The sequence below is a fragment of the Xyrauchen texanus genome, chromosome 40, assembly GCF_025860055.1.
Source record: "Xyrauchen texanus isolate HMW12.3.18 chromosome 40, RBS_HiC_50CHRs, whole genome shotgun sequence".
In the NCBI taxonomy this organism is placed as follows: Eukaryota; Metazoa; Chordata; class Actinopteri; order Cypriniformes; family Catostomidae; genus Xyrauchen; species Xyrauchen texanus.
Genome location: NC_068315.1, coordinates 34,069,050 through 34,132,049, shown reverse-complemented (window position 1 = coordinate 34,132,049; position 63,000 = coordinate 34,069,050). Strand labels below are relative to the sequence as shown.

The following is a 63,000-nucleotide window of genomic DNA, read 5'->3' as shown; positions in this document are numbered from 1 at the left end:
CCAGCCAGTTGATTCGCGCACGCTCTGATGACGCGGCCCGGAATGCCGTCTGGACCCGTGGCTTTACGGATGTTCACCTGTCAGAAGGATCGGGTTACATCTACAACAGAGACGGAGAGTGAACCAACCTCTGTAGCGTCAGCCGCGAATACTCTCTCTGTGAGGGCGGTGTTATTGTCCTCAAAACGAGCATAAAATGTATTAAGTTCGTCCGGGAGAGATGCAGCAATGTTCATGGCGGAGTCTTTATTCCGTTTGTAGTCCATGATGGTGTTAATTCCCTGCCACATACTTCTAGAGTCAGTGGTGTTGAACTGACCTTCAAGTTTGTGCCTGTACTGGCGTTTGGCTGCACTGATGGTGTTACAGAGGGCATAACTGGCTTGTTTACGCTCCTCCGTGTTAGGAGTATTAAAAGCGGAGGTCCACGCAGTGAGTGCTGCGTGAACATCGCCGTTAACCCATGATTTCTGGTTGGGGTATATCCGTATTATTTTGGTCGGAACAACATCCTCTACGCACTTCCTGATGAAACACGTTACGCTGTCAGCGTAAACCTCGATGTCGTTATCAGAGGCGGACCGGAACATCTCCCAGTCTGCATGATCAAAACAGTCTTGTAGCGCAGAGTCTGATTGGTCCGACCAGCACTGGATCGTTCTGAGGGTGGGTGCTTCCCATTTCAGTTTCTGCCTGTAAGTGGGCAGAAGCAGAATGGAAGAGTGGTCCGATTTGCCAAATGGTTGGCAGGGGAGGGATTTGTAGCCATCCCGGAAAGGAGAACGACAGTGGAAGACCCGGCCTCCTTGTGTGTTGAAGCTGAAATGTTGGTGGTATTTTGGTGCTATTGTTTTAAAATTTGCTTTGTTGAAGTCAACGGCAACAATGAACGCAGCCTCAGGGTGCGCGGTTTCCTGCTCACTTATGCTCCCATACAGTTCCTTGAGTGTCTGTGTTGGCTTGTGGGGGGGATGTACACAGCTGTGATAATGACCGCTGTGAATTCCCTCGGTAGCCAGAATGGTCGACACAGAAGCATGAGATATTCCAGATCAGGAGAGCAGAAAGACTTGATGAAATGTACATTCCTCTGATCACACCATGATTTGTTGATCATAAAACATACACCACCACCTCTGCTTTTACCTGAGAGGTCTTTCGCTCTGTCTGCTCGGTGCACGGAAAAGCCCGTGATTTCAATGGCCGAGTCTGGAATCGCCGCAGCCAGCCAGGTTTCTGTAAGGCATATAATGCAGCAGTCCCTCGTCTCTGGTTGGAAAGAGATCCGCGCTCTCAGCTCGCAGAGCTTGTTGTCCAGAGACTGAACATTTGCCAGTAGTATACTGGGTAGCGGGGGTCAATTTGCACGACGTCTTACTCTGATGAGAACGCCGGCTCGTTTTCCTCTTTTCCTTCTGCGTTTCCGCGGCCGAGCAGCCCAGACAAAGGGCTCCGCCGGCGTGTTTGTAAACAGCGGGTCGGCATTAAGGAATTTGAAGTCCGGTTTTCGATGTGTAATTGTAGAACCAATGTCCAAAAGCATTTGTCTGTCGTAAACAATAAGGCAGACAACATCCAAGACAAAAAAAACAAAGAACTGTAAACAAAACAAACAATAAACCGCAGTGTTGTATCGGAGCTCGCAACGCAGCAGCCATACTCAGCGCCATCTTGAGTCCAGAGTAATAGACTACTTTAGGTTTCTTCACCTTTATTCAACAGACTCATTTACTTGGTTTAAAAGTGAAATGTCACAAAAATCATGAATAGACCTTTGGTTGATTTCAGATTCTTTGACTCCTTTCATCTACTCTTGTAAAATCTCATAATTTCCTCTTACAGACCATGCTGGAATTTCTTTGCTGCTCTCAAATGCTAAGAGAGCTAAAAAATTCAGTGTCACATATTGTGGTAGAGATGCTAATGGAGAGGCGAGAGGTAATGGATCAATGGGCTGGAATGGGATTGGGAGGCGGCCTTCGAGCAAGGAAAGGATCCAGGAGCCTGGCAGGCAGCCACAGAGGAGGGACAGGGTCAGGAGACCTGAGAGGCTGAGTCATGGGAGGCAGAAACATGGAAGTCAGAGCCATGAGAGGCTTGAGGGGCGGAGCCAGGGAACTTGGTGCCCGGAGAGTAGCCGACGGCTCGAAGGGCCAGGGTGGAGCTGGAGGGAAGGGGGACCCCGGTGACACTGATAGGCTGAAGGACCACGGTGGAGACGAGGGGACGTAGGGCTGAGGTGGAGTCCAGGGATTGGAGGGCCAAGGCAGGGTTGTAGGGTTGACCGATTCCATTGCCTGTGATGGTCGAGCCGGTGACTTCAGGGGAATTGGTAATCAATTCAAGGGCTATAAGCTCTGCGAGAGCTGGCTCTGGGAACGTGGTAGGTGTGGGCACTGGCTCATTGACCGTGGCAGGCGTGGGCGCTGGCTTATTGACCATGGCAGGCGTGGAGGGAGGAGCCGTGGGTGACTTGGAGGGAGAAGCCATGGGAGGCTTGGGAGGAGCCGTAGAAGGCTTGGAGGGAGGAGCTGTGGAAGGCTTGGAGGGATCTGCTAACTTGTAGAGCTGCTAACTTGTAGAGCCTCCTCCACGAACTCAAGGAGCATCCAGGTGAGGATCTGCCAGAGGCATTATCTCCTTTAGTAAACTATTGAGACCAGCCCTGAAGAAAACCACAAGAGAATGGTCTCCATAGTGAACAAATTCGCCAGCTGGAGAAACTTCCACATGTTGGTGATGATGGAGAGGTGAGAGGCGATGGATCAATTTGCAGGCTATAAAAGAAGTTATAAAACAACGTGGAGTGCCATAAACCAAATCAACAAACTAACACAAGTGTTATCTGGACGAGAACAGACAAAGGAATGAACAAAACTGGAGGGTATTTGGAGAAAACATCAAAATTAGAGTCCTAGGGAAAACATGGAGACAGACTGTGACATTCAGGTTATTGGAAACTGAATTGTTCCATTTTAGATCAAAGACCTTATTGTATAGCAATACAAGATTTCATAAAGAAAATACAAAGATATGACTGATATATCTATATCTTTAAAATGGGAATTATTAAAAAATGAGTGTAGAAGCTTTTCATTTATAAATGTGGTCAAGAACAGTCTAAAAAGAAAACTCAATTCAAAAAGACATTTTAAGTGAAATAAATAACTGCTACTTAATGGAAATAAAAAAATGAGACTGCATGTTCTACAAGAGAATCTTGTTCCAGTTATATTTTATATTTATAGTTATATTTTTAACTTGGAAAAAAGACGTGGTCATTCTAAACAAATCCAGAGACTTTATGTAAATAACATCCTTACTTCAAACAATAAAATTATAAATTCAGATATTTTCAACTTCTATCAAAACCTTTATTCCTCATCTTTCAATTTTGAATGTTGTGAAATATTACAAATAAATATAATTCTATCGGGAAGACACGCAGGCTTGAGTGAAGTTTGAGATGCCATTTACTTGATAGATGTAAAACGGGAGGTGATGTCTCTCTCTTTGGCGTAGGCCCAGTCCGGCAGTCCGAGGTAGTTGTACCCAGAACAGTCATGTCCTGCCGGAGATAGGAGGCAGGGGCGAGGAGCCTACCCCCCTGCGGGACAGGGCTCAACTGGTGGTGGTGGGGAGGTGGAGGTTGCAGTGTTGCACACCGAAACAGCAATGTGATAGATTGTGAGCAGACTTATAAAGCATTGGCTTATGTGCGATTGGCTAGGAGTTACCCAGCTAATGATGTGATTATGTGCACCTGCTGGTCTTCCCGCTAGAACTACGCTCCACTTCCATTTCTATCGGGAAGACATGCAGCAATACATCTGGCGTGATTGTGTGAAGCCTTTGCGATGGGAAAGCAGTTTTTTCGAGTTTTATTTCATCCCTGTGCATTTCCTCTTTGTCCTCGAGTGTGATTTTGGGCACTCTGTCGAGAGCCCCTGGTTGAGCAGAATCTTTGCTTTAGGCAGTGTCTTTGTTGAAAGATAAACGACATTTGATATGAAAACCCTCTGGCGAGGGAAAGTTGTTTCAGGTATCTTTGCCGAAGGGGACAACGTGTGTAGAGCCATACGATAATGGCGACATTGGGTGCGGTCCCTTCGTTGAAAGAAAACAACATTGATATGAAAACCCTCCGACGAGGGGAAAGTTGTTTGAGGTATCTTTGCCAGAGTGAACAGCATACATAACGCCATATGATAATGACGATGTTGTCGTGCCATAACTTGAGTCTTTGAGATTATGGAAGCCCGGCGAGGGGGGGGGGGGCATGGTTATGTGCTGTCCTTGTGAAAGGTGAGCTTGCTTGAATTGAATCATTGTGTAGGTAAGGATGAGCTGGGGAAGAGCCACCAACCACCACCAGATATACATGAGAACTTATGGCTGATGGAGAGTTGAGCTTGTTTGATGATTTGGGTCAAGTTGACTATTTCAGGTACGATTGGGGAGAGCAGCAGCAGAGCAGCAGCAGAGCATCTTCATTGTAGATTCCAGTATACCTCGAAGGGTGCCCGTCGAGCTGGTCTGTGGAACTCCTGCGAAGCGAGGGAGGGGGGTCAGAGACTACGTTGAAAAACCCGGGAATGTGTCTGGCTGGGATGATGAAGTTACAGGAAATGCTCTGCCATGTCAGACGTCACATAGGGGACATGATGGTTTGAGGAGGGCCAGACTTTATTGATTGTAGTAACGACTGCGGAATTGTCACATGACTACGATGCGTTTGAGTTTCTGGAGGGAACCCATATGACGCTGGCCGTGATGATGGGTGTGGAATAGGAAAGGCCAATTTTAAACTTCTTTTGTAGATGTAGCTTGCGGTGTCATCGCGGAACGAGGCTGTTGTGGTTTTGGGAAAGTATTTCCTATTTCTGAACTCAGACATATATTTTACCCCATATAGGGTAAAGAACCATTTCATTGGAGGGTAGAGGGGAAGGTCGTTTGCTGGACCGAATGATGAAGTGCTGTACGAATGGCGAGGAAGGATTTGAAGCTTGGGTCTCGGTGTCATTTCTTTCTTCCCTCCGCTGAGCCGCATAGAGACTGGGATTGTAGATCGAGAACATTTGTTAAATACATTAAATTATGAAATATCTAGCAATGGGATTACTTACGAAGAGAGTGTCTGGAGCGTAGGAAGCTATATTGAAGAAAGTATAATTCTGGCCATTCCCCTGTGAACCATGGTCCTAGACGGTAACACCTGAATCCGATGGAGGGAGCAATGTCCGAGAAATAGGGATGTGTCGTCCGGAAATTCTCGCCAGCCATCATCAATCGGTGGGTAGGAGAGGCTGTCTATGGAATGAGCTAATGTGAGGAGGCAGAAAAAAATGGCGGAGTGGCCTTGAGGAATGATAAGCATGGCAAAATTGAAGTGGCCTGATGGGGCTGGAGATTGCGTTAGGAGACCCAAACTGACCAGGGAATGACGTGAAAATAGACCTGATCCTGTCATGTTTCTGTAGGGGGGAAGCTTGCATGGTTAGAGGATGTGTGTGATGTCTAGAATTCTAGAGACGTGGCTCGTTGTGTGCTCGCTCTCTCTCTCTCTCTCTCTCTCTCTCTCTCTCTCTCTCTCTCTCTCTCTCTCTCTTATTCCTCGAGCAGGAGCAAATACGGTGAGAAGAATAATGTTATTGTGAAGCTGAAGACTCAGAAGTTTATGTTGACAAAGTACTTGTTGTGAAGCTGAAGACTCAGAGAAGGTTTATGTTGACAAAGTTTGTGTTACACTGACCTGATTAAACTGAGAAAAGCACTGAGAAGAGTGTTGAAGGCAGAGAAATAAAGACCCTTTCTTGACTGCATCACTGCTCTCTGTCTCCTCCCTACCACTCTGAGCATCTGGAGTGGTGGTGGTGTAGTGGGCTAAAGGACAATCTGTTATTCAGAAGGTCACTGGTTCGAGCCCCACGGCCACCACCATTGTGTCCTTGAGCAAGTCACTTAACAGTTGCTCCAGGGGGATTGTCCCTGTAATAAGTGCACTGTAAGTCGCTTTGGATAAAAGCGTCTGCCAAAAGCATAAATGTAATGTAAATGTAAATTAACGTGTTACTATTCTCTAATCGATCCTTCTGAAAATTAGTTCAATCCTATCCAAGTCTATAAGGTCCTCTAATTTTTTTAGTGACAGAGCAATGATTCTAGCCATCATTTTATCTTCATCAATTTTCCTTCATTTTGCTAAGGCACTACAAAACTTTCTACAATATTTTACAATTTCTTATTTAAGTTTCCAATTACAGCTATACCTATCCTCCTTATTCGCTTTATCCCAATAAAAAGAGATCAGGCCCTCAAATTCAGTCAGAACCTTGTTGAGTTGTTACATTTCCAGTATTAGGATTTCTTACACAAGGTGGCAGAGGATATACAGTATATGGAATACAAATGACTATTGCCTTATGGTCAGAGAACGGCAACGGAAGTATATTGTTTATAAATTTGTCAGTTCAGCAGAGGTTGTCGAGTCTCTTTCACTCTTAGCAAGAAATCTCTCAAAGTCCAGGGGTTCCAGATATCAAAGATTAGACATTTTTGAACAAAGCAACAAAGCCAAGATGCCAGTTGATCACCTAGCATCTGAAATTACGCTTCAGAATCATGCATCCATTATACAGCTTCTGTTCCACCCTCTCTTTGAGTGATGGCCTCTTCATCTAATAAAATCATATTATGCCCCCCTAGTTTCATCATCACCGTCTCCCTTCCAGCTGGTCATCCTGACCCTAATTTGCTGTTTCATCTCAAAGCCTTTTTTGGCGATATTGGCACCAGCACCAGCTCTGCTCATTAAATTTTCCTTTCAATATCCACATGCACACCTCCCTTTGGGTCATACAACATTTGATAGAAAGAGGCAGTAATTCTTTCTAGAGAAGCCAATCTGCTACAGATGGTATTCCTTATCATTAAAACTCCCTACTCATTTGTTCGACACCTGCATCTCATCTCCTCCTGTTTCCCAAGGTGTCTCATTGTCTGTATCACATCAACTAATTTTCCCTTGACACAGAAAGGCCTTACACAGAGAGAGAGACTCAAAGCTAAGCTGTTTTCCAGTTTCAAACTGCATAAGAGTAAATCAGAGTATTAAATCAATAAAATGATTAAATATCTAACAAACAAGTATTGATTAACATTCATAATGCAGTTATTCATAGTACATTGATAACACATTTTCATTTTAGATCATTGCATATTGCATATTAGTTAATCATTCAGTTAATAATTGAATTAAGTACTTTGATATATAAAAATATACTATATTAAATAAAAAATATACTGTAAGGTAAGCCAAAAATCAAGTCAAGACTGACTCGAAAGTATTGTTCCATGTAAAAGATGTCTGCAAAGGATGAGCTTCTCTCCACAAGTCAACTATGGAAAATCTTTGGATAAAGCATATTAAATAAATAAATAATTAAGGAGATGGAAAGGCCAACTATCCAAGGTACTGTTCAGCACTACATTAAAATCACCACCAAATATTAGGGAAGAATTTGGATATTGTCATGTTCACTGTTGTCTTTTGTTTTTGTGCTTTTATGTTGAAGTTTAGTTTAGTTCCTGTTTGGTTTTTGTAGTCCTTTGTAGTTTCATTTTATGATTGGTTTTCCCCTGATTATTTCTCCTTCCCTGATTGTTTCCCCAGGTGTCCCTCATTCCCTTGTTTGTTCCTTTTTGTATTTAAGCCCTTAGTTTTCTTGTTTGCTTTGTTGGTTCTTGCATGTTTTTGTATGCTCTGTGCCAGGTTTCCCTTGTTTTTCTTGATTCTGAGTTTTCTTTATGTTTATTAAATAAACTGCAGCCCATAGATCCTCATTCTCTGCCTGCTTCATCACAGAAGAACCAACCTACCAATAATGGATCTAGCAGCTTTCTTCACTGAACTGGCCCAGGCGGATTTGACCATCCACGAGTACTCACACTTCTTCTCCACTGTTGCCATCCACACCAGTTTCGATGATGCTTCCCTGAAGACCATCTACTGGCTCAGGCTACCAACATGCCGGCAGAGGGAATTGCCGGAACCCGGAGATCACACGTGGAAGGAGTATGTGAGTCTCGTCTTGAAAGAACTCGCTCCTGGGGAACCACCTCTCTCGATCCCGGCTTCCGCCTCTGGGTTTTCCGTGCCTGCCATGGCCAGTGAGCCAACGCCTACACCTGCCACGGCCAACAAGCCAGCGTTGCCAGCTTCATTCGCTCAGAGGAGCAGGTGAAGAGGAAAGGCTTCTGCTCCCTAGTCTCCGCCTGCCACGGTCAGCGAGCCTGGGCCCACGCCTGCCACGGTCAGCGAGCCTGGGCCCACGCCTGCCACAGTCAGCGAGCCAGAGCCCACGCCTGCCACGGTCAGCGAGCCAGCACCTGCCACGGTCAGAGAGCCAGTGCCTGCAGCCTCGACCGTCCCAGAGCCAGTGCCTGCAGCCTCGACCGTCCCAGAGCCAGCGCCTCACAGGGTTCAGCCTCTCGAGCCTCCCAGAACTGGCGCCTCCCGAGGCTCCGCTTCTCGAGCCTCCCAAGGCTCCGCCTCTCGAGCCTCCCAGGGCTCCGCCTCTCGAGCCTCCGAGGGCTCCGCCTCACAGGGCTACGCCTCTCCAGCCTCCGAGGGCTCCGACTCCCAGGGCTCCGCCTCTCGAGCCTCCTAGGGCTCTGCCTCTCGATCCTTTCAAGCCTCCCAAGGCTCCGCCTCTCGAGCCTCCCAGGGCTCCGCCTCTCGAGCCTCCCAGGGCTCCGCCTCTCGAGCCTCAGAGGGCTCCGCCTCACAGGGCTACGCCTCTCCAGCCTCCGAGGGCTCCGACTCCCAGGGCTCCGCCTCTCGAGCCTCCTAGGGCTCTGCCTCTCGATCCTTTCAAGCCTCCCAAGGCTCCGCCTCTCGAGCCTCCCAGGGCTCCGCCTTCCAGGGCTCCCACGGCTCCGCCTTCAGAACCTTCCATGGCTCCATCTCCCGGGCCTTCCACCGCTCCGCCCACACAGCCTGCCATGAATCTGCCTTCCACGGCTCCGCCTTCCATGGCTCTGCCCCCTGAGCCTTCCACAGCTCTGCCTTCCATGGCTCTGTCTCCCGGACCTCCCAGGGCTCTGCCTTCCACAGCACTGCCTTCCATGTCTCTCTTTCCCGGGCCTTACATGGCTCCGCCCCCTGAGCCTTCAACAGCTCCACCTTCCATGGCTCCGTCTCTCGGGCCTTTCACGGCTCCGCCTTCCATGGCTCAGTCTTCCGGGCCTCCCAGGGCTCTGCCTTCCACAGCTCCGCCTTCCATGGCTCAGTCTTCCGGGCCTCCCAGGGCTCCGCCTCCCGCAGCACTGCCTTCCATGGCTCCACCTCCCTGGCCCCCTGACCCTGTTCCCGTCCTGTGGCCTCCTCCCAGGCCTCCTGACCCAGTCCCTGTCCTGTGGCCTCCTCCCAGGCCCCCTGACCCTGTTCCCTGTCCTGTGGCCTCCTCCCAGGCCCCCTGACCCAGTCCCTGTCATGTGGCCTCCTCCCAGGCCCCCTGACCCAGTCCCCGTCCTGTGGCCGCCTCCCAGGCCCCCTGGCCCAGTCCCCGTCCTGTGGCTGCCTCCCAGGCCCCCTGGCCCAGTCCCCGTCCTGTGGCCGCCTCCCAGGCCTCCTGACCCTGTTCCCGTCCTGTGGCCTCCTCCCAGGCACCCTGACCCAGTCCCCGTACTGAGGACTGCTCTGTTTGCCCCTTGTGCCCCCTTGGACTGCCTGTCTGCCCCTTGTGCCCCCTTGGACTGCTCTGTTTGCCCCTTGTGCCCCCTTGGACTGCTCTGTTTGCCGCTTGTGCCCCCTTGGACTGCTCTGTTTGCCCCTTGTGCCCCCTTGGACAATTAGTTTTTTCTTTTTCGAGCGTCTGGAATCCGCTGCTTAAAGCGGGGGCTCTGTCATGTTCACTTTTGTCTTTTGTTTTTGTGCCTTTATGTTGAAGTTTAGTTTAGTTCCTGTTTGGTTTTTGTAGTCCTTTTGTAGTTTCTTTTTATGATTGGTTTTCCCCTGATTGTTTCTCCTTCCCTGATTATTTCCCCTGGTGTCCCTCATTCCCTTGTTTGTTCCTTTTTGTATTTAAGCCCTTATTTTTCTTGTTTGCTTTGTTGGTTCTTGCATGTTTTTGTATGCTCTGTGCCAGGTTTCCCTTGTTTTTCTTGATTCTGAGTTTTCTTTATGTTTATTAAATAAACTGCTGCCCATAGATCCTCATTCTCTGCCTGCTTCGTCACAGATATTTAGATAACCTATGAAGTATGCAAGTCTCCAGCTTATAAATGTTTTTTTTTTTTTAGTTCAATATTGGTAATAGTACAAGTCAAATTTGCAAATTGAAGAGGCAATAAAAATGCAGCTGGATCCAGCTCCATTCCTGCTTCGTGTTGGACTCCACTGCTACATGTCGCTGAATGATGATGACTAAATGCAGCCAGCCATGCATCACTTCAGTCTATTATGATGGACTTCAGAGGATGAACTGATGCCAACTCCAACCTGCATCACCTCGGTCTATTGATTGACACGAAGCAGGAATGGAGCTGGATCAAGCCAGTTCTGGTGACCTCAGGATAGGAGTCATGGAAACAAATAAAATAATATAAGCATAGATGCCATTAAATTTATTGCAGAGTTAGAGATCATACTGTGGCTTGGCTCGACTTGAAACTCATCAGGACTCGACATGACTTTCTTGAGGGAAAGGTGGTTACTTCCATATATATACAGTTTAGTGTTTCTCTGTAATCTGATGCCCCAAAAAATATATTCATTTAATTAAATTAATATCATAAACGTGCGACTAGTCAACTGGTGGCTTAAATTAACGCCTACTAGTCGACTAGGAAAATCTTTGGTTGAGGACAGCCCTACCTCAGAGAGACTTTTATATAAAATAGTCATAAAGGTATTGCATTCAAGGTCTTTAGCTAAAGTCTTCAGAAGTCATAATCACTAGAGAGCACTTAGATTTCGTGTTTTAAATAAAGTGTTGTGTCTGCAAAACTGTTGTGTCTGCCTGTTATGTTTTTATATTGCCAACAAATGTTATGGTAGGCTATATTGTTGACTGTTAAGAAAGTTTACAAAAGGCACACACACATTTAGAGGCAATGTCGGGTCATTTCAAACTTGTCGCAATACAAAACATGAGATTAATCATGAAACATTTTAATTTACTGACAACCCTGAAACATTTGAACAGTAATCTTACATACTAATCTTTCTGGATAATGAAATGATTTACTCACCTTGTGGTTTTGAAATGTCTGATAAAATTCGAGGTTGTGGTGGATGTATCGGATATTTATGAGTTGCATATTGTACATCTGGCAGATCTTTTTTTTATTCACACGGTTCAATTCGAAATCTTTATATCCAAAGGAGATTATTTTGGGAACTCGACATTCATCTGTCATTTTGGCATGTTGTGAGCACAGCGTTAACTGTGCAGATGCAGATCAGTGGTGCTGGCAGGCTTGCATTTTGCATATGAATGAATTGATGTCACAATATTTTTTACACACATTTCATTGCTGTTTATAATAAGTCGTTGAAAATGATGATAATAAAAACATTCGTGTCTATGTCAAGTGTGGTTCTCAAGTCAAAGTCAAGTCAAGTCATTTTCTTCATTTAGTCAAGCAAGTCACAAGTCATTAATTGCGACTCGAGTCAGACTTGAGTCAAGTCATGTAATTAGAGTCTTCCACCTCTGCTACCGATCTCTTCTTTCATGTCTTTAATCACCTGCAAATTTTCACCAATTAATCATTTCCAGTACATAGGACCGGTTTTTCCCCCTCTGAGGGAAGGCCATTTTGGAAGTCCTTACCACTTCGTTAAGTGAGCGAGGGAAGTTTCTTTTGGCAAACCCTCAACCCCTTGATTTTGAACGAGGGAGCAAGCCTACTCTGATGTATGCTTCAGGCATCTCCATATTCCATAATGCAACTCGATTGTGATGTGACAGCAGTTCGCGCTTCATAAACTCCACCCCCACACAGCTATAATGCATGATGGAAGTGCAGTTAGGTCAACAGACATTGGACAACAGATAATTGGAAAAGAGAGTTATGGATCTTAATCCCATTGCGCATTTGTGGGATCAGCTAAACTGTAAGGTGCGTGAGAAGTGCCCGACAAGACAGCCACATCTATGGCAAGTGCTACAGGAAGCATAGGGCGAAATGCCACCTGAGTATCTGGACAAACTGACAGCTAGAATGCCAAGGATCTGCAAAGCTGTCATTGCTGCACATGGAGGATTTTTTTTATGAGAACTCTTTGAAGTAGTTTAAGCAGTTCTGAATTTTTTTTTCAAATAGTAATAACAGTAATGTCCTGACTATACATTGTAATCCGTTAAATTCCCCTTTGGCGAATAAAAGTTCCAATTTCTTTCCATAAGAGAAAAATCTGTACATTATTCCAAATTTTTGGCCACCAGTGTATATATAGTTGAAGTTAGAAGTTTACATACACTTAGGTTGAAGTAATTAAAACACATTTTTTTAACCACTCTACAGATTTCATATTAGCAACTATAGATTTTACAAGTCATTTAGGACATCTTTGTGTTTGACACAAGTCATTTTCCAACAATTGTTTACAGACAGATTGTTTCACATTTAATTGACTATATCACAGTTCCAGTGGGTCAGAAGTTTACATACAGTTAACTGCACCTTTAATCAGCTTGGAAAATTCCAGAAAATTATGTCAAAACCTTTAGGCATTTAGCTAATTAGCTTCTGATCAGATCAGGTTAATTGGAATAAACTGGAGGTGTACCTGTGCAGGCAGTTTAAGGCCTACCTTCAAACTCAGTGCATCATGGGAAAATCTAAAGAAATCAGGCAAAATCTCAGAAAATAAAACTGTGGACCTCCACAAGTATAATGCAAGTATAAACACCATGGGACCATGCAGGCATTATACCACTCAGGAAGGAGAGGCATTCTGTCTCCTAGAGATGAACGTAGTTTGGTGCGGAAAGTGCAAATCAATTCCAGAACAACCGCAAAGGACCTGGTGAAGATGCTGGAGGAAACAGGTAGACAAGTATCTATATCCACAGTAAAAACGAGTCCTATATCAACATAACCTGAAAGGCTGCTCAGCAAGGAAGAAGCCACTGTTCCAAAACTGACATAAAAAAAGCCAGACTACAGTTTGCAAGTGCTCATGGGGACAAAGATCTTACTTTTTGGAGAAATGTAACAGACAAGAGTCTGAATAAACAAATATTGAACTGTTTGGCCACAGTGACCATCGTTATGTTTGGAGGAAAAAGGATGAGGTTTACAAGCCGAAGATCACCATCCCAACCGTGAAGCATGGGGATGGCAGCATCATGTTGTGGGGGTGCTTTGCTGCAGTAGGGATTGGTGCACTTCACAAAATAGATGGCATCATGAGAAAGGAAAATTATGTGGATATATTAAAGCAACATCTCAAGACATAAGCCAGGAAGTTAAAGCTCGGTCACAAATGAGTCTTCCAAATGGACAATGACCCCAAGAATACCTCCAAAGTTTTGTCAAAATGCCTTAGGACAACAAAGTCAAGGTAGTGGTGTGTCCATCACAAAGCCCTGACCTCAATTCGATAGAAAATTTGTTGGCAGAACTGATAAAGCATGTGTGAGCAACAGGGGCATGTCTAGGGGGAGGCTGGGGGAGGCAGTGCCTCCCCTAGAAGAAGATCTGCCTCCCCTGAGAATTTGAAAAATAATCTGTCCATCTGTTGTTTTGAGTGTAGCCCCGAATGTATTTTGAATAGTTGACTGACAAATATGAAACCGGACAAAAGCCTATGTAAACCCCCGAAATCATAAGTTGCCTTATTTCATTGTGCTTTGGCTTTGCACATACTGCATACAGCCTGTAAAAATAGACATATGCATAATCTAGCCTATAGAATAAGTTTCTTTGCTGTCGGTAGCCTATGGGCGACTCTGTTTCTTCCTCTCTGTTGAATATGCAGCAGGTAGAGGAGGAGCTTGCACAGTCGTTGACATCAACTAATGTTACTTAGTGGCGAGTTAAAGGCAATTAGCAGGAAAGACAGCAAAAATTAAGCAAATGAGGCATTGGGGATTTTTCCGAAACAAGTCAGTGGGTAAGAATTCACATTTGTTTTTGTCCTTAAAGTCTTAAGATCATCATCTAGCTGGCTTTCACCCACAGTAGGCTAAACCTCAAGAGTTGTAGCCTCTAACCTCCTTGATTAGATTGACGCAGTTTGGTAACTCCGAGTTAACGCAGTCGCCTCAAACCGGAGACCGCGGTTCGAGCCCCGTCCGGAGCGTACTTTTCTTGTTTATCAGGTGTTGTTTTCGCTAAGGATAACCAATAAGCATTAACATAAAATGTATGTGTGACTTGTTTTGTGATATTAGTTTGTAGGAAATATACACTTTGATTTGATTAAATGGTTTTGTAGAGTGTAGCAAAGATGAGCTACAGACTGAGGAGCAGCAGCTGTGCCAGAATCAGGCATGGAAACTGGTAACAATTAATAAGTCACTTTACTTTAGAGAAAGTTAAAAGTGAAACATTGTTTATCTCAATGATCCTAATGAAAGGATTTTGACAGATGAATTATTCTCATAGAGATGATGAGAATTATATACAGTTTGATGCCATAGTGTGTCAATGAACTTAGACTAAAGTCATTCATGTATTGCTTTAACTTAGGATCTTGTACATCATTTTGACTATTTATGTCAAAAAATATTAATTATTTATATTCAATATTTTTTTTTACCTCACTTTGCTCACTATAATATAACTCTTTTGTGATGACTTTATGTTAATGTACATGAAAATTCAAGAATTATGATAGATATTAGGGCAATCCCACTGATCTTCTCTTCCCAATACATTTTCTGGAGAGAGGATGAGTTAGTCAAGGATAGTACTAGAGTGGAAGATTTAGGAACTGTAGAAACAGGCCTAGCCAGAGCAAAACTCAAAGAATACCCTCTCACCAGCTTTGGACTACAGGGAAGTGGTTGCTAGTGTGAAAATAAAATTGTCTGGGCTAAGCCCCGGATGTCCTTCAATGCTGGAAACACCTCTGCATCTGATGATAAATTACAATTTAAAAGTGGATTGTTTTGTGCATATTTTTCCATCGCTAGCAGATGAGTGAGGTCTGACACAACAAAAATCCAGTTTAGTATTAGACAGTATAGTCTAATAGGGGCCCTGTGCCTATCTCTGGGTTCCTGGCTTAGAAAAAGATATGCACTAAAACAGATTGTGTGTAGTATAGCTTAATTTTGCGCCGATTTTTTCAATTGTTTATGTTGCCCCCCCAAACAAGCCAAATGCCCCCCCCCAAACATGATATCCTGGTAACCCCTCTGGTGAGCAAGGAGGCCTACAAACCTGACTCAGTTACACCAGTTCTGTTAGGAGGAATGGGCCAAAATTCCAGCAACTTATTGTGAGAAGCTTGTGGAAGGCTACCAAAAATGTTTGACCCAAGTTAAACAATCTACCAAATACTAACAAAGTGTATGCTTCTGACCCACTGGGAATGTGATCAAAGAAACAAAAGCTGAAATAAATAATTCTCTATACTATTATTCTGACATTTCACATTCTTAAAATAAAGTAGTGATTCTAACTGACCTAAGACAGGGAATGTTTTCTACAATTAAATGTCAGGAATTTGAAAAATTTTTTTTAAATGTATTTGGCCAAGGTGTAAACTTATGACATCAACTCTGTGTGTGTATGTGTGAGCGTGTATTTATCACTTTGTGGGGACCAAATGTCCCCATAAGGATAGTAAAACCCGAAATTTTTGACCTTGTGGGGACATTTTGTCGGTCCCCATGAGGAAAACAGCTTATAAATCATACTAAATTATGTTTTTTGAAAATGTAAAAATGCAGAAAGTTTTCTGTGAGGGTTAGGTTTAGGGGTAGGGTTAGGTTTAGGGGATAGAATATAAAGTTTGTACAGTATAAAAACCATTATGTCTATGGAAAGTCCCCATAAAACATGGAAACACAACATGTGTATGTGTATGTGTGTGTGTGTGTGTGTGTGTGTGTGTGTGTGTGTGTGTGTGTGTGTGTGTGTGTGTGTGTGTGTGTGTGTGTGTGTGTGTGTGTAAAGTAAGGCTGAAGCCCTGGCTCTGATTGATCTGTGGGAGGCCCAATAGTCTCTGGGAGGGAGAGGCGGTTGAGAGGAGATTAGAGTTTGTGGTCCATGCCAACAGCAGGTGGCGGTAATGCAATGTGAAGTTGCTATACATCCATAAAACAGAAGAAGAAGGTGGTGTTGCTGTCTATAGCGTTCGTCCTGGATACGGAAGCACTGGGTTGTGATATAACTATGGTGAATTTGGACAATTTCATTGTTTTTATTTCGTAAGTATCATGCACGAAATATATTAATTTATGCCCGAAAATGTATTGTCGAAGTCTTGAAATCATCGTAGTGAAAACTCTTAAATGTTAGAGGCTTAAGACTTAAACCAAAGTCATTCTCGAAGCACACTTACATGCCTACGCGTGCTGTTGTCTATTTAGTGAGTGAAGGACGCTGTTAGGCGAAATGATGCAGAGGGCTTTCAGACTGACAGTGAGAGTGTCTGCTGTGGTTCAGAGTTGTCAGTATCCAGCCATCCATTCCCGCAGAACACTGCACTCAAACCCAGCGCTGTGGGCAGGACACAACAAATGGTCTAAAGTGAAAGATATTAAGATACCCAAAGATGCGGCTCGAGCCCGGATTATTGCAAAGTACACCATGATGATAAGGATTGCAGTCAGAGGTAATGCATATGCCCACTAATTTATATTATTTGATTATAAATGTTAAGACGAGCCTTCTGGCACGTTTATCATGGTAATACTAGGGGTGTAACGATGCAGATCTGGATCGATGCATCGCTCATTTATCCAAAGATGCGATGTCATCGATACAACGTTTAAAGGTCGATTTTTTTTTTTTAATTTATTTTTTTTTTATTATTATTATTATTTTTTATAAAGATGCATCTTTGTTTTAACGCTTTAATGCCAGACACTTTCGTACGAATTTCCGTCATGCGGTACAGCAACCTTATGATATTAATCTCGCTTTATAAGCACGAAATCTTCTTTTCATGATATGGGACACGGATGTGCGCTGAGTGATTTAATTGATTGGAGTTGCGCTCCGAAGCAACGAGGTTATGATGGTTTTGATATTCTAAACCCTTTCAGCGTTAAACGACGATCTCTTAAACGGCTTAGAACATACTTTGCAAAATTGTATTACTGTAAAACTGGGAAAGCTAATAATATTCTTCAAGCATGTTTTCATTATTGCACTTTATTATGAGCATTTGCCTGTTAAAGCCGTCGCAATGTAACCCCGAGAAAGTGCAATTCCTTCCCCCTCCAATATAAACATTCTTTTTATAATAGCATTTTTATTAAAGTACATAGAAACACGAAACCAACGTCATTCAATAGAGGAGGACAGTGCACAACTTTCGCAACCGTTCGTGTTACTCCTAGTGGTTGAATAGGGAACTGCACACCCAAAATATACCTTCTTTTTGTAATAGGAGATCAGTGAGCATTTCAAATGACTGATATATTTAGCATACAGTATGGTGGAGTTACGAATTTTTTTTTCATAATGTATAACGATCTACAGTGCCAGTCAAAGGTTTGGATAATAATAATCATTATTATATTTATTTTTATTATTTTCTACATTGTACAATAATATTGAATGCATCAAACCTATAATATAACACATGTAATCATGTAGTAGCAAAAAGTGACCTTTGAAAGACATCCAAATATATTTTATATTTTTATTTCTTCGGAGTAGCCACCCATTGCCATGATTTATAGCATTGCACAATCTTGTTATTCTGTAATTTTTGTTGTACAACTCATCCCAAACCATCTCAAATTAGGTGGAGTTCATGTGATTGTTGAGGCCAGGTCAACTAATGCAGCCCTCCTTCACTCTCCTTAGGCTCAGTTAGCCTTTACACAGCCTATAGTTGTGTTTTGTATCATTGTCCTGTTTAAAAATAAATTATAAACCTCAAGATTTCAAGCCTAAACCTGATGTGATGGCGTACTGCTGCATAATGCTGTGGTAGCCTAACTGGTCTAGTGCTCCTTGAATTTTATATATATATATATATTCACTGACTGTGTCAACAGAAAATCACCCTCACATCATCACACCTCCTACTCCATGCTTTAAGTTGTGAACCACACATACAGAGATCATAAAGACATCACTTTATGGATTAAGCAAATGCACTTGAAGATACTTTCAAAGTAGTGAAAATCTTCCAGTTTGACTGACCTTTGTCGTGAAATAATGATGTAATGTTATTTGTTTTTGCTTATTAGAGCTGTAAAAATGGATTTGCTTTATTTATTTTGCAACTATTTGTAGTGTGTAATTGAACATTTCAATGGATGGTGGGGACAGGAGTTGCTCTGTCTGGCCAATTAACTGCTATGTAATTCAGTCAGAGCTCAATGGCTAAAAGAAGGAAATGGACTGAAGATAAGATTTTACCTAGGATAAGTATGAATGATGTAATTGATGTAACTAAAAAATGGCTACATAAGTGGAGAGATGCGGCCCTCAAGTCAAGAGTTTTAACACCAGCAGTTGTTCTAATTGTGAGTACAGCAGTTTATTACCTTTTGCTGTGTTTTGTTAATGGATATAAGTGAAGTTGTGTTAAACATTATTTAGGTTGATAAATGGATAGAATTTAATTCACTCAAACAAAATGTATTAAAAAATTCTGTTTGTTTTATAGAAAGTTTTATAAAAAAAAATAAATACAATTTAAATATATTGAGGTTTTTATTAATTTAATTTTGTTTAAAATTTCATGGAGTTTTGTTATGAAATTGAAATGGGTAAATCTGAAATATAAGCACGTTTTTGGAGAGTGCTCTCCAGAGGGTCATTTGACAAGCGATTAATTAAACTAAACTTTTAGATTTAGCTTTTTGTTAATTTTGTATATTTTTGGCATATTTTAAAGTCCTGACATTCCACAATTTCAGACACGTGTACAGGCAAGGGATAAAGAAGCATCTTCTCACTGCAGCCTCTGCTTCACACTAGTTGCCAGGAAGTGAATATATATCATGCACTCTGCTTTAGATGTTTAGGTTTGTGTGGTTTGCAAGCCCAGAGACTCTTTATAGTCATTTAATAGTCACTTCTATTAAAATGAATGGGAGAAATTTGAACGCCCAAATGTCAACAGATGTAGAACTGAAGTTCTGCCTTCAAGTAAAAGAGCCAGTCAACTTTTAGATACAGACATCACAGTCAGTCAACTTGAGAACGCACATGTGCATTAATTAAACAAGATGTGAAAATGTAGTTGTTTTTTTAAACATAATCTGAGGTAAAGAAGCCCAATTTATTATACCAGTATAGTCAGATTTTACTGCTGATTTGAGAAATGTTATTTGATCATAATCTAGACCCACCATTTTTTTCCCCTATTTAAGTAGAAAGGAGCTGTACTGGCATGCCGCAGGTTACATACATTGTTTACATTCCAAAGAATGCCGCCGAGTGAGCCACTAGGCGTAAAACGAAAGGTTGTGAAAGTTTCGCTCTTTCCTCTATTGAATGACATTTGGTTTTGTGTCTCTGTTTTTCAACAAAAAGCTATTACAAAAAGAAAGGTGATTTTGGGTGTGCAGTATTTAACCACTAGGGGTAAAATTAAAAATTGTGAAAGTTGTGCACTGTCGTCGTCTATTGAATGATGTTGGTTTTGTGTCTATCTCCAACAAAAAAATCTATTACAATAAGAATGGCGATTTTTGGACATGTTGTTCCCTATTAAACCACAAGGGGTAAAACGAAAGGTTGTGAATGTTGTGCACTGTCCTACTCAATTGAATGACGTTGGTTTCGTGCCTCAATGCTTTTCAACAAAAAAAGCTATTACAAAAGAAAATTTATTTTGGGCGTGCAGTTCCCTATTCAACCACTAGGGAAAGAATGGTTGTGAAAGTTGCGCCTTGTCCTCTATTGAATGATGTTGATTTTGTGTCTTATGTCCTTTAACAAAAAATGTATAAAAAAAGGTTTATATTGGACATGCAGTTCACACACTAAGTTATTACAAATAATAAAAAAGGAAAATTGCACTTTCTCCACGGTCCCTTACTTTCCGCTGCGACTGGAGGAACTCTTCCCGGGGTAACTCACATTGCGACGGCTTTTGCAGGCAAATGCTCTAATATCGAGTGAAAATAATGAAAACAAGCTTGAAGAATATTATTAGCTTTACATGTTTTACAGTAATAATATTTTGGAAAATATTTTCTAAGCCGTTTTAGTTATCGCCGTTAATCGCTGAATGTGCCTGTAATATCAAAAACGAAATTATCTTAACCTCGCTAATATTGTGGCGCATGCGTCACTATTAATTAGTGATGGAGCAATTCGGCCATGACAAATTAGCCCCAATATGGTGAACAGCGCTGACAAGGGATAGAAAAAAAACGCCTGTCCTGCTGCACCGACATCATTTACAAGACCTTTCACATCTTAACCTCAAAACCATTACTAACTTTATCTCTGTAAATTGTAACAGATGTTTTCAAAACAACCGTGGAAGATGTAGCCAAGAGAAAACAATTATAGCACATACACTCCAGTCATGTGTATGTAAGTATTTTGGATTGAAAGACTTGCGTGACTGTTGGAAGAGATGACAAATTGCCACTGTAGTGTTTACCTCATTCCTCAAAGCAATGCGCTGTTATCAAATGATTGATGATCACTTGTATGTGATTGTATGACTTTTTTTTATATTATTATTATTTTCTGCATTAACTGAAGTATTATTTTGTTGTGGATGTCCCAATGTGGATACTGGATTTGCACTTTTCAGAGAACTCATTACAATTTTCTATTCATATTTTCGTTGCAGTTTTTAAGACATAATAAATGTAACTGATTGTGTAAAACAGGCCCCTGAATCGAAACAAAATCATATCGCAGCAGACTTTGAAGTATCCGCAAACATCGGATCGCTGGCTAAGAGAACTGATACAAGATTGTATCATGATGAAACTAGCGATTTACACCCCTAGGTAATACCATATCACCTTGTTCCATGGCAATACTGTGGTTCATCAATTAAATGCATACATGCGTAAAATTGTGAACTATTGCTTGATCAAAGGTATATAAGTTATGAAATGTATATTCATACTGCAAGGGGTTTCACAAGCATTAAAAAATCTAAGCATTATTATGTTCAGGCTTGCAGTGAACATTAAATATTTATGTATAATATTTGTATTTTATTGTGTTAATTTGGTAGAATATGAAAAGGCAATCATTTAGTACTGTGATGTACGAAGTATTATAGTATTACCATCTTTCACCTTAACTCTGCCATGGTACCACCACTAGTACAGTTATATTGCTATGAGTGTGTATGCTGACATGAACCTGTGCTGTTTAATTTCAGAGGGAGGACCCAATCCAGAATTTAATATTGCATTGGCACAACTTTTAGAGCAGTGTCGGATCAAAAATCTACCCAAAGCCACTATAGAGGGAGCTATAAAAGGAGCCGTAAGACAAATTTCCATTGTCTACTACAACTACTAATATCTTCTACTAATGAAACTTGCCATCTTGTAATTGAAATTACCTATATTCATGGATTTTAGAGATGCTCTGATTAATCGGCCACTGATTGGTATCAGCCGATATTCACTTTTTATAAGTTGATCGGTGGTCTCATAATTTGGCTGTTTGCATAAACTGGTCACCCATGTCGCGAAAGACGCACACAGCTCCTTAATACTTTAGCAATCAACATCACTGGTTGAATTCCAAATGAAAGTGATCATCCCTATGCTCTACTCACTTCAATGGACAGATCTCTTGATATGGCCACACTGAAGGGAGCACGAAAGTACAATTTGAATGTACCCTTAGCTAATTGTCTTGTAAAAGGTGCTTTTCATGAAAAAATAAAGACAGTTTTTACTTTAGTTTGGATCGAACCTTCGAGTGGCGTCCCCTTCCCGCAGTGCCCTTAAGGGCACAAAACTGCCGTTTGGAAAATGCCTACTCATGTCATCATGAGAGTGTGGGGAGCACTGGCAGAATGTTTAAGGTCAAACTTGATTCAGCAGTTCAACAGTGCAGTATGAAAGGAATGGCAGATATGAAATGTTTGTGTACAGTATATGGCGTTTCACACCCAAAACGCCACAGGGAAATAAGCGTGCTGTGAAATGGTCTTTATTTCTGTATTCTATTTATAAATCTTGAGAAGTGATACTGCTGTTTACTTGGAGCCTAAATGTTAGTTTTTCTTTCAATAAAGTTATATCTTTCGAGTGACACGGCTACATTTCGCCAAAGTCTAATAGCAATAAAGGAGGTGAGCAGGAATAAAACATTTGTAGCCATTTGCTAATTTATTCAGACATGCCAGTTATCTGAACATACATCTGGAAAGTATTCACAGCGCTTCACTTTTTCCACATTTTGTTATGTTACAGTCTTATTCCAAAATTGATTAAATTCATTATTTTCCTCAAAATTCTACAAACAATTCCCCATAATGACAACGTGAAAGTAGTTTGTTTGAATATTTTGCAAATGTATTAAAAATGTAAAAAATCACATGTACATAAGTACTGTGCTCATTGGGACCTTCAATGCTGCAGAAATGTTTCTGTACCCTTCTCCAGATTCGTGCCTCGATACAATCCTGTCTCGGAGGTCTACAGACAATGGCTTGGTTTTTGCTCTGACATGCACTGTTAACTGTGGGACCTTATATAGACAGGTGTGTGCCTTTCCAAATCATGTCCAATCAACTGAATTTACCACAGGTGGACTCCAATCAAGTTGTAGAAACATCTCAAGGATGATCAGTGGAAACAGGATGCACCTGTGAATACTTATGTACAAGTGATTTTTTTTTTTTAAATAAACAATAAATAAAAAAATAAAAATATTTATTAATAAACCAACAGTGTTTTTGTCAGTAGTAGACAACAACTATGGCATTAGCAACAGGGAAATTCAGTTAACAGTGACAGTGAACAGAAAGCTTGCATATAACCAGTTATGACAGCTCTTGATAAAAGGTTAAACAGTCAGGATTAGTATGTTATTGGTTCATGAGATGACAAGAAATTTCATAATCGTAATGGGTGTGCATAATCGTAAATAATTAGGGATTATGTTTCAACAAGATTAACAGGAAAAGTTCATCCAGAAATTTGAATTTTATCATATTACAATGAAGTGATTATCCGCACTCCGATGATAGACTTATAATTTTTAACATAAGTTAAGTAACATAATTATATTAACATGTCGTTCTGTTTTTTTTTCTTCTGTGGAACACAAAATTAGACATTAAGCATCTTTATGCATCTCTTTTCCATACAATAACAGTTCGTAATGACCATTGCTGTTACGCTCCAAAGAGAATAATACCATAAAATGTGATAAAAATTAGTCCATACAACATGTTAAATAAGTTTTAAATAAAATACGTTTTCTGAAGTTATACTTTAACACCAAAAAAGCATTGATTCTCATGTATGTCATAAGCGAACACACTTTCCAGTTTGGATATCCAGATTGAAGAATGAGAGTTGAGACCTGCAGAGGAATTTTAGAGGATACAGACTTAAATTTTGGTTTGTTACTCACACAAAACTGTCATATAGCTTGACCGATATGGTTAACAAATTCTAGAGAATAAAAGTATCCAGAATTTAACAATTCCTTTAATCGTGTATTAATGAGATTTAAAAAATTTCAATAAATTACACTTTTTTTTGTCCTTTCCCTTCTTTAACAGAAGTCAAAGCCAGGTGAACAGTATCTTTATGAGGCTAGAGGGCCTGGTGGCTGCACATTACTTATCGAGGTTTTGACTGACAACAACACACGATCGCATCAAGAAATAAAACGTATCATGATGAAACATGGGTTAGTATTGATGAGTGATCTCTGGGGGAAAAGAAAACTTAATTAGAGATCCAATTTAAATCAGTTTTACTTAATCTATATTACTTAAGTATAAGTAATGTAAATGTGATTACATTATTTGAATTTTTTTAATGTATAATAAAGGCTTAGGAAAGATAAAACTATGAATATAAAGCTCTTGAAGATAATCTACATGTCACTTCATGTGAGTACTTCAGTGTTATGTTTGTATGTTACTTTGCCACCAATTCAATCTATTTCTTTTCTCTTTGTCCTCAGGGGGACACTGTGTGAAGGAGCACAGCGTAACTTTGGAAGGAAAGGTGTTGTATCAGCATCTAGAGATGGGATTTCCTCTGAGAAAGCTGTAGAACTGGCCATTGAGGCAGGAGCTGAAGATGTGCAGGAGTCAGAGGATGAGGAGGAGAGACCCACACTACAGGTGTCAGCACACATTTTCTTTTTTGCGGGGTTGGTCAAAATCCAGATTATAAAGTACCACAGAATGTTGATTTGAAATGACACTGAGAGGAATTTAATTTAAAGAAATTCAAATCCAAAGAAATTCAGTTCCGTTGGGGCGGAATATCTTAAGTTTTGTCCTACTAGAGAAATTATGTACATGAAAAATTATGCTTGTTTAAATTTATTCATTCCAAAGATTGGTATCTGAGATACAAATGCATAGATTCCCTGTGTAATCTGTGCTGTCAGTGCTGAGAAAAGTAACATGTACCATGTCACCATGCGCTCATTCACGATTGTCTCAGCTATGGTCTGGATGTCAACTGCATTACATTAAAAATACATAATGTATAGTTAAAAATATATATTAAAATAAGATAATATAATATAATTTTACTGACCAATGATATCACAGGAAAGCAATCGTCATTGTAATTGACCAATCAGAAAAATTATTTAGTCTGTTGCAGCAGACCTCCCTGTTTCATGCTAATTTACATTCCAGGGCTCCATACTAACATTTGAGAGCAGTGGCACTGGTGCCAGAAAGTTCCACTGATGGTAGCACCAGCACCTGATTTGGTAGCGCTGATTAATTTTTCACCGGTAAATAGAAACAAATAAAAATAGTGATGATGTTATTGCATTGCACATATAAGTTACATTTTATGTGTTCTTGCATATTTGTCACAATGAAATGCACATTCAACGGTAAAATATTTTAAATTGGGCAGCAAATGTTAACTTGTTGGTTTCCAGAACAGTTACACTTTTTAGGGGTGTAACGATCCATCATTCTGGAATGATGCATCAGTCCAATAACAAACTATCCAATTTTATAGATACAACACGTAAATATCGATAGACATAATTTTTTTTAAGATGCACCCTTATTTTAATACGGAAATGCATAGACATGGCTCACATGAGAGTAAGGCAATGAAGCAACCATATTAAATTAATTTCACTTTATGATCGCTAAATACGCTTTTCATGTGGGACAAGGATGTGCGCATGATCTGCGAAGCCAAATTGCACTCTGCTATCCGCGTGGGCATGTCAATCGAGCTTCCCGCATAACACAAGCTCCAGACAAGTGACCAGACCAAAAAGAAATGCAGGTGCCCAACTTCCTTGGATGGTCAAGTGTATGTTCAGCAAGACAATTGGAGGCAGCATGAGAAACACACTATGACTTCCTCAGTCCATTGATTTGATGAAAAACATCGCTTGTTGTGGGCATGTAAATATTTTGCACCCTTAGTATCTATCTTAGTATCTTGATTTGGCCGGAAACATCAGTGCTAAAGCGATCCTCCATTGATGTAAGAGTTCTTGCATTCCTTGAATCGATCACGTTTCTGACTTTTAGAATTCGCAAAGTCTGGTAACAAGAACAAGAAAATGCTGTGATTCTTCCAAGAAGGCTTTCCTTTGCTACTTGCCTCACGCAACGCGAGATCTTTATCGTATGATCTCAGAATTAATCGGGGCCTGTCTCCCTCAGTGAATCTGCGAGTCGGGACTCTGTGAGCTCATTCAATTTCCAGCTTGTGGCCTGTTATGTCAAGCAGACTCTGGAAGAGCTTGTCTAGGAATTTCACCATATCCCTGCCTCCATGCTCAAGAATTCCAACAATTCGGACGTTGTTTCGCTGATTACGATTCTCCAAATCCTCCAGTTTTTCCCCAAACGCGTTCTAAATCTATCTTGGTCACTAGCGGGTTAGCAGCTAATTCCCTCTTCGATGACTCCAGATAATCGATGTCCCCAGATAATCGATGTCCCCGATTATTTTAACCAACTTAGATAATTTAGTTTCCATCGCAGTAATCGATCGACGAATTACAGCAAGATCCTCTAAGTCAGCAACAACCTTTGTCAGCATCACAGACATGCTCGCCAGTTGCCGCTAAATTTCTCCCGCCGCACCGTCCAAACCGAGTCCCAGGTCTGAGGTACCCGTCTGAGGTATCAGCTTGAGCGCTTAAGTTTCTTTTAATATCTCCAGATTCCGAGGATTTTGATGTCTTTGCCATGTTGACTTCAAAGAACAGATATGTAGTAGGGTGAATTGAATCTCACTGATTTATGACATAAAAAATTATTAAAAACTAGCAAAGTGATTTACACGTCCGCTCCTCGCATGGTGTCACGTGACCCCACTATATCGTATTTTTTACACTTAAAAGATACAACCTTCCTTCTTTTTATATGTTGCCCCAGCCCGTTAACATTCCACGTGGAAAGAAACATTTTACCTATATTAAAATGTGACACTATTGCTACAAGTGGCTCCGTCCAGCATCGTGGCCGGGGCGACAAAGTCTCGTTCCCTCCATCAGGGAACGGAGGTTACAATAGTAACCTAGACAATAGTCTGTCGCTCACTCAACGTTGTGTCAAATGAAGCAATACTAGGGGCCCCTATTCAATCACGGCATATGTTGAACCATGTACGTGAGCTGCTGACTGACTGCACGTACCCTTCACCAACACCCCATAAATGTCATATAGCTTTTTAGCTACCCGGCATTATCCAACGTGCCAAGCAAGGGAGCAGGTCCCTCCAGCCGCGCCTTTTCTCTTTCTATGTTTCTCACATAGAGTTAAAGAGGCTGGGGCCATTTAACATGCATCGGGGAAGGTGTTCTTTTCCAACACCTATTCTTTCAGGGGGAAAAGACCCCATGGAGACCACATCCTGCCCAGGCTGGGGGAAGGTTAAATGTGGCGAATAAGTGGGTTTTCAGGTCACATGTGGAAGTGGCTCGGTGGTAGGTCTGGTAGGCAGGTAGCTGCTGCGAGGGAGGAGTTGCTACAACCACAGCGACCGGGGGGCAGAGGGGACTGCCCAAGGGAGACGCGGGTCCGCCGGTAGGGGACTGTTCCGCGGAAAATACACACAGGGATTAATCCATGAAGGCCAACCCTGTGGAGCACCTATTCCAGTACAGAGTAATTGGTACCCATAGTGGGTCTGGTTGGGAATTCCTACGCTGAATTCGCGGACCAGAGGGCTAGGGAGGAAGGACATCCAGGGAGCACGAGTTTATTGGACTCTCCTGGGAGGAAGAGCAGATGTGATCGCCTCAGTGGAGGGGAAGGGCATTATGTGCAAGCGGAACACCCGGTCAGACGTTCCATATTCCCGAGTTCTATGTGCTCAGACCTGAGAGAACACGGGACAAAACCGACTCAACCCTGAGATTATACAATCTCGAACAGGTATTGGGTGTTGCCCAGCCCGCCGCTCTGCAGATGTCTGCTAGGGAAGTGCCATTGACCAGTGACCACAAGGATGCCACACTTCTCGTTGAATGTGCTCGAACTCGCAAGGCGGCGGGCATGGTCTGGTTGTGATAGGCCAAAGCGATGGCGTCGACAACCCAGTCGGCTAGCCTCTGTTTGGAGACAGCGTTCCCTTTCCGCTGTCCACCAGACAAAGAGCTGCTCAGAACATCTAAAGCTCTACGTGCAGAAACAGCAATGATAAGGCTGGGTCTGCCTCCTCCCGGGGCAGCGCTTGCAGGTTCACTACCTGGTCCCTGAAGGGGGTTGTATGAACCTTGGGCAAATAGCGAGGTCTTAGGACTACATGGGCATCTGCCGGACCGAACTCCAGGCAAGTGTTGCTGACAGAGAATGCTTGCAGGTCCCCAACCCTATTGATTGAAGCGAGCGCGATAAGGACGTCTTCAAGGAGAGGACTCTGAGCCAACTGATTCTGTTCTATGAGTGGCATGCAGCGACCTGAGGCGGGCGAGTTGCAACATGTGACGAGCGCACGCCGCCTTGGTGTTTTATGTATCGTGGTGGTGCTGTCTGAATGGATCAAGATATGCTTGCCCCGAAGTAGCGGGAGAAACCTCTGCAGGGCAAGAATTACAGCCAGCAACTCTAGGCAGTTGATGTGCCAACCCAGCCGGGGCCCCGTCAAGGAGCCGGTGGCTGCGTGCCCGTTGCACACGGCACCCCAACCCTGTTCCCTAGACTCGTCAGAACCAGCCAGCTTAGTGTTTCAACACTACACCACTCTATCACTGTGAGTGAAATATTAATATTTACTTGCTAGTCGCTAATAACAGACGTTTTTTTGGTTGCATAGTGCAAAATGTACTTGCATATGCAAGTGTAACTTACTAGCAATGTAGAGGGCTGCATGATAGAGACCCTTGGTATAATTTGGCCAATCAGTATGCAGTCATTGTCTTTAGTTTTAACATTATTATGATGACATAAAATATCGTGATCGCTACGATTTGCTTGAAAAGTAGATCGTGGACATCTTCAAGATCAATCACGATATAAAATCGTCAGATCGCCCACCTCTTATTCAACTTAAAATTCAATTTTGAATTCCAACTCTGCAGCCTGTTTGCAACCTCAATTCAAATTCAGGAATTGAATTTAAAGGGCATTTGAATTTAACCTTGTCCATAATTGTTTTAAATAATTTATATTATTGTCAATTTGAGGTTTGTGTGAAATGTTCCAGTACATGGAAAATCTCTGTATGTAAATGTGTTGTGTTAGATTATTTTGGGATATCATCTGTATTTACATTTTTTTTCACTTTTGGCAAATATTTTGAAACAGTCTTAACATTTTCTAAACTGTAAGTGCAATTGTCACAACTGTTTTATGGGACATTGCAACTCTTGCTTATCTGCAAAATGTAGTAACTCATCCAAAACATTTCATTCATGCTTCAAACCCTAGTATTTGTGTCAGGAAATTGGCTAATCAAAATTAAATGTTTTACTGGTCAAAATGTTAATATGTTTTTTCAACATGGCAATTGTAGACAATTGAACTTGCTCTCCTACGCATGCCATAATGTGTGCAATTTGCTTAAATGAATAAGAAGTTAAAATCTGCTGTGAACAAGAATCAAGTTGTTCAGAGATTTGAACTTAATGTTTTGAAAAAACAATTATCTTTTGAGATTTTATGGAGCCAGAAATACGACAAAACAATTTCAATTAGAATTGTGTAAATTTGAATTATAGACTTTTGAATTTGAATTATAAGTGTGATTTTGTCAAATTAATATTACGTTGTATTTTAAATAGTTTTGAATTTGAATTTTCTTAACTCCAATCCTGGACATTTCATATTTAACCAAATTGAATTGTTTTTTTTTTTTTTTATGGCACAATTTTATAAATATGTATTTTCAAACAGCACAATTTTTGTTCTGAATTCTTACACTGTAAATATCCAGTTTTAAAAAATATAGCTTCAAGTTTTCAAGATGAAGAAGAAATTCAGAACACTAAATTCAATATTCTAAAATTCAAACCGCAGAAATTCAGATCTACAGAAAGTGGGTCAGAGATCAAGCTTCCGTGTTCCACAGGGATGAGTAGAGGGTCTCAGAAAAGTCAAACTGAGCATTTTGGCCAATTACAGGTCGAGGTGCAATAATTCTCTGGCGTGAGCGTGATTCAAAAGGTCGCCATTCTGACCATGAACTGCAGTGACAGTGGTTATAATACTTTTATGATTTTATATTTTCATGGTTAGCACGTTAGCACATTTGCTCAGTTCGACTTTTCTGAGACCCTCTACTCTTCCCTGTGGAACACGGAAGCTTGGATCTCTTACCCACTTTCTGTAGATCTGAATTTCTGCGAATTTTAGAATATTGAATTTAGTGTTCTGAATTTCTTCTTCATCTTGAAAACTTGAAGCTGTATTTTTTTTAAACGGGATATTTACAGTGTAAGAATTCAGAACCAAAAATTTGCTGTTTTAAATACATATTTATAAAAATAAAATCGATTTAAAAAAAAAAAATTCAATTTGGTTAAATATGAAATGTCCAGGATTGGAGATAAGAAAATTCAAATTCAAACCTATTTAAAATACAGTGTAATATTAAATTTGGCAAAATCACACTTATAATTCCAATTCAAAAGTCTATAATTCAGATTGTTTTGTCTTATTTCTGGCTCCATAAGATTTGAGCCAAAGCGATAGAGAAAAACTGTAATAACTACCATTCTGTTTATTTTAGTATATCTGTGATATGGCGTCCATGAAGGCTGTGCGGAGTGCTCTTGAAAGTCTGGGAGTTCACACACTTTCAGCTGGTTTGGAGTTTGTTCCTCATAGTCCATCGCTCTTAACTCAGAGTCAACTCGAGACAGCATCCACCCTGCTGGAGGCGCTCAATGACTGCCCTGATGTGGTGCGAGTGTGGAATAATATCCAGGCACAGAACTTGTGTTAGAACAAATTGATTGACAATTTGAAGGACAAACAGATATGGAATGATTGCACAGTAGATTTATGTGCTTTAAGAGCAAAGCTGGATCATGATAAAATCGATCTGCTGAAATTCATTTGGATTTTAAATGCTTGATCGACATGCCTTATTGCACCCTGACGATACATCATAATGCCAATAAAGAGTTAATAAAATAATGTTAGTCATGCATGTCAAAATGAGTGGAGATCAATCCTTAGAATTTTAAAAAGCATTTTGAACACTGTCATTATGAACTGCTTTTATTAAATTATGTTAGCATGCACAACTTCTGGCTGGAAGTATATGGCAGCCCTATGAACCATACATTGGATAATTATTAAATTTGGCACACTGATAGCAGTGTGTATGAATAGCCCCCAGATACAATTTTAGGCCTTCGGCACTAACTCTATAGCTGAGGTGCCCAAACCTTTTCCTGCGAAGGGCTAAAAATCAAACTTGATTTATTGCAGTGGGCAGAAATTAAATGTTGCATTATATCAAATTGCATTATCTTAAAATATAAACGTTGCCCTGATTTCCCCTCCTTTTATTATTTCAAATTCATAATATAAAACATTACAATCTGCTAAATGAATGCAATTAAAAGCTGCGTCTATATATATATATATATATATATATATATATATATATATATATATATATATATATATATATATATATATATAGGGTCATTCCACGAAATCGGTGCCTTTTCAACTTAAAAAATTTGGAAAATATAATTGTTTCAAACTGATTTTTTTCAATACCCATTGAATGAAGACATCTTAACATGACAAGAAATTGTGTTGGGCCATCTCAAGCTATGCCATTTATTATTTTATGACTGTTTATTTATTTCATGTTTTGATATTTTCCTCAGTCCTGTTACTGACTAAAGTGTTATTATATATAATACTTCCAATTACAAATATGCAACAGTTTGCACATATATTAGTAGTATTTCGGTCCCTCTTTTCATTCAGATTATGTCATATTTAAAACAATTCTGTTTTATATCATAATTGCCATTCAGATTACTGAAAATGTCCTATTTCAGGGACGAAATCACATTACAATTAAGAAATATGTATACTTTGACAAGATATATATTTAAAAAAGGGTCTTGTCCAAAATGCAATATAGTGCAGGTTACTATGGTAAGATCTGTTTGACTGTCAAATGTCATTTTTCTTTTAAAATATCAAATGAATGACAGTAACAGGACTGAGCTCTCAATAGCCGAGAGTGTGTTTAGTCGCCTATTGTTTGTCATTGCAGTTAATTGCATGCATTATAGACAAGCGTTATGAACTTATTTACTTGCATAAACGTACTAGTTGCCTATGGAACATTAGGCCATGACAATCTGCTTCCATATGGGAGGTAATCTAGAATTATATAGAAAAATACAATCATAGAAGAAAACATATCTTTATTAAAACAAATCATCTTTGGAAATATAAAAAAACAACTGTCTAAACAACTACAAAATAATTCATCCACAGGACATAACAAGGGTAAGTTCTTTTTAAAACTGATTGTTTCCTTCTCTACGTTGTCCAATATTGCTTCTCAGTCTCTTTAGGAATAAATCAGTTAGATTCCACTGGTATACAGGTTTGTGTGCTGTACTTGTTCCATGTCTATTCTTGAATGCACTTCCCTACACCTCATTCCACTGCCTATATTTTCTTGTATGGTGCAACTCAATATCACCTTCTGCTTTTAATGTAAATATTGTGCAGACTTTACATATATTTTTGCTATTCTAACCTTGAAGGGCCTGGTTCTTGGCAATCTACTTCTTGGAGATCAGACTCAGAGCTCCCTGGAGGTGTGGAAAGGCTGTTGACTACAACTGCAGTAGCCTTTTTTGCTGCACTGGTCTTTGCCTGGTCTGCTCTCCATCTCCATCTTCAACACCTTTTCTACCTAATTGCATTCTTCTATGCTTTTTTTTCTTTCCTTGTTCTCGGTCTCTCTTATATTTCTTTTTTTCCCATAGAAGATACCGTTCTCTCCTCTCTGGATTCTGGTCTCTACGAGCGCGATTGCGCCGTTGCTTCTCGGCTGCAGATATTGGCATGTTACTAACAAATGTAAAAGTGTATAACAAATTAAAATATGTTGATGCTCATATGCTGCTGACTCAAATGTCGCTGCTTTTAGCTGAATAACACACAAAATAACCTTTATAAATGTCTATATAGTTGTTGTCCTAATCCTTCAATTGCATGTAATGTTTTCCCCTGCAAATAACAAATACACCATCTATGACTGAGTTATGAAGCTGGGCTAGAATCAATGCTCCCTATTGCTCTGGGATAGTAACAGGACTGATGGTAACAGGACTGATGATTTGATGCTAATATGCTAATTTCTAGCTAACAGGTCAATGTCAGAAAGGCACATGGTATGTAATCTGAAAGGTTATTACTTCTAGATATTGATAATATTAAGATTAATAAATAATTGTTTATATGTACACTTTAAAAAACGGTAACAGGACTGATGTTGTATGCCGACCCCTCTCTAACAACCCTGATAAAACATGAAAAATAGGACAATTAAGAAGAGAGAAACTTACCCTTGCTTACACTGTGGAATCCACTTAATCTAAATGATGTCACTTCCTTGAAAGATGTGACTTCTGGTTTGTACCATTATTTTATAGGGGGTTTTTGGTGATAGTAACAGGACTGATATGAAATTAGGGGACAATGATAAAATGACTTATATTTCTAAGAAAATATATCTATTTATGTCAAAACCATTGCTTAACAATGAGATTACACTTAAGACAATATAAAACTGTGAAAATTTTATAATTTTACCAACACTGTACAAATTAGAAGTCCTGTTGAAAAAGAACAACCATAGCGAGGGACAGGCTAAAATCCTTACCCATAGCATGTAATATGTGATTTTAATTATTTAAAATTATATTTTATTGGCTTTTACTTGGTCTTATATTTATGCATATGATCTATAGTAACATTAATTTTTTTAAATTACAAATTTATTTGTTGTTAAAGCAACTTTAGAACTGATAATTTGTTAGGGACGCAAAAGGCACAGATTTCACGGAATCACCCATATATATATATATATATATATATATACACTGATCAGCCACAACATTAAAAGCACTGACAGGTGAAAAGAATAACATCGATTATATCGTTACAATGTCACCTGTCAAGGGGTGGGATATATTAGGCAGCAAATGAACAGTCAGTTCTCGAATTTCATGAGTTGGAAGCAGGAAAAATGGGCAAGTGTAAGGATCTGAGCGACTTAATTTGACAAGGGCCAAATTAGGGCTGCCCCCGACCAAATAATTTCCTAGTGGACTAGTCAATAGTTTAAGCCATTAGTCGACAGTCACACGTTTATTATATTAATTTAATTACTTAAATATATTTGGGGGGAGTTCCAGGGCTGTGAAAGAATTTTATCATATGTAACATTGCTAACAATGTTCTACATTACAGAGAAATATTAAACCATAATAATGAGACTTTAAAATATACATTTGACAAGCGCACGCACGAAGTGAGCCACAGCGACACCGCAAAAGTAGTAATGACTCTGAATGTGTCGGAAAAACCAGCAAATCTGAACATTTTGTTAATTTATAGAGAGCAATGCACATTAGGGTTGTGCCGACAGATGATGACTTTGATGTCAAGATGATATTTGGTTAATTTTCCCATTAATGTATTAAATTATTATTATTATTATTAGGCTATTATTATTATTATTATCAAATTAATATTACAAATAATTTGCCCGTAGACACACAGACACGTGCTTGAAAAACGCACCTTATGACACAAAAGTTTCTATGTATGTTTGTTCAGTGGCATGCAGTCACATGGAACACGTGAATGTAAGAAGTTCTCGCTCTTTCTTTGTTTCTGTCTTCTGAATTTTGTTGTTGCAAGAATAGTGTCATCTATGTGAGTGCTGTAGTCTAAATTACCTCAGATCATCTCAACTGCGGTCAAGCCAGCCGCCACTTCGAAATGAGCGGTCAAACTAGCCGCACCTATATTTCGTGGTGCGCGTATACACTGGTTATTGTGGTATGACCGTCAGAACTAAAACAAGTTAAATTCCTGCGAAGGCAATTTAATTGCATTAATTTATTCTGTCTGTCTGTCAGAAAGAAAGAAAGAAAGACAGAACGAAAGAAAGAAAGATTTTAGCACACCTCACAACCTGTCACTGCATGATATATTGAATTCCAAAATAAGAACCCCCCAAAACTCAAATATAACCTTTTTTGTCCATACGTTCAGAAAATCATAAAAATAAAAGTCCTAGCTTCCACAGACCAATGTCACCTCAGGTGGGGAGGACACCTTCTCAAGGTGTCAACTACAATGTTTCAGGACATTCTGATGTTGTCTTCCAAAATAAGAGCCCCCCAAATCTCAAATATTAGATGTTTTGTCTACACATTCAGAAAATCGTAAAAATAAAAGTCCTTGCTTCCACAGACCAATTTCACCTCAGATGGGGAGGACACCTTCTCAAGGTGTGAACTACAATGTTTCAGGACATTCTGGTGTTGTATTCCAAAATAAGAGCCCCCCAAATCTCGAATATTAGACGTTTTGTTTACACATTCAGAAAATCATAAAAATAAAAGTCCTTGCTTCCACAGGCCAATTTCACCTCAGATGGGGAGGACACCTTCTCAAGGTGTGAACTACAATGTTTCAGGACATTCTGATGTTGTTTTACAAAATAAATGGCCTTTAAAGACTTCTGTTTTCTGTAATTGATGAGTAATTGTTACGTTCCCGTGTTGTCTGCCCCGTGTTTTCTGTTTCACTCATCACTGATCACGCTCCATGTCACGTTTTCCTTGTTGTCCTTTCCGTGTTTCACTTGTCTTTGTCTAAAAACTACAATTCCCACAATTCCCGGCCTCCCTCACTGCCTGCACTCATCATTGTTCTCACCTGTGTCTCGTTTAGTCTTCATTGTGTCTGTGTATTTAAACCCTGTTGTTTTCCTTTTCCTTTGTGCTTGTGTCTATCCATTGAAAATATTAGCTGACACAAATCTCTCTGTGGTGGACATTAATTTGTGCAATATAGATGTCATTGTGATATGTAACTGGCATGTGAATACATTTACATCTTTTTGGACTCACATAAAATTATGTACTTTAAACAAGTATTGTAATCGCCCATGTTGCCTCAAGGACTGTTTGTCTGGCGAAGATCGGTGTAACACTGCTTTCAATGTTTCTTCCTTATTTACATTTACATTTAGTCATTTAGCAGACGCTTTTATCCAAAGCGACTTACAACTGAGCACTAAAGCAAGCGAGTCATCGTGAAGAGGCAAGAACAATGCAAGAAGTGCTCAAAATACAAAGTTCAGGCATTGCTCAGAGTAGCAAAAACCAGAAAAGAGAGGATTTAAAGGAGAAGGAAAGTTTTTTTTTTTTAGTTTTTTTTTTTTATGTTAAGTATTCATGGAAGAGATGAGTCTTCAGTTGTCTTTTGAATGCCGTCAGGGATTCTGCATTCCGGATGAGGGTGGGAAGATCATTATGCAAATGTATTTCTCTGTGTCCCTATTGGAAGCTTTCTTCTCTCTTTCTGACTTTTACTCACAAAACATCACATATAATAAACACATATTGGTATCCTTGACCATGCCTAATAACTTTGAAGCCTCAAAAGTGCTCTATACAAATCAATTATGCTGTCCGTGGTGCTGAAGTAGCTACTCAATTTATTTTTGCATGTATTCGTTATTCAGCATTTCTGGTCGGATCTCATCAATCCCCGGGGCTTTGCCACTGCGGAGTTGTTTGACTACCTCAGTGACCTCCCCCAGGGAAATAGAATCTTATCCCCCATCAGCCTCCGGCTCTGCCTCTAGCATAGAGAGCGTGTTGGGATTTAGGAGTTCTTCAAAGTGTTCCTTCCACCGCCCAATAACCTCCTCGGTTGAGGTCAACAGCGTCCCATCTTTGCTGTATTCAGCTTGGATGGTTCCCCGTTTCCCCCTCCTAAGGTGGCGGACGGTTTTCCAGAAGCACTTTGGTGTGGACCGAAAGTCCTTCTCCATGGCTTCTCCGAATTTTTCCCACACCCACTGCTTTGCCTCCCTCACGGCCGAGGCCGCAGCCCTTCAGGCCTGTCGGTACCTTGCAACTGCCTCTGGAGACCTCCGGGACAACAAATCCCGGAAGGCCTCTTTCTTCAGTTGGACGGCTTCCCTGACCACCAGTGTCCACCACGGTGTTCGAGGGTTACCACCCCTTGCGGCACCTAAAACCTTGAGGCCGCAGCTCTCCACCGCGGCTTCGGCAATGGAAGCTTTGAACATTGCCCACTCCGGTTCAATGTCCCCAACCTCCGCAGGGATGCCTGAAAAGCTCCGCCGGAGGTGTGAGTTGAAGATCTCGCGGACAGGGACCTCCTCCAAATGTTCCCAGTTCACCCGCACTACTCGCTTGGGCTTCCCAGGTCTGTCCAGAGTCTTTCCCCACCCCCTGACCCAACTCACCACCAGATGGTGATCGGTTGACAGCTCTGCCCCTCTCTTCACCCGAGTGTCCAAAACATATGGCCTCAGATCCGACGACACGATTACAAATTCAATCATCGACCTTCAGCCTAGGGTGCTCTAGTACCACGTACACTTATGAGCATCCTTGTGTTCGAACATGGTGTTTGTTATAGATAATCCATGACTAGCACAGAAGTCTAATAACAAACATCCACTTGAGTTCAGATCGGGGAGGCCGTTCCTCCCAATCACGCCTTTCCAGGTGTCCCTGTCATTTCCCACGTGTGCGTTGAAGTCACCCAGCATCACTATGGAGTCCCCTACTGGGGCCCTATTCAGGACTCCATTCAGGGTCTCCAAGAAGGCCGAATACTCTGAACTGCTGTTATAGTATATTTTTCAATATTCTAGTATGTTTCTTATATATCAAAATACTTATATGAGTTTCCTGGCCTTTGTGTGACCCAGGAGAGAGCATATGAGGTTACTAAAAGTGTTGATGCTGCAGAGGCCACAAAGAGCACCCAGCTGTAACAAAATAATGAGACTAAGGACCTTGAAGATAGACTAAAGCCAAGTTTCTACCAGTAAAAAGATATCAAAAGGCTCTGTGAGATAATGGTGGCAAATAGTATCCATTGGTTACAAAAATAACAAATGGGCACAGAAATGAGGTAATGCCAGATAACAAACTGTATAGAAGAGGAGGTTTTGGACTAAGACAGTCAGAACGGACAGCTGGCCGGTCTCATGTTTGTTGGTGTTCAATAAACTACAACTTTGGCATCTGGAACTCAAGACTCTGAGAGTTTTCTTACAACTTAGAGAGATTCATCGTGATATTCCACGACATATCTTTGGCTCCAACTCGTGGGGCTGGCATTGAGGTCAAGGGGCAGAGGTCGCTGGTGGGACGGCTTGCACGAATCGCACAGAAACATCGGCGCCAGAAACTGAGGTAAGCATCTTTGCTTAAGGTGTTTTTGTGTGATCTGTGGTAGCGAGTCCCGGAAGTGGCTTCCTAAGACTTTTGCCAGTCCGGACATAGAATAATTTGAACTAATTGGCTAAAATAGAGGCGAGTTCCAGATTTCAAAAATAGGGGGTGGGATTGTTTAAAGAGAGTTTAAGAAAGTTTATTTGAAGAAGGTAGAAAAAGCCTGGGGGTGAGTCGAGAAGCGACGCGCGTGAAAATTCCCGGTTAGGTGCATTTATTCCAGGTTTTGCCAGAAGAGTGGCTGAAAATCCTGTACAGGTGAAAATCCTAACACGGGTGGAGAAGTGAAAATTCGCGCAAAATTCTTCCAGGTGTTAGATTAAGTTATTTATTGCAGTGTTTGACGGAACCCGGACTGTGCAGAAAACGGGGAATTGTTGAACTATGTGCATGTTTGAGATAATGAATAATGTGCATGACTAACTATGTTGTTGGTGCATGTGTGCTTACGGTACTAAATGCGCTGTTTTTGTGTTTATTCAAATGCATGATTACAGTGTTGATGATGTATTGTGTGCAGAGGCAGAATAATACAGAGAATCAGGTGCACAAAGGAAATGCTAAATGAGAGCAAAAGTGGAAAATGAATTGAAACAGTGAATTGAATAAAACAATTGTTGAAAAAGTATAAAGACGCAAAATGGCACCTGCTTCTCTGATATCTCCCTGCCTTGCTCTCACTCACTGGTCAGCTGAACGGACAGCTCTGTGAGTGAGGGGAAGGGGAGATTCAGAAGAGATAAAATAGAATAATTGGGAAAAAGATAAAGAAAAGGCAAAAAGTTTTCCATTACAGTGAACAAGACTAGAGAAAAATGCAGAGACAAGCAAGTTTTGTAAAGTTGGAGATCAATGCAGATCTGAAGAGTGGGAGAGAGAATTGGAAAGAGCGCTGATAGAGTTAAAGGGAATCAGCGATCATTTTTGGAAAGAATCAGAGTACGTAGATTACGCAGGGCAGAAGAGAAAATTAACTGCAAAAAAGGAGGAGTTAATGAGAACCTTAACTGAAGTGGTGAATTTAGGAGAAATAGAACAGGAGTGGCCATTTGTTAACTGGTTGGATGTTGCTGTTAGGAACATAGATCCTAAATTATTTGTGGATCACATAACTACACTCTATAAAACAGGCCATAGAGATGAGATAGATATATACAGGGGACATTTGAAAGTGTCAGTCAAGGAGGCGAATATTCCTTACTTGAAATCTGAAGTGGCACATTATTGGGAAACGTTGTTTTAAGAGGGCAGACTTGGATAGGGAAACATAGATATGCATGATATAAAGCAGAATGCAAAACTTAAGTGTGTATTGCTAATATAGACATAGATAATGATGCATTACTTATGTGAAAGCAATGTATTGCTCATGTTGAAATAAATATGTAATAAAAAATGAAAGTACAATGCATGATAAAGCAAATAATTAGAAAAATGAATGCATTAGTTTAAACACTTGTGACCATGCTGTATGTATAAGAAATAAGTAATGTATAATCATGTTATCCAGTTTAGACTTTGTACCCAAGATGTATGTATAAGTAGTATGTGAGGTATAACCATGTTTTAAGAAAAGTTTTGTAATTCACAAAATAAGATTATACTAACAAACATAAAGCATGAATAAACAAATAGTTGATTTTGAGAAGAAATAAAGTGAAACCATATAAGCAATAAAAGAAGGAACATAAGCAAATAATAAAATAAAAGAATAAGAGAAAATATAAGTTAAGAAAATAAAGAGGATAACAAAAAGAGTAAAAAGAAAGAAATAAAAGATAATAAATAAATATAAGGGAAGAGATAAGAAATAAAAATAAGTATAATAAATATATAAATAAGTATTAGTAGTAATAAATATTTTGTTTATTTAGTTGGATGTTATCCAGAAGTATAGTTGATAAGACTCGGATAAATGAGTACAGTTGTTGATTTTTTCATTCTCTCTCTCTTACAGTACGCTGGAGACTGAGTGCTGGGAAAGAGAGAAGGGAGGGGCTGCTAGAGTGAGAATAGGGAGCTGTAAAGGGAGGGCTTTGAACAAGCACAGAGAAACAGAACAATACTTTTTTTTTCCTTGTCTCAGTTTTCCTCCTGAAGCAGAAATCATAATGTGGAAATAAGATGTTACTGAATTTGAGAGGAGACTAACTGAGAGGAGAAAATAAATCGAATTAAAAATATTAATAATAGAAACACAGGGAATTAGTGATCATTTCTGAAGTTATGAACAAATTAAATACAGTCAAAAATGTTAAGGTGATTTTTAATAGGGAGAGTAAAGGAGAATTAGCACCAATGTAGAAATTGTCTTGAACAGAGACCCAAAATGGATGTGACCTCTGTGGGTGGAAGTACATGAGTTTTAATATAAAAAGAAGTAACAGATATAGCAATCAACCACTGTAAATAATGAGTGTTTTTTATGGAAATAAAGGAGAGGGATAAAAAGAGGAGAGCAAAAGGAGGGGCAGAAGTAACAGGTTTGTTTTTGTATAATATTTTTGAGAGCTCTGTGTTTATAAAGGCCTTGTGTTTGTAAAAAGTGTGAAAGGTTCTGTGTTTGTGAGAGAATCTGTGTTTTAAAGTATGGGAAGTATGACTGAAGTGTGATTAGCGTATGGAAGTGTATGTTATATGAGCCCTATAAATATCCATCCAGATAGAGAGGTTGATCCTTTGCTGCATAACTAAAGAGGAGTATGTATGCAATTTACATAAAAGAAAATCTATTTAGACTATTTTCATCAATATAAGAGGCAGAAGAGATCTGATGATTAAAAACAAAGAGGGCACTTAATAAATATTATGATTGTAGAATTAAAACCAATGATAAAAATTATATTTGTATGTCTGTGTAAATGTGTGTATGTATATGTATATGTATGTATGTATGTATGTATAAGGATAAATATAATACAGTATAAACAAACAAATAGCTTTAAAACAAAAATGTGCATGAAATCAAAAAGTTAACCCTTAGCGGACTGGACAATGTTTATTCTTGGGCTGTTCTTTTCATGCCATGAATGAAGCCTGATGTAAGATTAACTAAACTGAAAGGGAGCAGCTGTTGAATGGACATGTATCAGATCATAACTCCTTTTATATCAAAGTGATGAGTAAGAATATTTAGATTATAAAAAACTGATAACTTTAAAGTGATTGAATTGCATTTGGGAAATCACATTATCTGGACAAACAATAAAGCTTTGAGTCGAGTGTATTGCGCTAAACTAAAGTCAAATAAGTAATTGTATTTTAAACCAAGGTTGTATTTAAGATAAGTGTTGTTATATTAAAGCAAATGGCAAAAGAGGACCAAAGATATGATAAAATAAGAAAATTATATTTTGTATCTTATGCAGTTAAACCTTAAATGTGAAAACTTCACATTCATGTGTCTGTTTTATGTTCTGTCTGGTCCAGTTTATGAGAGAATACTATTTTAACATTATTAAATTAAACACAAGAAAGTTGTTTTTGAATTTTCTATGATTTTAAAAATGTCTGAAGAACAATTTAAATGTGAGTGCAGCGTTATCGGTGTAAACTTGATCAACCAACAAAAGATAGGCAGAGATTTTTTATTTTTGTTAGGGACTGTCTGATGAAGGCATTGAGGATGGCTTTGAGGGGAAACAGGCCTCTCTTGATGTCTTCAGACAGACAGAAAGGGGCCCGACTTTAGAAAAAGATAGAAAGCAGATAGATAGCTATTTTATTTTTATTTTATTTATTTTTGTTTGGTATACACAGAATAGGTCTTGGTTGATCGTGAATACACTGAGAAGCTGCATTTGAGACTAAAATTAAAGGAAAATAAATTTAAGAATGATTTGGATCATTTAAAAATTAGTCTTTGGGGCAGGTGAAGCCCATAGAGAAAGGTTAAGATTAAACTGAACATCATAACTTCCTCATATATGAATGTTAATAAGTTCATATTCATGTGTCTATTCTGTGTTTCTTTTGTCATCATTATGTGTATGTTGTTTCACTAACTCATTCTGGAACTAGTTTCTCACCATTGCAGACGGCTGAGAAAGATGATTTTATAGAAGTTACTAATGCGGCAGGAGGAAATCAGGAGACAAAGAAGACTGAAAATGATGTGACTGATCTGATATATCCTCCTGCGCTCATTACTGCTGGTAATCATTATTGATTTGCCATTTATAATGTGGATTAAAATTTCTCTGGAAAAGTTTATTTCAGTCTTATACGATCACTTTATAATTTTCCAGAATGCCATCAATGGGTTCAATGCCCGTGTCTAAATTGTTCTGAGGGTCTAAATTTAAATCCAGCAGCTAACCACTGATTTATTGATTTGAAGAGTAAATATTACAAACATGTGGCAAAGTTATAGAGTTACCTATTGGATGGGTTACTCCCCCAAATTTTCCAGAGAGTACCCTCATAATAAAGAAAAAAAAAAAAAAGGAGCTTAGTGTGTGCTATAAAGTGCTGATTGAGTGTCTATTTCTATTACTACTATTTTAGTTTGCCATAGTTAATACATGAAAGTGTAATTTTAGAGGTATAATAGTGATAACTGTTAAAAGATGATGAAACATTTGGATAAAAAAATAAATAAATAATGTAAGAGTCATGAGAAATTAAAAGACGTAGTGTATCTTACTGAGCAATTATTTCAAAACACAAGAAAATAGATATGTTTTTATGTTTGTCTTTAAGACTTTATTCTGTTTAATCTTTTACTTTTCTGTTAGTTTAAAAACTTGATTTATATTATTTTATTAGATAGAATGGAAGTTCCTTCACCTGAGAAAGTGTAAGAAATGGAGAAAGTAGTAATAATAAATTATTACTTAATAATAAAAAAGGGATTATAATATATTAATAATAAGATAGGTGTTGTAAATGTAAAGCTCTGCATGAACAGAAGGCTAAACATAAGTTGAATTGATTATATAGAGAATTTCGAAAAAGACATTGTGTTCTGTTTTATTAAAGATTAGAAGGTTATTTGTATGTTGTTTGAATGGACAGAAGAAAGTAAGATGAGAGTAGTTTTTGATGAGAGTAGTTTTTGTTTTTAAATGGTGTGAGATGAGAAAGTTTGAAAGCAGTTAATATAATCAGTTATTATAAATATCACTATTTTTACTGTTGAAGAATAAATTAAATGTATTATTGTGAAACAGTGTAATGCCCCACTCCTCACTCTCAGTCTAAAATTGATAAGTGTCTGCTTGAAACAGAAACACAAGAGCAGAATTTGCAGAAATATTCATAAGTGTTTTATTTCATTTTATTTTGGTTTGATTTTATTTTTATATGCAAAATGATGTGCCTTGACAATAATGTTAGATATAGTGATATGAAGGAGTTCAAACAGCTCTCCTCATCAATGATTAAAGATTTTATATATTAAGAGGGCAATCTAAAGTTAAGGGTTTATACTAAAGAAAAGAGATTAAGTTGAAAATTCATCTGAAAGAATAAATGTAGGTTCAAAAACTATCTAGAGACTATTATTGAATTAAGGTGATGTTTTAAATTAAGCTTCCTAGAAGCTTGAGAGGCTTTGTTCTGATGTTAGTCCCCACATAGATTTGTGTAACATTTGCTGAAGTAGCAGAAATAAAACCTGAATGGAAATTAATTATCTATAAATGAGTTCAATTTTAGCATATTTTACTTTTACTTTGGACAATTTTAATAGATTGATGAATTTTTAATAATGCTTTTTGAATTTAACCATGTTTTGAATTGTCTCCATATTTAAGCATTTGTAGATGTTCCATTGGCTGTGTCGGTTCTCTGGTGATACTCCCTGAAAAAGAAAATATCTGTTTACTGATACCAAATTATTAAGGATTTAGGACTGAGCAGCATCAAGACCAGTGGCAAGAGGTGACGACCCAATGACGGGTAAGACTTGACAATGGCATAAAAGGTTAAGCAACCAAAGCAGGGGCGTCACCGCCCTGGAGACCTGACTAAGAAGGTTTGAAAGGGGTTTAAGGAAGTGGATGAATGTTCTTAGATCAGAAGCATCAAAAGGGAGGTCTAGAAGAGACCTGCTCAAAAATTTAAAAGTTCCACTGAACCCGACAGCATTTTAATAACCACTTTATTAAAATAACTTATCACAGTGTTAAATACTAAGCATTCTGTCACTGTGTTGTCAGGGGATCATACCCTGTGTAGAGGATTATTTATAGATTGGTTTTGGGGGTAAAGTTTTGAGAACCGTTGCAGACAAAGGAGTGCTTGACATTTTATAGAAGTATTAAACAAACATGGGGAATGTTTGTATGATAATGAATTTAGACTGGAAGATGATTTATTACTTTTACTTATGCTTTAATTGAACTCATATACATTGTAAAAGTAATGAAGAATGGAAAAGATACATGGTGGTGACTAAAGATTACGATTGCTTGTCTTGTTTGTTTGTAACAATGTAAATGGAATTAATTAAGAAATAGGGTGCAGGGTTGGCTACAATTGGTATAATAATTGAAACAACAATTTGTGAGAGGGGAATAATATAATATTGTGTGTTACCATTGATTAAATAAAAAAACAGATGAAGTAAATGGCCCAATGCAACAGAAAGACCAAACTGGGAGGAAATTGATTCCTCCAATGATATGTTATATATTTGATAATTATTTTATTGATTTAATACTCTGAATTACTCTGATATAGTCTGAAACTATGAAAAACAGCTTAGCTTGCAGGGAAAATTAATTAATGTGATACAGACATTGAGAGTCCTTGGGAAACAGGAGGAAATGAAATGTATGTGATAAGTGAATGAGTAGGGAGTTTTAAGATAAGGAACACCTGTGGTAGTTTACCTCCTCTGTGGAGAATTATAGCCTTTTTGTGAATGACCATGAAAAATGTTGTGTATAGATATGGGATGATCTAATGTTTTTAATTGGAACAAAGTCAGGCTATGCCTGGCTCCTGCCTGGAGGAGGCAGAGGACCCATGTGTTATTTAGTGCTAGAAATGAGATGCAACAAATGCGTGTGTAGCAAATGACTCTAATAAGGGAAATCATTTAATATATTAACCAAATGAATGCAGAAAGTAATGATTGTTAGTTAATATAAAACATGTAACCATATGAGGTGATTACAGTGTTCTTTATGCATATAAAATGAAATAGTCATACTGTTGCCATCATTGAAGCAAGTTAGGACAGGATGACCCGCTGAAGGAGAGAAGGTGGAAAACAATTGCGGCCTACAATACCAATGAATAAGAAAGACATATTAATATGGATGTTATTACTGACATACTTGGGACAAGTGTTGCCCCCAATGATGGGGCCTACCAGAGAAACGTCCCAAGAAGGACCAGGATCACCAGATGAACAATTCTAAGAAAGCACACTGCAGAGTGGGTTCCCTACAATCAGCCTTGGGGATCTTGGATGGCCTTTCCAATGAAGCTGACCTAAAACAAAATACTCCAGAATGTGAATTAAGAAAGTACAGAGCACTTGACGGACTGTATTGAAGAAACTATGAATATGGACTTCCCAACGATGAATACGAGGCAAGATTCAGACAAAGAAAAGTAGCAAGCACAAAACTAAGAACCCGAGGAAGAAGAAGATCAGCAGGAACCGGCTACAGAATCTGAGGAAAGAGAAGAGGAAGTAGAAGGACAAGCGAAAGTAGGGGAAGAGCACGCTATGGCAGAAAAAGGGATTGAAGTGCCGCAGTAGAGCAGGAAAGCATAGAAAGTGAGACGGAAGTACATGTCACAGAGGAACAGGACCAAGAAGGTGAAGAAGGAGAAAGACAAGAAGAAAGTGATCGTCCTGCTGAAACAGATTCAGAAGCAACTGAAGGAAATGAAACAGGCCAACAAGCGCAGTTGTTCGAGGAAGAGTTGTGGCACATGGAGAAAGAATGGAATCTCAAGGAGGTATTAGTGTTGATGATGCTGTTACTAACATATTTGGGACAGGTATTGCCTCCTATACAGGGCCTACCGGACAGGCTGATCAAGGAAGGCCCAGACTCTCCAGGTGAAGGACTGTCACAACGACTATGGTATGATGAATTTCCTACAATTGACATCTCAGACCTTCAATGTTATTCCCCCGAATGAGCAGAGACTAGATAACATAGCACGAGAAATCAGAAAGAAGCGAACACCTGGATCACTAAACAAAGGTGAACCCGAAAAGCAAAGAATCTGGATAAGCAATTTGGCTAAGCAGAACAAACCGAAGAATCGGCCTCAAAAGACACCTGTCAAAATAATCACCCAAAGACTGAAAAAGCAAATAAATTTAGAAAATGATATGGAACCCATAGAGTCAGCAGGAACAGAGGAACTATTACAATATGCAAATCAAAATGACTGGTATAAATGGGCCAGATATACAGCTAAGCAAGCAAAAATGACAAACTGTGTAATGTGCTCACCCACTCCACTGAAAAAATTTGTAGTAGTCCCAAATCAGTATGATTATAAGCATTGCGCTGAGTATTATGCCAAAAAATTGTGGTAAAACAGGGAGAACAGTGTACTGCCCAGCAGAATGTTTGGCATTATTGGGTCATCCAGAATATGATAAATATTATAAGATGATAGGGTGGGGAGATGAAGGCAGAAAATTAGACAAATACGTGTGGATAATGAGAAAAAAGAAAGCACATTATCATATAAAATAAATCGTCAACTGGAGTATGAATGCTTTAACAAAACTAAAGGAAAAACGAATGTAGGACAATTTAAGGGCAATTGTGCAGTAATATGGCATTTAGATGATGAAATGTTTTTTAATAATAATGTGATTAGGTTTAGATTTAGATTGCTGTATATACATACATACCAAATAATACATCCCCAGAAGGAACTTTTACCCAGGCGATGAGGAAACTGCATGACCTGAGAAAGGAAGTTAAATCTAATGTAGGGAGAGATCAGCGGTTTGGGCAATGGTTTGATGATCTTTTGGTTCATGGAAGTTGGGGCTAATGAAAATAGGTATAATAGTAGTTATGGGACTGACCCTATTTGCATTATTGTTATGTTGTATTATACCCATTCTGAGACCAATTATGACTAGAACGGAGGCTAAGCAAATGGTAGCCGTATCAATGATGACAACGCAAACAAGTGTAGCAACCAGACAATATACCATTGGGCCAGGATTGGATGAACTTGATGAGATTTACTGAGAAGCAATCAAGAAAATAACAATGTAAGGGGAATTTTATTTTTGAACACTTTTCTCATGTTTTTGATAGTAAGGGAGACAGCAAGACTATTGTACTTTCATTTTACATAACAAAATGGGTAGCATCTCAAGAAAGGAGTTAGAGGGTGTTTTGTTTGTTATTTTTGACATATTCCCCTATTATCAATGTAACCAATTTCTTATTACTTATTGGTGAAGTATATCTTTAGTACACTGTATCTAACCAAATAGAAGTAGCATTTTTGATGATTATGGTTCCATATAATGTATATGTGAAGTTATTGCCAAGAGAAGACATATAAGAGCTATATTTGAAGACAGGAGCGACGAGCACCTCAGTGCTTGGCTGCAAGAGCAAATAGACTCAACTGGTGGTTTAAAAACCCGCTGTCTGCTCCAACACACCACCAGATAGCTCCAGGCTACCGGAATTGTCTGTGAGTTCCTCTGGCAACAAAGGATAAATATTACTATGTTACTTTTAATAGTGTTTTGTTAAAGCATATATATATATATATATATCTTCTACTCAATGGATAATCAATTGTACTCTACATCACGCAAGGCTTCACATTTGCAGGCACATGCTTATTACAAATGAGTTGATTTTTGTCACCCACCCCCAGGCACAGCGCTAGCTAGAGGACTGGGATCTTTTACTCCTTCCTAGTTAAGTGTGGATGGAGAGGTTTGGTCCCAAGTTCTGCAGAGTGCAGCCCCATAAAAATGGCATTGGATAGTGGACTGAGTGGCCTACTTTGGCTACATGATGAAATGGGACAGGCTAGCTTGTGTGACTGCACTCTGGTTTGAGGGAATAGAGTGTGAGACTTTTTAAGTCTCAGAGGTGGGAATATATAGTATATTTTTCAATATTCTAGTATGTTTCTTATATATCAAAATACTTATATGAGTTTCCTGGCCTTTGTGTGACCCAGGAGAGAGCATATGAGGTTACTAAAAGTGTTGATGCTGCAGAGGCCACAAAGAGCACCCAGCTGTAACAAAATAATGAGACTAAGGACCTTGAAGATAGACTAAAGCCAAGTTTCTACCAGTAAAAAGATATCAAAAGGCTCTGTGAGATAATGGTGGCAAATAGTATCCATTGGTTACAAAAATAACAAAGGGGCACAGAAATGAGGTAATGCCAGATAACAAACTGTATAGAAGAGGAGGTTTTGGACTAAGACAGTCAGAACGGACAGCTGGCCGGTCTCATGTTTGTTGGTGTTCAATAAACTACAACTTTGGCATCTGGAACTCAAGACTCTGAGAGTTTTCTTACAACTTAGAGAGATTCATCGTGATATTCCACGACACTGTCCGGTGCATATGCACAGACAACAGTCAGAGTTTTCCCCCCACAACCCATAGGCGTAGGGAGGTGACCCTCTCGTCCACCGGGGTAAACTCCAATGTAGTGGCGCTCAGCCGGGGGCTCGTGAGTATCCCCACACCCGCCCGTTGCCTCACACCCTGGGAAACTCCAGAGAAGAATAGAGTCCATCCCCTATCCAGGAGTACGGATTCAGAGCCAAAACTGTGCGTTGATGTAAGCCCCACCAGATCCAACTGGTAACGCTCCACCACCCTCACCATTTCCGGCTCCTTTCCCCCCAGTGAGGTGACATTCCACGTCCCCAGAGCTAGCCTTTGCTGCCCGGGTCTGGTCCGTCGAGGCCCACGGCCTTCACTGCCACCCATATGGCAGCGCACCCGACTCCTGCGGATTCTCCAATGGGTGGTGGGCCCAAGGGATGTAGAGGGGGGTTTCACGTCGCTTCTTCAGGCTGTGCCCGGCTGGGCTCCGTGACAAGCCCGGCCACCAGGCGCTTGCTGACGAGCCCTCCATCTGGGCCTGGCTCCAGACGGGGGCCCCGGGCTTCCTCCGGGCAGGGTAACTCCTCCTCTTTCCGTTTTTCAAAACAAAACACCTAATATTTAAGATTTGGGGAGCTCTTATTTTGGAATACAACATCAGAATGTCCTGAAACATTGTAGTTAACACCTTGAGAATGTGTCCTCCCCACCTGAGGTGAAACTGGTCTGTGGAAGCTAGGACTTTTATTTTTATGATTTTCTGAATGTGTACACAAAACATCTAATATTCGAGTTTTGGGGGGCTCTTATTTTGGAAGACAACATCAGAATGTCCTGAAACATTGTAGTTCACACCTTGAGAAGGTGTCCTCCCCATCTGAGGTGAAATTGGTCTGTGGAAGCTAGGACTTTTATTTTTATGATTTTCTGAATATATGGACAAAAAAGGTAATATATGAGTTTTGGGGGGGGCTCTTATTTTGGAAGACAACATCAGAATGTCCTGAAACATTGTAGTTGACACCTTGAGAAGGTGTCCTCCCCACCTGAGGTGAAACTGGTCTGTGGAAGCTAGGACCTTTATTTTTATGATTTTCTGAATGTTTACACAAAACATCTAATATTTGAGTTTGGGGGGCTCTTATTTTGGAAGACAACATCAGAATGTCCTGAAACATTGTAGTTGACACCTTGAGAAGGTATCCTCCCCACCTGAGGTGAAATTGGTCTGTGGAAGCTAGGACTTTTATTTTTATGATTTTCTGAATGTATGGACAAAAAAGGTAATATATGAGTTTTGGGGGGCTCTTATTTTGGAAGACAACATCAGAATGTCCTGAAACATTGTAGTTCACACCTTGAGAAGGTGTCCTCTCCATATGAGGTGAAATTGGTCTGTGGAAGCTAGGACTTTTATTTTTATGATTTTATGAATGTGTAAACAAAACATCTAATATTCGAGATTTGGGGGGCTCTTATTTTGGAAGACAACATCAGAATGTCCTGAAACATTGTAGTTGACACCTTGAGAAGGTGTCCTCTCCATATGAGGTGAAATTGGTCTGTGGAAGCTAGGACTTTTATTTTTATGATTTTCTGAATGTGTAAACAAAACATCTAATATTCGAGATTTGGGGGGCTCTTATTTTGGAATACAACATCAGAATGCCCTGAAACATTGTAGTTCACACCTTGAGAAGGTGTCCTCTCCACCTGAGGTGAAATTGGTCTGTGGAAGCAAGGACTTTTATTTTTATGATTTTCTGAAAGTATGGACAAAAAAGGTAATATATGAGTTTTGGGGGGGCTCTTATTTTGGAAGACAACATCAGAATGTCCTGAAACATTGTAGTTCACACCTTGAGAATGTGTCCTCTCCACCTGAGGTGAAATTGGTCTGTGGAAGCAAGGACTTTTATTTTTATGATTTTATGAATGTGTACACAAAACATCTAATATTTGAGTTTTGGGGGCTCTTATTTTGGAATACAACATCAGAATGTCCTGAAACATTGTAGTTGACACCTTGAGAAGGTGTCCTCCCCATCTGAGGTGAAATTGGTCTGTGGAAGCTAGGACTTTTATTTTTATGATTTTCTGAATGTGTAAACAAACATCTAATATTTGAGTTTTGTGGGGCTCTTATTTTGGAAGACAACATCAGAATGTCCTGAAACTTTGTAGTTCACACCTTGAGAAGGTGTCATCCCCACCTGAGGTGAAATTGGTCTGTGGAAGCTAGGACTTTTATTTTTATGATTTTCTGAATGTGTAAACAAACATCTAATATTTGAGATTTGTGGGGCTCTTATTTTGGAAGACAACATCAGAATGTCCTGAAACATTGTAGTTCACACCTTGAGAAGGTGTCCTCCCCACCTGAGGTGAAATTGGTCTGTGGAAGCTAGGACTTTTATTTTTATGATTTTCTGAATGTGTACACAAAACATCTAATATTTGAGTTTTGGGGGGCTCTTATTTTGGAATACAACATCAGAATGTCCTGAAACATTGTAGTTGACACCTTGAGAAGGTGTCCTCCCCATCTGAGGTGAAATTGGTCTGTGGAAGCTAGGACTTTTATTTTTATGATTTTCTGAATGTGTAAACAAACATCTAATATTTGAGTTTTGTGGGGCTCTTATTTTGGAAGACAACATCAGAATGTCCTGAAACTTTGTAGTTCACACCTTGAGAAGGTGTCCTCCCCACCTGAGGTGAAATTGGTCTGTGGAAGCTAGGACTTTTATTTTTATGATTTTCTGAATGTGTACACAAAACATCTAATATTTGAGTTTGGGGGGCTCTTATTTTAGAATACAACATCAGAATGTCCTGAAACATTGTAGTTGACACCTTGAGAAGGTGTCCTCTCCATATGAGGTGAAATTGGTCTGTGGAAGCTAGGACATTTATTTTTATGATTTTCTGAATGTATGGACAAAAAAGGTAATATATGAGTTTTGGGGGGGTTCTTATTTTGGAATTCAATATATCATGCAGTGACAGGTTGTGAGGTGTGCTAAAATCTTTCTTTCTTTCGTTCTGTCTTTCTTTCTTTCTTTCTGACAGACAGACAGACAGACAGAATAAGACACCTCGGCTACTCAGACCACATCTCTGTTGTGTTAATTCCAGCATACAGACCGCTCGTCAGACGCACAAAACCGCTTCAGAAGCAGGTGAAAACCTGGCCAGCAGGAGCCATCTCTGCTCTTCAGGACTGTTTTGAGTGTACTGACTGGCACATGTTCAGGGAGGCTGCAAATTATGGCGATTCTACCAACTTGGAGGAATACACAGCATCAGTGACCAGCTACATCAGCAAATGCATTGATGATGTCACTTTCTCCAAGACCATCACCACACGCTCCAACCAGAAGCCGTGGATGACTGCGGAGGTGAGCACGCTGCTGAGGTCCCGAGACTCCGCCTTCAGAGCAGGCGATAAGGCAGCCCTAAGAACAGCTAGGGCCAAACTGTCACGGGCAATCAGAGAGGCAAAGCGCGCACACGCCCAGAGAATCCACAGTCACTTCCAGGACAGCGGTGACACGCGCGCATGTGGCAGGGCATCCAGGCCATCACCAACTACAGGACAACATCAGTTGCCTGTGACAAAGATGCCTCCCTTCCAGATGCGCTGAACGACTTCTACGCTCGGTTTGAAGTGCAGAACGACGTGATGGCGAGGAAGTCCACCCCTCCTCCCAACGACCAGGTGCTCTGTCTTACCATGGCAGATGTGAGGAAAACTCTACGTAGAGTCAACCCACGGAAGGCTGCTGGACCAGACAACATTCCTGGCAGAGTGCTCAGAGGATGTGCAGACCAGCTAGCAGATGTTCTTACCGACATCTTCAACATCTCTCTGAGCAGCGCCGTTGTTCCAACGTGCTTCAAGGCCACCACCATCATCCCCATGCCAAAGAAGTCTTCAGTGTCCTGCCTCAACGACTACCGTCCCGTCGCGACTTACACCCATCATCATGAAGTGCTTCGAGAGGCTCATCATGAGGCAGATTAAGACCCAGCTGCCCCCTCACTAGACCCACTGCAGTTTGCGTATCGTTCAAACCGTTCAACGGACGATGCCATCACCACAACCCTCCATCTGGCCCTCACCCACCTAGACAATAAGGACTCATACGTTCGAATGCTGTTCATAGATTTCAGCTCAGCATTCAACACAATCATTCCCCAGCACCTGATTGGAAAGCTGAACCTGCTGGGCCTGGACACCTCCCTCTGCAACTGGATCCTGGACTTCCTGACTGGGAGACCTCAGTCAGTCCGGATCGGGAACAGCATCTCCACCACCACCACACTGAGCACTGGGGCCCCCAGGGCTGTGTGCTCAGTCCACTGCTGTTCACTCTGCTGACTCACGACTGTGCAGCAATGCACAGCTCGAATCATATCATCAAGTTCGCCGATGACACGACCGTGGTGGGTCTCATCAGCAAGAACGACGAGTCAGCATACAGAGAGGAGGTGCAGCGGCTGACGAACTGGTGTAGAGCCAACAACCTGTCCCTGAATGTCGACAAAACAAAAGAGATGGTTGTTGACTTTAGGAGAGCACAAGGTGAACACACTCCGCTGAACATCGACGGCTCCTCTGTGGAGATCGTCAAGAGCACCAAATTTCTTGGTGTTCACCTGGCGGAGAACCTCACCTGGTCCCTCAACACCAGCTCTATCACCAAGAAAGCCCAGCAGCGTCTCTACTTTCTTCGAAGGCTGAGGAAAGCACATCTCCCAACCCCCATCCTCACTACATTCTATAGAGGGACTATTGAGAGCATCCTGAGCAGCTGCATCACTGCCTGGTTAGGGACTTGCACCGTTTCGGACCGCAAAGCCCTGCAGAGGATAGTGAGGACATCTGAGAAGATCATTGGGGTCTCTCTTCCCTCCATCAAAGACATTTACAAAAAACACTGTATCCGCAAAGCAACCAGCATTGTGGACGACCCCACACACCCCTCACACAAACTCTTTACCCTCCTCCCATCTGGCAAGAGGTACCGAAGCATTCGGGCCCTCACGGCCAGACTGTGTAACAGCTTCTTCCCCAAGCCATCAGACTTCTCAATACTCAGAGACTGGTTTGACACACACGTGTCCTGAGTTGCATTTTAATAACTGTCACTTTATAACTGTCTGCTACCTCAATAACTGCTATGTGCATAGAACATTATCTCATAGTATGTTATGTTTACATTTTTAGAAACTGTCATCTTTTTGCACTACTGAGTACTGGTCGGCGCTGCACTGTCTATTGTCCTGTTCATTGTCAGTAATTTGTTGTACTGTCCTGTACTTTTTGCACATGTTTGCACGTGCACTTTATATAGGTATATATAGGTAGTTTATATAGGTATTTTATTTCGTTGTGTAGTCTCATGTGGTCCTATGTTGGTCCTTTGTTGTTTTTATGTAGCACCATGGTCCTGGAGGAACGTTGTCTCGTTTTGCTGTGTACTGTACTAACTGTATATGGTTGAAACGACAATAAAAACCACTTGACTTGACTTGACTTGAATAAATGAATGCATGTGAAATTGCCTTCGCAGAAATTTAACCTGTTTTAGTTCTGACGGTCATACCGCAATAACCAGTGTATACGCGCACCACGCGAAATATAGGTGCGGCTAGTTTGACCGCTCATTTCGAAGTGGCGGCTGGCTTGACCGCAGTTCATCTCAGCTCAGGAGGTGCTTTTAGTTCAGTTCACTTTATTTTCACAGAGCAGTTCATTGTGAACGCAACTCTGCAGCCTATAAAATAATACTAAAACACGTTCACCTCAAACCATGGTTTATATTTCAGTGATTATCATCATCATAATAATTATTATTTTTACATTTATAATTGTTTTTATGTCTTCATTTGTATTTAGTAATTGTCCACCTGCATGTTTAGATGGATACTTGCCTGACAGTAAATGGAAAGATGGTTATATATATATATATATATATATATATATATATATATATATATATATATATATTAGGGCATGGCAGAGTTACAGGTGAGGCAGAAGGGGCTCTTCGGTGCCACCTAGTACATGGGCATGTTTGGGGGGCTATCATCACATCCCTTTTGAGGTACAGTCACCAAACTTTGTACACATATAGATCTCATCAAGCCGGACAGCTTTTGTGCTGACAGTCATATGCTGATTGTCAAGTTGGGCGTTTTGGATTGTTTGAAAAATGCATGCTGAGGAATTTGAAATACTCCTAGGGATTTAATGTTACAGGTACCAAATGTGGGCGAAATCATGCCAAGACATTGACGATGCTAAATTGCGGAGGGTTTTCTGATTTATTGATTGGTGTTGCCATGGCGAAGCGACAAAATAATGTCAATAAAATGGAATAAGGAAAAGTCTCATCTTCTGTGTGCATACAAACATCAAAATTTAACCAAATGTTTGTCTTGCGGGCTGAAAACTTTGCTGTGACTAATGTGGGTCACAGTCGTAGCGCCACCAACTGGCAGAAGAAAGTGTGTCACTTTTAACAGATGTTAAAAAAATCCCTATAATGTTCGCCTGAATTGCTTAAAAAAAAAAAAAAAAAAACAGCTTAATGTCAAGGAATTGCACATTTAAATTCCGAAGGGTTTATTTTAACTTTTGCCATGGCAATGCATTAAATGTCATGATTCATTTTTGTGCATATTCACATGTTTTGAGGTATTTGGTATAATTTAATTTTCAGGTTTAATGTTAATAAACATATTTATTACATTTTATATAAATAAAATATAGTAAAAAATATTAAATGAAATGTAAAAATACAAAACCCATGTCTGTTAATTCTCTGACTGGTAATTACAAGAAATGTCCAATAGAGGGCATCCAAGCTCCATTTTTGAATGATTTCCAAACACTGGGCTCTCGCTCAGAGTTGCCAGATAACACCCCAAGCAGACATTTATACTTGCACAAATAGGAAATATTTAGCCTTTTTCATACTCAAATTATGCAATCTGGCAACCTTGCATGAGATCATCGAAAAATAAACAACTAACCCCGCATTTAAGTTTGAGCTGTTTTCCAGTCGAATCCCATAGAAAAATGCAAACGAATGTGCCCCCACTCAATATATATACATCAACTGAGGTGCGGCAATCTTTGTTAATTAAAACATATATATGGTTGTTATATGGACGGATTAGAACCTCGTATGCAATGGTTGGATTAAATACCACTCAGTCAGACTCTTTTTCCCAGCGCTGATATAGTTCTAACAAACTAACACTTTATGGTTTTCTTACGTTTGTGTAAATATACTTGGGGTTAGATGTATTTTTCTTTGTTCACATTTGAGTCCATTACACATATGGGGTCTTGTTTCATGAATACAGCCTGTACTGCACAATCCAGTGAAACAGGATTGTGGGGCACATTGTAACAAGACCATATAACAGCTTAACCCCCCCCAAGCTTTTTAATCTGATTTAATTAAAAAGCTTAGAAGATTAACAAAATTTTCATGTCAATAAAAGCCATTTATTAACTTTACAATAATTTGGACACTTGACAATAAATACATTTATTGATTGATGACAAAACATACACGCATTAAGTGGAATTATGTAGATATAAATTTTTGGAATTGGGCACATTGTAACGCAGTGTTACAACGTGCCCAGACGGCGCAGCTGGGATTTAAACCTCGCTGATCACTTCTGCTGGCTCTTTGAGAAATAAAAGACTATGTAAAATTATATCTAAAAGATTGTGGATTAAAATGATACCAAGTTTGCCTCATTTTAAATAAACAGTAAAAACAGAGATGAAAATGTATTCATGTGAATTTTTATTTTGCTACTTTAAAATGAAATTATGGCGATATCTTCCAAATGTTTTTACATTTTTCTGCAATTTTTGTCTGCACAGTGTTGATATGGCAACAAGTAAACAAATGAAGTTTAGTCTAAAAGGCCTGTGTGTGTGGAAACGTTTAAACCACGTGTGTGACAACTAACCCCACGTTAGATTGGGTCCCGCAATCCCCTAGGCTACGATTCTGAAAATGGCAGTACATATGCTGAACACTTGTATGCTGAAAGTGTTTATAAATGTTTTTACTGATTTAAAAATACCAATTATATATAGTATATATATGCAATATACAGAATATGACAATATTATGGAATTTAAATGTGTACATAATTGCTCAAATATATTAAATTTATGTTTTTTCGTATATGGTCATATACCAAATGTAAATATCAGATAATCTATTAATGGCAACATGCATACTTATTGAATCATCATTTGTGTTTTTAGCTTACAGATTTTTTGTACGTCTATTTTAAACTTAGACAACTTTTATTGCATTCTCTGAGGCAGACATTTTTTATGCAAAAATGGGTCTTTCAATACCCACAGCTTCCACCTAAATGTAGCCTATAGTATTTTCATGTGCTTTTTTTTTTTTTTTTTTGTGGTTGCTAACTGCATATTCAGTTATTATGTATTAAATGTTTACATGTAATTACATGTAAAATGTAATTAACACAGAGGTATACAATGATGATTTGTGACTTTTCACTGCAAAACAACCCCAGAAAATGCAGCAAATTGCGTTGCAAAATTTGAGAAAAGCAGCAGTAAATTCAGCCATTTTGTAATTCCAGCAGTCTCTGCCCGCATCTTGGGGACTATATCATATGTGCTTTGCTTTGCACAACACCAGCTTCAACAGACTCTCTTCAGATTGTTTCTGACTTCCTCAAAGCATACAGTTATCATCCGAACACACCCTTCACTAGCCCACTGTGTTACAGTTGTTTGTATAGTGATAAATACATGTAGTGTAACAATAAAATATATTTTAAAATAATACAACACCAGGGTTTTTGTGACAAACTTAACAACTGGGTTACTGAGAAACATTGATGTTACCTAAAATAATTCCCTTCACAACCTACTTCAACTGCTTTGGGGGGAGTTTGTCAGCCATGCCGTGCTAAGCTTTGCTCTGCTTTACTCCGCTCATGCTGAGGCATGCCACACCTGGCTGGGATCACGATACTTGTGTATCACCTTTAAAATGGAGTGATGAATTTACAATTTAGAGATTGGTTTTGTCACTTCAAGTTTATATGATACTGTATAAATGTAGCCGTTTTTGAACTGTATGGATTTAACAAATGTTAAACGTTATTCTTGCATTACTACAGTGAATGAGTAGCTCAATTATGATAATAGTCAATATTAACACAACGTATATTGTGAATCCTTGAAACTGTTGCATCCTTTTAATGTATTGTGGGCATTTCGTTTTACTCCTCACCAAATTTAATATGTAGGGTTATCCCCTCAAGGATATATTTGCTTATGAGTTCCATTAACCTCACCCAACAGGAACTATTTTTAATAACTTTTCAAAGGGCATTTAACTCAAATCAAAGTTGGTCGTTATGATTTAGGAATTAACTAAGACAAATTTGACAATTTATTAAAAGTAGACGTATTTATAAATATGTTAATAATAACATGAAAAGGCACTGTAGGAACCTAACCCCATCCTGGTGGTTAACCCGAAGTACCGTTACCAGTGTCTTTTTGCTTTTTGTTATTATTTATGGGTAAAGAAATAACCTGTATTAGCAAAAGCATGTTATGTTGTATTTATCTTGTAGTATTCTGTTATTATGTTAATGTGCAATGCAAGCAGATTAGACATCAAATTTCAAGAAAAAGTAGAATATATATAGTTTAGATTTATTTACTGTTCACAAACAAAAGCAATACAATATTTTTTTTTTAATTAATTATAAATGTTTTCTAGATGTAATTGATATCAAATGGTTGGAGAGGTATAACTTTTTTAGGAATGTATGATTTAAATGTATTCAATTAAATAAATTTATTATAATTATTTTTCAACTCGGTAACAATGAAATTTCCGACCATATTTACAATATTCTAAACAGAACAGTGTCATGGTTTAAAGCTGGTACTTGCTTAACAAGGATCATAGAAGATAAGTGTGATCTTCTCGTCCTTGCCTCCATCACCAGATGTGTAACCATACTGTTGCAAATATAAAAGAAATAATAAACCTTTTATTGTGGAATTTATTTTGGTATGTTTCCTAGATGTAGTTTGTATCAAATGGTTGGAGAGCTGTACCTTTTTTTTGTGACTGTGTGAATTCAATTTATTAATATAAAACATGTAAATCAATCAATATTTAAACTCTGTAACAATGCAATTTCCGACCATATTTATAATGCACTAAACAGAACCGTGTCATGGTTTAAACCATGACACGAAATGGCTTAACAAGGATCGTAGAAGAAAAGTGTGGTGATCTGGTCCTTGCCTCCATTACCAAGTAACCAGGCCTGAGTTTCCCGAAACCTTCTTAACGCTACGTCGTTCTTAAGTTACACCTTAAGCTGTACCTTATCGTTAATACGTGTTTCCTGAAACGTTCTTAGTTAAGTATACCTTCTGTAAGTCATACGTTCGGAAGGTTGGTCTGGAGCACTCTTAGCTATACCTTATCACTGTTGGCAGTTCACTCCGCTAGTGGGCACCACTGCAAAAAGCTTCTTTACATCTTAGTCTATACGAATATTATTTTAAATTGAATAAACCCAGTGTTCAATTAGGCTAATTCAAGTGTTTTCATGCAAATAATAAAATTGTCATCACACTGATTGTTGTTAGCTTTTTAATTATATTATCCAAAGGTAGCCTACATCAGCTGGCAAACCATTCGAAAGTAAAGGCTTATTCGTCTATTTAAAGAGAATGACTGTGGTGGGGAAATTGGTCAAACTATGGCAGCAATACAGCGAATAGTTGTGCTAAATCAAAGACGGCGCCGTCCGCGAAGCCATTTGCACTATTATATTCGCGAAAACTTTAGTCCCCTGACTACCATGTCAGAAGATACAATTCAAAAGAAATTTCGCCTGCCACGACAGCAAATTCAGCAGCTTTTAGATCTTATTAGTCCGGATGTGTCAAGACAAACTCGACGGAACCACCCCCTCAGCCCCGAAATTCAGCTGCTTGCGGCTCTCCGTTTTTATGCAGTGGGGAGTTTTCTGGAGGTGGTTGGGGATGGATATGGACTGAGTAAGACCTCGGTGTGGCGGTGCGTTCGTTCAGTCACAAACATCCTGCTCCGTAATGCCACAGATTATATCCGCATGCCTTCCGCCAGGCACGAAGTGATGGAGGCGCATCAAAGCTTCCATGCCATTGCCAGTATACCACAAATAGTCCTAATAGGGCTTGTCGACGGGACACTTATCCCCATAGCCAACCCATCAGCGCTCAACCAGGCCTTCATCTGTCGTAAGGGCTTCGCGGCCATCAATGTCCAGGTGGTGGTGGACCACAGGGGGATGTTTGCAGACGTGGTGGCAAAGTGGCCTGGTAGCGCTCAAGACAGCTTTGTATGGGCCAATTCAGTAGTGGGTTAGACGCATGACACGTTTGAGCACGAGGTTGTGCGTTCGCGCACTCTTTCCGAAATTATATAAAATATCCAGGGTTTAATTTAGTTTGCAATTTGTAATTTTGTATTTTTTTATAATATCCCATGAGTCCAAATAAATGCAATTTCCACTATTTCTGAAGTGCTTCTTTTAAAAAGAACACCGCTTTCTCACATAACGCAGTGAAGCAGCCCCTGCACGAGAGAATAATTGATTCTCGAGCCATCGATATCAACAAATTCAGCACCATCGCCACGGACAGCACCGGGTAACGTCGCACGTAAGAAGGTATATCTTAAGCGGCTTCCTAAGGCATGGTTCGTGGAACACACCTAGAAATGGTATACCTTCAGTTAAGTTATACCTTAAGAGTCTTCGTAGCGCGCTAAGAGACAACGTTATCGGGAAACTCAGCCCAGACCTGTAGGTTTATTTGTTTGGTTATTAGGTAACCAAATTAACTGGAACAGTAATCACAGAAGAGAGTTTAATTGTATATATTTATGCCTTTGTCTGTATTTTTTTATCTTCTAAAAACAAATAATATTCACATAACATTGAACTGACATTATAAATGAATTCATCTGTTTCTGTCTTAAAAATGATCCAAGAGAAAGTTTCATTTAAGATTTCTGGTCAGTGTCCATCACCAAGTAAACAATTAAAACCACAGATATTAGTTGTAGTTGAACACATAAGTCATTGTTCTCCAACAAGTTGTTCAACAAGTTCAAATACTTATTTCTTCAAACAAGCACAAAACTCCCTCATGGGTGCTAAAGTAAAGTGACAACATTTGTGTGCACTGAAAACTCTTCCATGTTTTTTTACATACACATGGACAATCAAGGTTCCCTTTTATGTTGTTGGCTCTTTAACATGTTGAATATAGCCCTTGTCTACCATAAAAGGGCACATAGATTTTGATTTTAATGCATCATTATTGAAATCTCCTACAATCTTTATTGCAAATTGAAACACAAAGGTCATTAATTGCCCTACATTTTGTTTAAAAATAGACAAAGGGTATTACTGTGGCCTATAAATAACACCAAGCTATATGTCATGTTCAGTGAAGTGTGTCAACATGCATTCCAAGTTCAGATTTGGAAATGTTACAGTGCTTTTTGCTATACCACATGTTGTATATAACCCAACTCCACCATGTTGTTGCATTTTCAAATCATTGAAAGGAGGTCAGGTACTTCTGTATGCCACACATCGAGAAACACCAACAAAAGCATAGTTTTCCAAGCGCACACTTTCAGACATATACATTTCAGGCAACCACGTTTCAGTTACAGCAATACATGTGGGTTTACATTTACATTTATGCATTTGGCAGACGCTTTTATCCAAAGCGACTTACAGAGCACTTATTACAGGGACAATCCCCCTGGAGCAACCTGGAGTTAAGTGCCTTGCTCAAGGGCCCAACAGTGGCATCCCTTGGTGGTTAGTAACCTTGAGCCTCAACCACTGAGCCACCACTGCCCCAGTTTTAACCGTTGTACACAAACACAGAAAATGTGTTATTTTGTGGTTGCAAGTATTGTGTACCATAAATAAGACATTTCCTTAACTGCCTCAGAGATATTGCCATTACAATAAAAAAAATTCATTAAAGTCTTTGATTGTCAACCCAGACAAACTCCTTAACTCAACCTCAACCCTACATATGCTTGCCCAGGTGCAAAAATGTTTTTTAAACTGACAACCGCGCAATCGACAGTTAAACCCTGTACTTTATGAACCGTGCATGCCCACAATAATTTTAATGGAAATTCTCAAAGACAACCATCTTTCCTAGAGACATTTCCTCTTCTACAAGAATTGGGGTAGAATTACACAAATTTGCTGGCTGAAAAAAACATTGTTTACGACTTTTCAATCCCACATAACTATCATCAAAATGGACATAGACAGTTTCATATAGCCTGAACGTAATATGTGTGTAACTGTGCCACAAACACCATTTTGCGCATAATAATTTTTTTTTTTAAATATAGTTAATTTCTGATAATCATGCAAAGGTTTACAACACATGCTTGCCATCAAAGTTGCTTTTGGGGGTAAATGCATGTATTATGTTAATTAAAAATATAGATGTTGATGATGGGCCCAACCTCTGAGCAGATATTAATTGCTTGCTTCAGGTTGTGCTCATGGACTTCATCATTTGTTGCAAAAATGTGCAAAGATGCATTATCGTCACCTTTGTCACAGCTGGCGTTAGCTTCTTCAAGTCTTTTGTGCTCAACTGAATTTTCTTGTATCGTTTCCTTTTCCAAAATTGCTGTCCTACCTGAGTTAACTCCACCACACTAAAGCAGTTCATCCATAAATTCACTCCTGAAATATCTACAAACAATGGTTTTCCCTTTACAGGAGGCAAGAAATCACCAACAGCAATGACACTGACATTACCGAAAGCAGAAACATCCCAAGTTTGTTTAATTTGATGCAATTTTCTATGAAAATAAATGAGCAATTTATGGTCTACCATAGATATTTCATCTATAATTAGTTCATGTTTAAGTTCCTTTATTTATATGGCACATTTAAAAACAGCATCAATGCTGACCAAAGTGCTGTACAATACAAAATTATAAAAACACAACAATTTAAGACCAGGACATTGCATACTATTAAAAGCCATTAAAAATAGATGAGTTTTAAGAGAAGATTTAAAAACAGATAATGAAGGTGACAATCAGATACTG

General features: G+C 39.6%; 1 protein-coding gene across 1 annotated transcript; it reads left to right on the top strand.

Annotated features, from left to right (window-relative positions):
* The first annotated feature begins 16,288 nt into the window (after positions 1 to 16,288).
* LOC127633269 (translational activator of cytochrome c oxidase 1) lies at positions 16,289 to 31,194 on the top strand. The gene is made up of 6 exons (XM_052112233.1): positions 16,289 to 16,394; positions 16,557 to 16,801; positions 21,509 to 21,615; positions 23,876 to 24,006; positions 24,286 to 24,448; positions 30,495 to 31,194. The coding sequence occupies exons 2-6, from the start codon at positions 16,582 to 16,584 to the stop codon at positions 30,708 to 30,710; spliced, it is 837 nt and encodes a 278-aa protein (XP_051968193.1). The 5' UTR covers positions 16,289 to 16,394; positions 16,557 to 16,581; the 3' UTR covers positions 30,711 to 31,194.
* The last annotated feature ends 31,806 nt before the right edge of the window (positions 31,195 to 63,000 follow it).

Excerpts from the sequence above, each read along its gene's own strand:
- LOC127633269 (XM_052112233.1), top strand. The coding sequence starts at position 16,582 with ATGATGCAGAGGGCTTTCAGACTGACAGTGAGAGTGTCTGCTGTGGTT. Across the intron at positions 24,007-24,285 it reads CGTATCATGATGAAACATGG|GGGGACACTGTGTGAAGGAG; the intron begins GTTAGTATTGAT and ends CTTTGTCCTCAG. Across the intron at positions 24,449-30,494 it reads AGGAGAGACCCACACTACAG|TATATCTGTGATATGGCGTC; the intron begins GTGTCAGCACAC and ends TGTTTATTTTAG.